The sequence below is a fragment of the Crassostrea angulata genome, chromosome 8, assembly GCF_025612915.1.
Source record: "Crassostrea angulata isolate pt1a10 chromosome 8, ASM2561291v2, whole genome shotgun sequence".
Lineage (NCBI taxonomy): Eukaryota > Metazoa > Mollusca > Bivalvia > Ostreida > Ostreidae > Magallana > Magallana angulata.
Window position 1 is genome coordinate 9,443,004 of NC_069118.1, and position 72,089 is coordinate 9,515,092.

General features: G+C 33.1%; 3 protein-coding genes across 4 annotated transcripts; all 3 read left to right on the forward strand.

Annotated features, from left to right (window-relative positions):
* The first annotated feature begins 5,332 nt into the window (after nucleotides 1-5,332).
* On the forward strand, nucleotides 5,333-12,170 carry LOC128158020 (G2/mitotic-specific cyclin-B-like). Of its 2 annotated transcripts, none has more exons than XM_052820686.1 (9): nucleotides 5,333-5,467; nucleotides 6,158-6,221; nucleotides 7,640-7,819; nucleotides 8,268-8,401; nucleotides 8,894-8,989; nucleotides 9,472-9,627; nucleotides 9,782-9,940; nucleotides 10,506-10,742; nucleotides 11,042-12,170. In XM_052820686.1, exons 1-9 carry the CDS (start codon nucleotides 5,450-5,452, stop codon nucleotides 11,156-11,158), a joined length of 1,161 nt encoding a protein of 386 aa, XP_052676646.1. In that variant the 5' UTR covers nucleotides 5,333-5,449; the 3' UTR covers nucleotides 11,159-12,170. The 2 variants fall into 2 exon arrangements, with proteins under 2 accessions (XP_052676646.1, XP_052676645.1); XM_052820685.1 differs by having other exon boundaries at nucleotides 5,334-5,467; nucleotides 8,894-8,995.
* A 6,149-nt stretch (nucleotides 12,171-18,319) lies between these two features.
* Nucleotides 18,320-19,131, forward strand: LOC128160262 (perlucin-like protein). Its single transcript, XM_052823558.1, has one exon. It carries the CDS (start codon nucleotides 18,515-18,517, stop codon nucleotides 19,115-19,117), a length of 603 nt encoding a protein of 200 aa, XP_052679518.1. The 5' UTR covers nucleotides 18,320-18,514; the 3' UTR covers nucleotides 19,118-19,131.
* Nucleotides 19,132-21,556: 2,425 nt separating this feature from the next.
* Nucleotides 21,557-26,730, forward strand: LOC128160203 (scavenger receptor class F member 1-like). The gene is made up of 6 exons (XM_052823488.1): nucleotides 21,557-21,715; nucleotides 23,456-23,590; nucleotides 23,944-24,078; nucleotides 25,007-25,144; nucleotides 25,651-25,761; nucleotides 26,094-26,730. The coding sequence occupies exons 1-6, from the start codon at nucleotides 21,661-21,663 to the stop codon at nucleotides 26,267-26,269; spliced, it is 750 nt and encodes a 249-aa protein (XP_052679448.1). The 5' UTR covers nucleotides 21,557-21,660; the 3' UTR covers nucleotides 26,270-26,730.
* The last annotated feature ends 45,359 nt before the right edge of the window (nucleotides 26,731-72,089 follow it).

A 72,089-nucleotide genomic window follows, 5' to 3' on the forward strand; every position in this document is an offset into this window, starting at 1 on the left:
TGTACATATATATCACTTGAAATTCATTTATTTTATTAATTCAATTTTTTAGGAATGCACATATATCATATAAGTGCATGTAAGCTTGAAAGCTGGAGAGTAAATAGTCGTTTTTTCAAATTGTATTTGTTATATTAATTGCAAAATCAACTGAAAGGCATTTTTTTAAACTTCCAACGTCATGAAATATGAGAGGGTATACAAACACGTATTGTTTTCAATGAGTGTGGGCAGCTTCATCAAAATCATCTTGACAAGCAATTAAAAAAGGGTGAATTCTCAAATTCAAGAAAAACCCTAACTGTAACTTTAATTCAATTAGAACTCCTTATTTGCAGTTTCATTATTGCATGCTCCTACAAAAGTGGAAGGGGGGGGGGGGGGCAAATCCATGATATTTCCATTTATCCTATAAAGTTAAGAAAAGTGCCAGCTGTCAAAAAAGAGGGGAGGGGGAAACAGCCCCCCTCACCCCAACCCCCGATGCTACGTGCTTGTGATGTAAACACATGGTGTGCTCTGGGGTATTTGCATGATCCCAACGGACTCGTCAACTAATCGGCGCGCAAAAACTATGAATGAGACATTTAGGCGCGAAATCCTGCTTTACCGTTCACGCAACGAATGAACTCATCCATGGGGGGGGGGGGGTTAAATGAATTTTTTGACATTTGTTTTGTAACAGCTACATACATGTATATCATACTTTGGATCGGATATTTTGGAAGAAATCTATCGAATTAAGAAAGACACTTGATTAGTAATTGTTAAATGTAGTAATGTACATTTAGTAAGACACGCGAGTTATGTTCCCTTTTCAAGATTAATGAAATCGCCCAACTGAACGAAAATCGGGTCACACCCCGCTTTGGCGATTTAGTTCCTCCAGTAAACATTCCAGCAGTATAAATATATATTTGTTTTAATCCAAACTGATGACTCTCTTGTAATAATGATAATCCAACACTAATAATTACTTACATTGTACCGTATAAGACAATATGTTACAACTTGTTGCGATGACCCCTCCCCCTTTTTCACCGTTCAAATATGGTGGAATGCTGATCTATTTTTAAATCAGGATTACACACGTGCTCTTCATGGTGACCGTCCCCTTTACTTGAAAACTCTTGCTCGCTGTTGTTATTACATGCCATAAAACATTTTCATCAATTATGAACGTAAATGCTGACATCTTAAACATGCATCGGTTAATCTTTTTTGTGAAATATCATGATATTGCTTGTTCCATTGTCTGCACTGTTTCGGAGATTGCAACTTTTAAACCTTAGATATGCCTGACGTCATGACGTCAGGCAATAACGGACCGCCTTCCGGCGGCCCGTAATAAACCCACGGGTTTTCTTCACACTACTGTGTTGAAATAAGTTTAATGTAGATAAATCCTATGAGTTTCCCAAAAACTTGATAATTTATTACTCACAAATTGTTCATGCCAGTATGAGTATGATTCAACTTTATTTTGACAAGTTAAGGGGGGGGGGGGGGCGCCGGATGCTGTGCTGTGAAATTTTTTCCAGGTGGTTCCAAGGGATGATTTTATTTGAATAGGGGGTATAAGGCTTACATACTTCTGTGTAAAATCAGTACATAATATGTTTTACGGTGTGACCGTTGGGGCGAGCGCAGAAGGAGCCATACATCTGTCATCATTGTTAAATGCAACCCGTGGACTTAACCAAACCAAAAAACTTTGGCTTTGTCTCGAAAACTTTTACCACCGCAAGGAACCGGAAGATATCAAACTTTTATTCCAATGGTCCTTTCCTAGGCTTAAATACACTTAAACAAAAAACTACCACTAAGCATTAATAAAATGTTAAACAGACTTATTAAAATATTTTGATAAACACAAAGCCGGTTTTTTTTTTTTTAAATTATCTTTTCTTTACCTTTTAACAATGATCATTAAAATCAATAAATTGTGTGTCTGTGTTATTTCTCATTTTGTTCCTTGTTGTTACCGGTGTTTTAATTATTTTCCTCTGTGACATCAATTTTGTTTTTAATCTTTTTAATTTTTGTACGCTATATAAGCGTTGTAGACATATGTGCCCTCCCCCTCTTTTTAGTGTGTGATATCCAATATTATTGAAAGGTTTGACCACATATGCAACTATAACAAATACATGTAGATATTTTAACAGTTTAATTTTTTTTCTTTTATTTATTCATTTCAAAATGACGTGGCTACATGTAGATCTAATAACGATTAGACTTTTCTTTTTTAATAATTTTTTGTCACCTACCTAACGTATACAATGATTGGATCAATATGACAATAAATTTAGCATGGAACTTGCATGTGTATTTACTGAGAAAAAAAAATCATCAAAACAAAACTAATCAGCCAAAGAGTCACCGTTAATAGCGAGAGAAGTATCAGTATTGGTGACTCCCTACTGAGTACTTCCTACACGTTACATTCAGTACAGATGCTTGATCCACCTCTAAATGTATCGCGGGAATATAAAACGCGAGATCACTGTGACGTCATACTTAACTTTTTGCGCTCGACAGTTTTCGTAAATTGTCAGAAAAATTCGGGGAAGGAAATGACGTCATAGGTACAGTTTTTTACGTAAGCATATGTGTTGTTTACTTAAATGTTTTTAAAAGGATTTTTTTATTGTTAAATGCAAATGATGTATGCGATTTACAGGTAAGAATTTTCCTTAGAAACGCTTCCTGTTCCACCATGTTGCTATGCACCGCAAAGGATCACTGGGATAGTAGAACGTTTTCACGTGGCCTCATTAAAATTTCTTTGAACAATGTGCAGATTTCAACTCGAATTTTCTCAGTTCGTACACGTTGTCTATGGAGCTCGCTACGCGAGCGGCGCTTCGCGCCGCCTAGCTGCGCTCGCTATAAAGCTCGACGAGTCTAAGGCTTGAAAGACTTGAACATTTTCTGAGGACAATTTTTTTAACAAGCAGGGTTTGCGTGAAATCTTAAAATAGTGTAAAACTGCAGGCACACATAGCATCGTTTTCCGGAGGAGGAGGAGGAGGATGTAGCGAACTACCTAAAAACTTTTATTTTTAGGTAAAATTTGTGAATTAAAACTAGTTTCCTTATTTCTTACGTTAATTGAATTCACACCATGTGTTTTGTTACTTAACGTACATTGTATAGTGGCATAAAGAACTTAATACATATTTATAACTTTAACTAGACTTTGACCCGTGTGTGCACGGGTTGACATTGCATATCGGACATTTAGAAATAGGTACATCGATACACCTTATTATTGACATTTACATAACAAAGCTATAAGCCTACAATAATGCTATTAATTTCACTACACTTTCCTTAGTTTTAATAACCTAACTGTGTCTCGAGAAAGGCCCATCCCTTACTTATACCCGTAAAGTAGCAGAAAATTGCAGAATAGCTCCGGAACGATTTTGGAGAAAGTTAATGAATGATGTTGCCTTGTAAATAACATTCAAATACATCACAACAAACCTTTATGAGACTGCAAATCTCTTTCAACTAAAAAATTTAATCCATAGAATGGAAGAACTCAACACCTTTTCACCAACGTACACGTATATTCTTTGTAAAACTGGGTCTGTAGGACATTATTCATTTTTACGATAAAACATATTCGATCTTCACTCTCCTAACAAATATAATGTAACGTTTTTGCATGTGATCAATATTTTTTGTCATCACGAAGATGAAAGTAAGTGCTTAGTTGAAATGTATATTTGTTATTTTATACTTTCTCTCGTAAGAAATCATTAATTTATATGAACAGAATATATAGCAAAAGTCCAATGAAAATTTACCCGTATTTGTATTATCATTTCTGAGTTTATTCAGGGAGAGGTGATATTGTGGAAACAAATATAAACTAAAGATCCCGTTAGCGTGAATGTATTGCGCAAGCGCAAGATTGTAAAATCCAAAAAATCCAGGTGATTTCCGGGATTTTTTGAGGAATTTTCGTTGATTATTAATAAGCGAAGCTTAACTGAGAAAAAATAAAAACAAATTGGTAATCTTCAAGTACCAAAGATGTTTAAAATATATAAAACAAAAGACAGTATTCTTTCGATTTCTTGGTATTAAAGACTAAAAATTCGAGTCTATTATTTTAATATAGTAGTATAGATTAATTCAAATCAAAACTTATAACCAAAATTTCAATTCTATATATGAATTCTATTTTATAGAATAAAATTTTGTGAAATAGAAAATAACCTGACAATTGAATTTACATTCAGTAACTTGAGTAATTCCGTAACAAATTCAGTAACCTAGCTAGTTTTACTCAGTTTGCAGCGATTTGTACAGTAACCTTCCTATGTCACCAATACTTAAAAAAATATTTGTTAAGTGCATGACTTATTTCACTTAAACATATATTGTACATTACCGATATACAGTAAAAATATTATCCGCACTTAGTTTTACTTAATGTCTTAATTAGTGACAATTGTATAATTAGACATTGCTACGAAGTTATGTATATTAATTGTAAAAGAACACGGTTTTAAAAACTGGGTTTTCGATGTAAAGAAAATTCTCATTGACCTCGGTTTTTTTTTTATATATGGTCTAACCAAAAAATAAACAATGGTATTTTACAACTTGTAAAACAAAGAATTTTTGATCAGGCAAAACAAGATATTTTTGCAAATGTTGAAAATTCAAAAAAATGTTCTTTTTACAAATATCTTATCGATGGTATACATCTTCAATACTATTTAAGAAAATCTATTCCCATTAAATTACAGAAATATATAACTAAATTACGACTATCGTCACATCGCATGGCTATTGAAACTGGTAGATATAATAACACAAATAGAGAAAATAGATTCTGTCCACATTGCAAAACTAGTGTTGAAGATGAATTCCATTTTTTGTTTGTCCTCTATACAGAACATTGCGCAGAATATACATGAAAGAATATTATTATAAAAAACCTTGTATGTTTAAATTAATTCAACTGTTTAATACTGACAATGTTAAAGATCTCTGTAATCTTGGCAAATTCATCTCAAAAAGTATGTTATTAAGGGACAACTGTATTACATAATTGTAGTCTTTTGTTTTCTTAACCTGTATATATAACAGTAAATGTTATTATCTGTACGTGCATAAGTTCTCCTGTAAATACACTACCACCTCATGTTATACATATGTTATACTGATAAGCTGTAAAGCTTAAAGAAATAAAGAATTGAATACTTTTATGTTGGTGGCAAGCGTGCATGGACAATCTTGCTTTATAGGGTCCAAATGCATTGGGGATGAAACCACTTGCACCTATTAATTTTCCGGATTTTTCTGTAGTCGAATCAAGTTTTAGGCATTGTGGCGCCAAATCTGACATCTTGATCTTTTACTCCAAGTCGAAGGTAGCCTTACTTTAGTTTTACCCCCGTCTTACTGATTTTGTTTATGCCGCATAATGGAAGCCAGACCAAAGGTATGAATTGTCGTTTTTTCTGGCAAGTAAAATATCAAAATCGTACAAAAGTAAGATGTTTCGGTACATACTCTTTTCAGTTGAATATTATAAACAGTTACACTGTGATGTGTATATATAGGATCTCTCATGATTTGCGGTGGTATATGATTTTTATCCAACGAGTTGTGTGTTTTCTATCCCCGAGCCTTGGCGAGGGGATAGAAAACACGCAACGAGTTGGATAAAAATCATATACCATCACAAATCATGAGAGATTCTTTTTATCACATGTTTTACCAAGTATTTTGTTAATCCCAACTTTTTCTGTAAAAATTGTGATTGTGAGCCGCACAACACATTATTTACAACACGTCAACAACGTTACGCATGGAAAAAAAAGTTCCTTGAAGTTTAACAAACAGACATTCATTTTCAAACATTTTTTTATGAATTCATGACAAATAACTGAAACAACATTAAATGTTTCAAATTTATATCTCAACACCCCTCAACTGAATTAATTATTTACTTTTTTATTCTACGTCAATCAGCCGTCTAAACCTACGTAATGATTAACTATGACGTCACATGGCGTAAGAACACACAGTGGAATATCAAAAATTTATCCCATGAGTGATATCCACCGTATATTGGGATAAACATGTGATAAATATTTATATTTCATCTTTGATTGCATGTCTGCTTCAGCCGAAAGGATTGTCCATGCGTCCAGTAAATGTCGACACAAAAGGACAACTCAGTTCTCTAATGGGTATGTTGTAGGCCTATGGTGCATTTCTTATGTCAAAGATAGTTCAAATCCAAATCACTTTTTGCAACTATTTTTATATAGTCTGTCCCAAGATATTTTTGCCGCATATTTCCTTAAATTATTCGATATTTATAAATACCTCTTGGTTCAGACGATGTTCATACAATAGTATGAAAAAATCTCAAGAATTCCCCTTTGAAACGCCCACTCTAGCTTGTCAGGTATCAATACACGGCTAGCTTAAAAATAAAAAGTCTACGGGGTTTTTCCATTGCCAAGGAGATAATAACATTGAAAAATTGCGTGAGATGTCCCGAGTACCTCCGAATTAAGATAGGAGTCAACATTCCCCATTTTAAATCTCAGTAGGAAATCTGTTTTCTTTCCTGTGAATTTTTACGAGGGAAAAATGATAATGTGTGAATGAAGTTATTTTGGGAATTTTCCCTTTCATCGATTTTAATTGTACTTCTGTCACAGGTATGTGTATTTTTATTAAAAATCGTTCAAATATGCCGCATAAATATCTTGGGACAGACTATAAGTTACCATTTCTGTCACCCAATGACAAATTTTAGCAAAAATACACATTATTGTCAAAGAACTGAGGAAGTACAATTGAAATCAATACAAGGGGAAAACTCCTTGATATCTTCTTTGACTTGTCGTCTTTTTTTATCCAGAAAAATTTTAAAACAAGAACAAAAACAAATTTCTTTCAGAGATTTTTAATTGCAAATTTTAACATCATTTCTCCATTCCAAAGTACTAAGGACAACTTGCACAATTTCTGATGTTATCATCAGGATACTTTTCTGCCTGCTGGAATGCAAAATCTCTCCAGAGACTTTTATTCATAGCTTTGTATTAAAACCTGACAAGCTAGATGGGACATTTCAAAGCTGGGGACATTTTAGAAGTCTTTATACTATTGAATGAGCATCATTTGTACCCAGAAAATTTATATAAATATTTATTATCTAAAAGCAAATTGTGAAGTGAGGATATCTTGGGACATATTATAAACCATTGAAGGGGCTAACTGCTCCCAAAAGAACATGTTATAAACAGATAAATGAAATGACATTGATTTCAACTTTTCTTTACTGAGTTGAACCATCTAGTTAGTGTATGTGTATTAATTAATGAAAACCTGGGACAGAATTTTTTTACTCCATGATAGCTAATGCATACTGCAAAGGTTGTCTTTTTCTATTAAAAAGGAGTAAAAAAAACTTACAAACATATCCACAAGTATGAATTCCAAAAATCTGCTTAATAAAACAAAGATATTGAGGTTTTTTTCAAATGAAATACTGCATTTTGTATTATTCCACAATTATGGGATATGTGTGTGGGAATAACTTGAATGTTAGAGTATTTAAGATACAATATTAATTTGTTTCTTTGTTTTTAAGGAAAACTGAAGATTGAGCCCAAAAAGAAAACAATGCCCACAGTGGTTTGTCATGCACTAATGCGATGTCCAGAATCGAGTGCATCCATTAGTGACAAGGTCCCCAAGAAGCCTGTCCCTCCCCAGACAGCATCTGTCATAGAGCTGCCCCCGGAACTTCCACTGAAAACAAAAAGATCACGCAAGTGTATCTTGCATATGTATTGCAAACACTGCTATGTTCTCTCCTATTTTATTAAATGGTGGTTTTTTTTGGTGGCTGTCTCAGTGTTTGTAATGTCATCTGACATTTTAGAAATTAATATTTTAAAAAAATCTTATTAAACATGATATTCAACAATACATACCTATACTTGGTTATTTTTGCCCCATGTTATTTTCATCTTTCTAGTTCTACACTTGAAAACAGTTTTTCCCCGTCTTGAATTTGCCCAAAGAAAGGTGTGTTCAAGACAGATAATTTGAGACATTGGAATTCGCCCAGTCTTAAATTCGCCCACTGTCAATGAGAGCTTCGGGGCAAAAATAAATTGGGGCGAATATTTCCCTGCATGCAGTAAATTATGAATATTAATAAAATTGGGACAAGTAAAAACTTTTCATTATTATTCATGTTATGCGTATTACAGAATCATTTTGCATACCAAACTTTGACTTGAACCACGAGGAGAAACAGAGGGAGATCCAGGAGATAGAAGAGGAGCTGGCCAGGGATCTGTTTAAAACTCCAACTTATGCCAGGGACATATACACCTATCTACAGGTATAAACAATTGATGATAGATACATGTACAATTGTCTATAGGTATAAACTATTGATGATAGATACAAAACTCCAACATATGCCAGGGACATATACGCCTATCTACAGGTATAAACTATTGATGATAGATACAAAACTCCAACATACGCCAGGGACATATACACCTATCTACAGGTATAAACTATTGATGATAGATACAAAACTCCAACATTCGCCAGGGACATATACACCTATCTACAGGTATAAACTATTGATGATAGATACATGTACAATTGTCTATAGGTATAAACTATTGATGATAGATACAAAACTCCAACATATGCCAGGGACATATACGCCTATCTACAGGTACAAACAATTGATGCCAGAGACATGTACAGTTGTCCTCAGGCTTCCATAGAAATAATATGTCAGGGACACATATATGTACAGGTGATAAATTAAAACACACAGAACACACAAAACCAACAAATGTTTGTTGAAATTTGACAGTTGGTTGAGAAGAGATGGCAGATTCCTGAGGATTTCCTTGACACTGGAGAAATAAAGGTCAAGACCAGGGCTGTTCTGATGGACTGGTTCATTCAGGTCCAGGTATTTATTATAAAAAAAAAATAGGAGGGGGTGGAGGTTAAAAATTTTTTATTCAATTTTTTATTTCTTTTTGCAAGTCACAAAATTTGCAATGATGAGGTAAATCAATGACCTGTTTTATTCGCACAACTCATTTTTTGCAATTCAAAAAGTTTTGAATAGCATACAATACTGGACATAGTATAGGCATTTTGTGATGTGAAAGTGATTGCAAAAGAAATGAAAATTGATTCGTTGTAAAAATAATTGAGCTTATGTTTGACACATTTCCTCATTTTATGCAGTATGAAAAGAGGTTCCAAAATTAATTTTGGATTAAAAAAAACATTTTTATATACTAACAGAACAGACTATGTTACAGTTCATGTTCACTGTGAACCTTCAGGTTAAACTGTTACTTACAGGTAAACTGTAACTTAGAGGTATATTGTTACAGACAGGTATACTGTTACTTACAGGTATACTGTTACTTACAGGTATACTTGGAGCTGTTAGACACCACCCTACACATGGCGGCGGTGTTTGTGGACCGCTTCCTCAGCCTCCAGAGGATCACCCCCAGCTCCCTACAGCTGCTGGGCATCACCTGTATCCTGATCGCTGCCAAGTACTACGAGAGGTTCCCCCCACAGGTAAGTCCTGATTGGATAGATGATGACATTTTTTGTAGTTCTGTTAATAGGTCCCTAGCATTATAACTCGGAATGGTGTGTTCTATAAATGCTGCATATTTGACTGGTCGAATCTTGCATTGTGTTTTTTTTTTTTTTTACAATTTTGCATCAGGTGTCTGACTTAGTTTACCTGACTGACAACACCTACAAAGTGGAACAGGTGTTTACTATGGAGAGAATAGTGCTGAGGAAATTTGGATTTGACCTCAATACTACTGACCCAGTGTCAACTATGGAACACTTCTTACAGATTGCAGGAGCAGACAGAATGGTAAACACATGCAATTCACAATCATCTTCAAAATCTTGATTTTTTTTTTTCACATGAATAATCAAATGATAAATTGTAAGTATACTTTAATTTTTTTTGCTAGCACCTATCAAATATTACGGAAGGCCATATTGTTTAGCAAATGTGGGTTAGTCAGTCAGAACACTAATTGTTGACCCTCCGATGCGTCTTGTAGAGAGTCAGTTACCAAATTTCACACCTTTGTCAACGATCAAAATTGGATGAACTTCATTGCTTTTTCAGGCCAATAGATCAAAATCTACAGATTTACTGATTCAGAAATCTATTCTACCAATATCTGTGGAAAAAACAGACTTAGTCTAATTTTATATGTTTTACAAATTAATTTTTCTTTTTATCGATATCTGTTGCATCTGTCTCTCAAATTTCCATTTCATGACTGTAGATTCGAACAAATACATGGAGACAAATGTTTTATGTTGCATACAAAAAATTCCACTCTATGAGAATGAATTACAATCAATGTTTTATGCTGCATAAGGTCTATAGGTATGGAATTAATATTATTTTAAAACAATTACAGACCAAGGAGATGGCCAAGTACATCCTGGATCTGACCATCCCCTGCCACACCTTTGCCAGCGTCTTACCCACGGTGCTTGCGGCCTCCAGTGTGTACACAGCGCAGAGGCTCTGTGGGGCAGAGCCGGCCTGGACCGCAGGGCTTGAACACTTCTCTGGGTACACAGAAAAAGATCTGATTGGTTGTGCTAAGCAAATGTTGAGGGTGCTGGATAAAGCTCCTGAGGCTAAGCTCCAGGTATTGATATTTATCTCAGCACATCATTTCCTTGCACCATGTAACATATTTGTACTCTTGCACAAGGTTTCAGATTGCAGTTGGCTATGGACCCTTTATTGATATAAGTTCAAAAGGAGTAAGGAAAGTCAAAGAGACAAATTGACTGTAGATGGCCTATAGTAGGAGGTTATGGACAGAATGGCTTAATTCTTTTCCAGTAAATGTATGCCTAGGGCCTGTATATTTCAATCTGTATATCTACTGCCTAGTTTAACTTATTTAAACCATTTTGTTCTGTTTTTATTGTAAAATAATAGGGAGCGAGGAAGAAGCATGCAGCCAGCACCTTCACAAGAATCAGCCACCACAAATTGTTGGAAACAAAACCAGCAGAGATTCTCCTAGAAATGGGAGAGAAGGAAGTTGAAAAGTAACCAAGACAACTGAGAAGGACAAGTTTGTTTAAGCTGCACCATCCTTGAATTGACCAATCAACTAACTAAGCTGATAAAAACATATTCTAGTCTTTTATTTATTAGTTGTTGTCACAAGTATTACTGTTTGTATTATTAAAAAATGTAGAAATCAAAACAGCACCAAACCTTAAACTATTTGCAGGTGCTCATATGGAGGAAGTTTTCTACTGGAAAATACTAGTAGTCAATAGTTACTATGCTGTTTGCTGTGATCAATATGTATCGCATGCTTTTCTGGTATCTAAAAACAAGCAGGTTGATCCCACTGCAAATTGTTTAAATACTTACCATTTACTGTTAAGAGCATGATCTGCTTTCAAATCTTTTGCTCCCATACAAATGTACTTGATTTTTCTAATGCAGTGAGTATTAGTGATAGGCAGAAGGAAGAAAAATTGTTCATATGTTACGTACTGCATTTATTAGTATGCAAAATGAGTGTGTATTAGCTCTCTATTCCTGAGGTTGTTTCATTGTTCGGACTGTGATATATGTAATTAAACATTGTGTGTTATGCAATATGCCATTTCTTTACATAAAACTGAAAGTTTCAATATACAAAATTACAAATATGATACTGTTGTGGAATAAGTAGTTATGAACATTTTTGCAGTAAGGTGCTTTTGCTTCTGAACACAGTATTAACAAATGGTGCTTCATATATGTTGTTGGTATTCACACATGATCACAAGTAAATGTTTGCCTATATACAGAGTGTTAGCAAATAGTGCTTAAATGTACATTTATTTGTTGATATTTAGACGTGATCACCAGTAAATGTTTGCCAATATATACAGTATTATCATAGTGCTCAACTTTACATTCATTTGTTGGTATTTAGACACTATCATAAGGAATTGCTTTATTTATAAATGTATAGTGATATATAACTATTGCTCTGTGCTTTTTTCATCAGAATCTCAAGAACTAACATTGCTTTACTTGAAGACTTGATGTCTGTGATACTTTTTAACCGGGTTTTCCGAAGGAAAAATCCGGTTATTAAAATGGTGAAAATGGCGGGCGGGCGGGCGGTCGGGCGGGCGGGCGGGCGGGCGGGCGGCTGCCAAAAGGGTACCCTCATTGTACGGATAACTCCTCCTACAGTTTTCAAGATAGGAAGTTGTTGTTTTGCAGATCAATTGTACATATATCAGAGGTGTGCATATTGCTAGGATTTTGATTTCTGATAATTTATGAAAAAATTACCAGCTTTTGAACTTAGTCATTTTTTGGCAAAATATTGCATATAGGGTACCCTCATTGTACGGATAACTCCTCCTACAGTTTTCAAGATAGGATGTTGTTGTTTTGGAGATCAATTGTACATATATCAGAGGTGTGCATATTGCTAGGATTTTGATTTCCGATAATTTATGAAAAAAATACTAGCTTTTGAACTTAGTCATTTTTTGGCAAAATATTGCATATAGGATACCCTCATTGTACGGATAACTCCTCCTACAGTTTTCAAGATAGGATGTTGTTGTTTTGCAGATCAATTGTAGATATATCAGAGGTGTGCATATTGCTAGGATTTTGATTTCCGATAATTTGTGAAAAAAATACTAGCTTTTGAACTTAGTCATTTTTTGGCAAAATATTGCATATGGGGTACCCTCATTGTACGGATAACTCCTCCTACAGTTTTCAAGATAGGATGTTGTTGTTTTGGAGATCAATTGTACATATATCAGAGGTGTGCATATTGCTAGGATTTTGATTTCCGATAATTTATGAAAAAAATACTAGCTTTTGAACTTAGTCACTTTTTGGCAAAATATTGCATATAGGGGTACCCTCATCGTACGGATAACTCCTCCTACGAATTTCAAGGTAGGAAGTTATTCTTTTGCAGATCAATTGTACATATATCAGAAGTGTGCATATTGTTAGGATTTTGATTTCCGATAATTTATGAAAAAAATACTAGCTTTTGAACTTAGTCACTTTTGGCAAAATATTGCATATAGGGTACCCTCATTGTATGTATAACTCCTCCTACAGATTTCAAGATAGGAAGTTGTTCTTTTGCAGATCAATTGTACATAGGGTATATCAGAGGTGTGCATATTGCTAGGATTTTGATTTCTGATAATTTATGAAAAAAATACCAGCTTTTGAACTTAGTCACTTTTTGGCAAAATATTGCATATAGGGGTACACCATTTCACTGGATATGTGTTGACATGGATTATGGATAAAGTTCACATAAAAGAAAACCCGGTTTGCTGTCACATTGACAGCTTTTCACTTGTTAAACATTTATAAGAGTTTAATTGAATTAACTGCTAGTCATACATGGGTATATTGTAAAGTACAATCTGTTAATGGAAATATGGTAATGCAAATGGTACCAATTCATATGTAGATAGGTATTTAGTAATTAGGAGATAGACAATACGGAGATAGACAATACATTTTAATATATTTTTCATTGCAAAACAAAAAAAGATGTCCATAGTTTTTCATTGTATCTGGTCAAAGTTTTATTTCACCTTTAAACTGTGGGAGAGGTGCCGTGTACACAGGATACCAGATATTTTTAAGGTCATCTTTCAATTATCAGCTGAAGGTCACCTTCGTTGAGATGTAAGTGAATTTGAAAGCAAACTGCCATGCTTATCATAAATTATGTTTTTGCCAAAGAGTGGAGAAGCCTCTCTCCTTGTTTGTTTTAAGTTTATTTATTTTGTTTATTTACTGTAACAGTTGGTGACAAAAATTGTGACAGGGTATTAATCCCTAACATCTTTTGTTAATGTGTTGGTTGTGATGACAAATAATGTTCAAAAAATTGCTAACATATTATTTCTTTTTAAAGGTATTTTGCCAATTTATGATTTACATATTTAAATGTACATGTACACTGTACCTTCATCTATACAAGCTGATGCTGCATTGTTATAGTCTAAATGGTTGAATTGTTTACAGTTTATTTTGTAGTGTGAACTTTTTTAGTTCTCAACATCAGATGTTCTATTAAATACCTTAATTTTGATCAACAGCACTATGTATCTCTACAAAATATAATCTATTATTAGTACAAATTAGTTTGTCATTTTTATTGTCAGTCCCCTATTAAGTATGATGTGAAGATAAAAAGAAAGAATGATAATAAGAATGTATGTTATGTATGCCATCTTTCGGGTAGGGGGGGGGGGGGTGTAAAATCGTACAGTTAGTTGTTTGTCTGCAGGGGAGTTTAAAATGATGATACGAAGTATAATCAAGATGTAGGAACAATGAGAATTATCTATATTGATAGGTATGTTAATTAGTGACATAGCTTTATTTTAGCAGTAGGTGTGAGTTTGTTCTTTATTTTAGCAGTAGGTGTGAGTTTGTTCTTTATGTTAGCAGTAGGTGTGAGTTTATATACCCCCGCTCCGAAGGAGAGGGGGTATACTGTTTTACCCTTGTGTGTCTGTCTGTCCGTCCGTCTGTCTGTCTGTCCGTCTGTCTGTCCGTCCGTAACAAAAATTTCTGTCGCATTTATCTCAGCAACTATTTATCGCAGATGCTTGAAATTTTTACACAGTGTTTGTTAAGGCATGCCATATCGTGGGATATATTTTTGTACCAATCGGACGTCAACTTCCTGTTAAATGACGACTTTGCTTATTTTTTAACTAAAATTTTCAAACAAATTTTCGTCAAAGAATTCTCAACAACTGTTTATCGCAGATGCTTGAAATTTTTACACAATATTTGTATAGGCATGCCATATCGTGGGATATATTTTTGTACCATTCAGACGTCAACTTCCTGTTAAATGACGACTTTATTTATTTTTGGCAAAAATTTTCAAACAAATTTTTGTCAAAGAATTCTCAGCAACTGTTTATCGCAGATGCTTGAAATTTTTACACAGTATTTGTATAAGCATGCTATATCGTGGGATGTATTTTTGTACCAATTGGACGTCAACTTCCTGTGTAATGAGTACTTTGTTTATTTTTAGCATAAATTTTCAAACAAATTTCCGTCAAAGATTTCTCAGCAACTATTTATCGCAGATGCTTGAAATTTTAACACACTATTTGTTTTGGCATGCCATATTGTGGGATATATTTTTGTATCAATCGGATGTCAACTTCCTGTTAAATGACGACTGTTTATTTTTAGCAAAAATTTTCAAACAAATTTTTGTCAAAGAATTCTCAGCAACTGTTTATCGCAGATGCTTGAAATTTTTACACAGTATTTGTATAAGCATGCTATATCGCGGGATGTATTTTTGTACTAATTGGACGTCAACTTTCTGTGTAATGAGTACTTTGTTTATTTTTAGCCAAAATTTTCAAACAAATTTCCGTCAAAGATTTCTCAGCAACTATTTATCGCAGATGCTTGAAATTTTAACATACTATTTGTTTTGGCATGCCATATTGTGGGATATATTTTTGTACTAATCGGACGTCAACTTCCTGTTAAATAAGTACTTTGTTTATTTTAGCCAAAATTTTCAAACCAATTTTCCTCAAAGATTTCTCAGCAACTATTTATCGCAGATGCTTGAAATTTTAACACACTATTTGTTTAGGCAATCCATATTGGGATATATTTCTGTACCAATCGGATGCCAGCTTTCTGTCAAATGTCGACTTTGCTTTTTTTGCATATTCACATCAGAGCGGGGGTATCACAAGTGAGCATTGGCTCACAGATATCTTGTTTCTTTATGTTAGCAGTAGGTGTGAGTTTGTTCTTTATGTTAGCAGTAGGTGTGAGTTTGTTCTAACTGTGACACTAAGGATGGAGCCGAATGAATGAGGTCCAACTGTTAAAGATTTGAGCTTGGATTTTAGTTTTTTAAGGCACCAAAGTCACTTGGGTGACCTATTGCAATTGGTCCTCATGCGTTGTCCGTAAACAATTATACATTTTTAACTTCTTGAAAACTACAAAGCCAATGATTACCATTTTTTGGTTTGAAGCGTCTCTAAGACTAGAGGAATATAAATTACCGGTATTAAATTTATTACCAAACCACCTCTGGGGCCTCATTGTCAGGGCGAATTACTCAAAAAGGCCATATTTTTTGATATCTTCTTCTCTACATGTGGGAAAAAACTAAATGAATGATTATAACATCCATGTAGCCTTCTATCAAAATTGTGAAAGTCATGGTTCCTGGGTCATAGGTTCAGGACCCTGTTGCTAGGCCCAATATGGCTAAATAGAGAAAATGCACCAAGTTTTATGATACTCTCTTCTGTACTTTCACAGTCGTTGGAGACAAACTAAATGTTTTGTTAATATGTTCATAGTGTACTGTTGTACTGTTCATGAATTGTGAAATTCATCGGCCATTGGGCAGGTTTTGAGGGGTTTTATTATATACATATACTTTTTTTTCAGAGGGAGGGGGGGGGGGGGGGTGAGGCTGGAGGTGACAAATGTGACCGTATAGTGACCATGTAAATTTTTAAGGTAATTTGAGTCACTCTGGTAACCTACTGCCGCCATAATGATATCTACTTTAATTTCCTGTGCAATATAACCGTTAGAAATATACTGTAAGCACGCTGTGTGCCTTATAATTAAAACTGGTTATGGTACTCAGGTGACCGTCAAGGCCTGTAGGCCTTTTTTTTTAGCTCACCAGAGCCGACAGCTGAAGTGATCTTTCCTGATCACATTTTGTCTGTCGCTCGTCTGTCCGTAAACTTTTCACATTTTCAACATCTTCTCAAGAACTACTGGGCCAATTTCAACCAACCTTAGCACAAATCATCCTTAGGTAAAGGGAATTCAATGTTGTGAAAATTAAGGTCCACATCTTTTTTCAAGGGGAGATAATTAGAAATTAATTTTAAAAAATTGAGAAATTTTCAAAAATCTTCTTTTGAAGAACCATGAACCCAGGAAAGCTGAAACTTGTGTTGAAGCATCCTCAGGTAGTGTTGATTCAAAGTTGTGAAAATCCTGACCACCAGGGGGTAGGCTGGGGCCAGAATGGGGGGGGGGGGGGTCGAAGTTTTACATAGGAATATATAGAGTAAATCTTTGAAAATCTTCTCAAAAACTAATCCGCCAAATGATTTAGTCTCTATAATTGTTAAGACTTTGGCTCCAGGACATTTCTTCGGCCTCACAAGAAAGTTCAGAGTTTGATGTAGCTTGACATTTCTTCGGCCTCACAAGAAAGTTCAGAGTTTGATGTAGCTTTATATCCCATATATAAACAATTGTTAAGGATCTTTTTGAGAACTGTGATATGACTATAAAATCATCCTGTTAGAAAAGGGACTAATGATTATAAACATAAGAATATCCATGGGGAAAAATGGATTTTATTTATACAGGATCTACATGTATTATTGTAGATTGTCTAGATAGTTTGTAATATGACTCCATTAGGCTGATTTTATCATATCTATTGTTCCTCAGGTGAGCGATGTGGCCCATGGGCCTCTTGTTTATACATGCGCGGGTTTTGTACCTGTTAGTTCAGCGCTTATAGTGCTGAAAGAATTTGAAAGAAATATTAATTGCAGCGTGTTTGTGAAAATTAATATCATGATTTATTTAATCCTGGTTTCAATGATAAATCCATGTAGAATTCTGGGCTGCGTTGTACAAAAGAACTTACGAGAAAGTCGTATATATTTTCAGTCTATTTATAAATAAAAAAATATTTATTGATGGTTATTTAGATTTCAATATTATACATGTATTTAACAGGCAATATACTGAAAAGTTAATTAGCCTGGGATTAGTAAGCATTCTTTAATGTTGGGGTCAGTTCTTTTAATTGTAAAACGCAGTCCTAAATATTTGCAAACTCTTTTATAAAATACTAATTCAATTAATTATGATTAAAATATCATAAATGCATTATCTCCAATTAAAAGGTTTTTAAAACTCAAATGCAAGCTCACAAACAACTTAAAACAGCCAACGTAACATTATAAATAAAAAAAATGCTCTGTTAGCACACACACCAGTATGAGCTAAGTGCCTCAAAACGTATTATGATGTCAACAGATCAGCACGCGACAGATGAAAGGTCATTCGAGAAAGATAAGCCTACTGCACGTCCCCTTCGTATGCAACCGTCGTAGAAAATCAGACATACATGAATCACTTGTTCACTTACTTATTATGGTTTTAGAAAAATTTAGCAACAACTTGATTGAAGAAGATCGCTTTATTTGTAAATATTGAATTTCAAAATGAAAACAAATAAGGAATTTTGAGTGTACTTTTCAGATAAAAGGCAGAACAATTTTCGGTTTTCTATTCTACCTTCGAATGATTTGAAGGTCTAAAGCATTGTAACCGACGAATTTAAACAGAATTCGAACCATGTTAAAAGGTTTAGTTTTGATTTCTGTTCTACTTGTTGCGAGAACTGATGTTTCCAGCGGTTTTCTGGTAAATCCTGGAGATTCGACAGAACTACTGGCAGAATTTGGTCAATTGAAGGAAGCTGTTTCCACATTGACCAATCAGGTCAGATCTTCGTGTGGATGTGCGTCCACCCTGGCGCCGCGTTGCCCGGATGGCTGGACTATGTTTGATAAATCCTGTTACTATTTTGGTGTTGTTCCGAAGACCTGGCAGGACGCCGAAGTTGCCTGCGAGAGACTGAGCGGACATCTTGCAACAGTTCACTCCGCCGAAGAGGAGAAATTCATCCTGGATTATGTCAAAAGTGAGAGGCATGATCTCGTGGATTTGTCGCACGGTTACACTTGGATTGGTGGCCACGATTTCTTGGTAGAAAGCAAGTGGATGTGGATCACCGACGAGCATTTCAATTATACCAACTGGAGAGCGGGAAACCCGAACAATGGCAGAGGCGGAAACGGAAACGAGGACTGCCTTGACGTTAGTCTTGATGGATGGAACGATAACGTCTGCTCCAGTAGACTGAACTACGTCTGCGAACGGAAAACGTTCTATTGATATACATATAGACCTATACATAAACGATCCTGGACTGTATAAATATTTGAATAATAGACATAACAGAATATAGTTTTAAAAGTTGTTTTCTTGGATTTTTTGAGGAAGAAACCGAGTGTAGGTAGATAGTTAAAGTGACATGTATGCTATTGAAAACCGTAATTAACGTAAAATATTTTACACAAATTTTCCCCCACATTCGATCCAAATGATCAGATTTATTAAATTTACATTTACAACATAATTTTTAAGAAAGGTAAAGTACGTTTAAATTGTTTATTCGTCGATCATGCGTATTCGTGATTAATTTCACGTGATTTGAATTTTGCGGAATCACCTACTTCAGTTTGAATTCGCTTTTCTAGAGTCGGGTAAATGCATGTAACTTTTAGTAACGGTCTCAATATTAGCCCGTTTTAAGGAACTCAGAAACAAACGTGGACGAAATAAACTTGTACATAGCTCTAAATAATTTCTACAATGGAGTTTCTAGATATATGTTTTAGCATTTGCTATAACAAAAATTTATTAACTACAATTAAATATATGTGTTGATACCGATCGAAAAATAGTTATTTGTCGAGAGAATCTATACTGCCTTTGAGTTTTTCTGAAAAAAAACGAATGCCCCCAAAATGGTTTCGACTCGATTTCTTTTCGATAAAAAAGAGTATGTAATATGATTATAATTTGCGTATCTAGATAATATACAGAAACACTGGAAAAATCCGTGCAGTTCTTTCATACATTGACCATGCTTGGTGGGTTATGATTGCAAGATCTGATCTGTTTATCATTCTGTCGTGTACTGACTTTTTTCAAAAGAAACAAAAATAAATACACACATACACTCTACTTTTAATTGTAAAATATATTTGATAATGCATTGACCAAGAAGTGCTCGTGTATGAATGGTTTAACATGTTTGTGGATCTTGGAAGCCAAAATAACTCAATGTGTTTGGATTTGTTAGACTTTTTTAATGATTTATGTTAGAGATAAGGTAATTATAACTCAAATATATACAGTGTGCTGTAGATCAGAGGGAACACTTCCTGTGTAACCATGGTACTCCGCGGGGATATCCAATTAAAACTAAGCCGAGGGGAGTGAAGATTGACTCAAAGATAACACCAACAGTACAGGCAATTTATAACTAATCTTACGTCAGTGTTTTCTTCTTTGGTTAATCAAATTTTTATTATTCCTAGTGAGATTAAAGCAAGAAAATTCAGATTAAAACATACACGATTGGCCTCTTATCATAATGACCTATTTTTAGAGTAAATACGAGAAAATAAATGTATTCATTACCAACAAGATAAATGCTATACAACGTTCGTGGATATTTTTTTTCCTCCACATTTCATCCTGATCATTCGATATCAAAACAAAATATTTTATTGAATTAACTTTATTAATGCTTTACATTTGAACATATCAGTTTTGAATTCTATTGATACATGTATGTGTAAAATAATGTAGAATTATGGCAAAGTTTTTATAATATTTGTACATTCCCACCATCCAATTATATAATAAATATAATAAATATCTTTTGATCAGGCGTGGTATCGAATTTTTTTTCCATGGGGTATTTTCTCCTCTAATATACATATATTGAAATTTTACATATCAATTTAAGAAAGGGATTCGTCTTTTCCTAGAATCGGGGATGGGGTTGGGTGGGTTCTACTTTTGATTACGAATTGCCCATTTTATGTTTTTAAAAGTCGTCGTGCCATTTGGTTTTAGATTTAAGATACTGTTAAATAGTGTTACTTTAATCAAAATAGAATAGCACGATTTTCTTCTAAAAAGAGGTCATCGACACATTAACAGAAAGATGACACTAAGATTTACATGTCAGCGCTACAATAAGAATTATTAGTTAGTAATATTTACTCATTAAAAATTTACATTTACGAGTCACATTAATATTTAACATTCATACACATTACATTTACAAGATAGACCAACACGTAACATTTACACATTACATATTTTAGTAACAAGTAACAGCAAAATTATGAATGAATGAAAAAATTGGATAATAATTAAAAAGAACAAATTCATTTTAATATGTGTTTGAAAGAGATTTAAAAAAATTATTTAACAGAAATATTCTACACACATTCAAACTTCTTAATATGTTTCACCTGTATAACTACTTATATAAAACCTTTATAAGTTTTGACTTTTGTGTAGAACAGTACTGTAGAGGTAAATGCATCTTTCTGGAAGTATTTAAGATGATATTTTCCACAATACTATAAAAAGACTTTACATTGTGAAAGCAAGAAAAAATGCTCTTTAAACAATTAGGTCAATAGCAATAAATTCGATCAAATCGGGATGAGTAAAAAAAAAAAACAAGCTAAAAAAGAAATGGATCGATAGTTCCAGAACCTACGGCAGCTTCTCACAGCACACGATGTAGCACCCATTCACCAGCTCCCGTACAGATGTAGTAAGGCTCTACACGGAGAGTAAACACGAGCTAACCTTCCGTAATGTGACCCATAAAAACAGAAAAACACAACATGGAGCTGCCATTCTGCGTCTTAGAGATTCTACTGTGTTTGACATTCATTTTTGGTAAGTAGAGCTTTGAACTGAATTTTGATAAATTGTATTTATTGATTCTTCATTTTGTTCAGGATTTCAAACTGTTGTTATTTAATCTTCAATTTCAATGCATATTTAATGAATTGAAAACAGTATTTTTTCAATACAAATACAAATTCGCGTAATAGTTCCACTCCAATTCTTCTCACTCGGTTTCAATAATAATGGCACATTTCATTACAAATATCAATTAACGTCAAATTTATCACAGGACATCTGACTTCGAACTGCAGTATTTCTACTTTGCATGCTTTTTAATTTTTTACTGAAGACCAATACCAATAAGCGTTTAATTGTTTGTGTCATGTATTTTTAGATCTCCGATCGATTGTAAGATTCTCTCAGTAGAACATAACAACACACAAAAACAATTCATGAAAAGAAACGCAGTATTTTCTATTGATTGGTCCAGATATCTAATATCTTAGTAAACACATTTAGAAGATTTGTTTTATATGTTCTTTTTCTGCAAGCATAACTAGAACCCAATCAAGTATCACTTCATCAATATTTTTCTTTTTAAGTATAATCAAGACATATTCACAATGCAAACTTAGCCGGAACCCTCGTACATAACACGAGATATAATTTCAATTATTTTTTTGTTTTACTTTTTGGCTCTTCCTATTTATCTTTCATTAGATACAGTTTTCTGCAATTAGCACATGGTTTGAATTATGTTTCATTTTCCCCCGTGAAGTATTGTCATGCCTAAATGAACATTTGTAATTTTGTATCGCATCCCAGCTGATTGGTGCGTTATCATCTGTAATTCAGTCTTTACCTAAACTACCTCACTTACAATGAATTGACTGCATGCATTAAGGTTAATTTCTCATGAATCTATATCGGATGAGAAACTGTCACGGAAGGATGACGCGGTATTAAAACAGAAGATCTATCCACTATTCTGTGGGGAAATCGATAGTAAGAATTCCCTCCGAGAATAAACGTGAATGACAACTATGGCGGTGATAAACTCAAGTCCGATGTTAGTGATTGAATTACAGAGCGTTTAAATGCCCTCTGCACTTCGTCTTTCCAATCATTTAAGTACTCGGATCTGAAACAAGAAGAATATCACTGTTGCTACATATATCTAACAGCTGACGTTGCTATGATTGCTTTGATTTTATGTTTCAATTATTCCTATCGTACACAACAGTAATTTTATTGTTTTTTCATATAATGTCAATTAACTTTACTTTTTCTGCTTTTATTTTACGTTGCAAGTACTCCTTGCTGCAGGCCAGTAGCTCCTGGTTGAAAATAAAAAAATCAGAAGGCGGATCTTTGAGTTACAGTGCCTCCCATAATAAAAACCTACGTTTTACGGCGCACAAAAAATTGGGCTAGCTTTTGACTTATTACAGACCTAAGGCTCCAGAGCTGCATATAAAGTACTCCATTAGAAAACAGTGATCTTATGATATACTTACGCAACATTTAACTTTGCTGTTTTTGCTCTTATTTTATGTTTAAATCAACATTAAGGAAACAGTATCACTGTAGCTACAAACATAACAACCTAGCAGTGCGAACAAACTTTGCTGTTTCTGCACTTAAAATATATTTGATTTATACAATTACCTCCTAACGAAACATGATAAATTTCAATGTAGCAATATATAACATTCAGTATGTTATATCTGCCCTATTTTTAGTTCGTTTCTATTTTACCATGATCATGGTTAAATGTTTTACTTGAAGCCTGTGACCCTGGTTGGTATGGAGACGACTGCAAATTACCCTGTCCGGAGAACTGCTTCGACAAAGTATGTGACGTCGTAGAGGGCACGTGTAACAACTGTTCCCACGGATATACGGGCAGTTACTGCGATCTTTGTGAGTACTATACTATAGTACTATATGTAAACTCAACACTTACTGGGCTTTTTTTAATTTAATCGTTGGCTTCAGTTATCATGGATTTAAAAAAATACAGTTGAGAGTCAACGTGAGCTAGTGGACAATGATCTAACCCATAAAATTAATTTTACATATTTCATTCGAATGAAAATCATAATTACCTTGTCCTGCTCAACACAGAAATCAACGAAAATTGGTGTTATAAACGCAGATTGATTAAAGTAGGTTTTATCAGTAAAAGGCTTTTTAAAATTTTGTTTGCAAACTGTCTTAATTTATAAGTATATAAATTTATAAGTATATGTATTGCAGTACACTTTATGTTTCAGCCTGCCCGAAAGGAACGTACGGAAGAGACTGCGCCTCAGTGTGTAAAGGATATTGTAAGAATGGCTGCAATTCTGTGACCGGAAAATGCGACAACGGTTGTGAACCAGGCTGGTACACCGACGAATGTCATTCTGGTGAGCTTACTCTCTCTCTCTCTCTCTCTCTCTCTCTCTCTCTCTCTCTCTCTCTCTCCCCAAATTTATCCCATCCCTAATTTCTGAATTTTAGCGGAGTACTAACATGTGATACTTTTTTACAAAAAAGAACAACTGTATTCTGAAAGTATCCAATGCAAAGAACACCCCCCCCCCCCCACACACACACACATAAAAAAAACCTGCACCAATTCTCCTTGAAATACAGTAAGATAAGGCGATTTGCTTTAAGAGTATTTTCATCCAACATGTCTCTCCAACAGAGTTACTTAATTATAGCAATGGGGCTCAGTAACAAAGATTAAAGATAGAAAAAAAATCATTTTGAAGCTTATTGAACAAACTGTGTTTGCAATCTCGACTAATATGTATCTGCAAGAAATATTGTCAATAATAAAACTACAAAGAGAAAATAATTGTTCAGGTGTTTAAGCATGTCATTAGACTTTCATACATCAATTTCAAAAAGAAAAAAAATATTGTTGGTGTTTTTAATGATACACATATTTCCATGGCAATCACACTTTTGTGTCGCATAATAATGCTTTCAGAAGAAGAATATTTTAAGATCAGGAAGCTTTAAATAAATAGCAATAAAGAATTTTACGAAAATGTGTTAAAAACAAGTTAAACCACCCTTCAAAATCTCTCTTTTAATCCTTCAAATTTTCCATATTTGTACTTTGTTACATGGCAACGGGTATCGATTTTCCTTAAGAAATATAACATACCAGGTAAACAGATCAGTCTGTAAATATTTCAAAAGGAAAATGTATTGTCATTTAAGATTAAAAATGATGTAGTATAATAAAAGAGAATCTGTGACAAGGCCTACCTGACCCCTTTGAACCTTGGTTTTAATCGACGTGATTAATGTTCTAAACCACATCTTTATTTGTTGATACAGTGTGTCCCAAAGGATCGTATGGACAAGATTGTAGGTCGAAATGTGGGCGGTGCCGAGACAAGGTGGGGTGTCATCACGTGACAGGGCAGTGTGTGAGTGGCTGTGAGCCCGGATACACAGGACAGAACTGTAACAACGGTGAGGGAAAACACTGACAAACAGTCACTTAAAGTCGCCTTTCTGGCTTCCTATAAAGTTCTTAGTAACAGACAAATTTAGCTAGATACATCATATAAATCGAACTTACCATACAGTTCTTGCACTGATCAAGCAAGTACTCGCAAAGACTATTTCTGATATCACAAAATTTAAATAAACTTAGCATCATAATTTTACATGTTCATATTTTTAATGTTTCATTAGTATCCATTCAGATTAATAAAAATTAGCTTGCAAAGTATTGCTCACTTATGTTCACTTAACACAAACCATAATGCTAAAGTGGTAAAGTTACCAAAACCCATACGTTTGATTATTTCAAAAGAATTAGACTAAGGTACAAAAACTTGGGATTGGACATGTCATGTTTCCGTGATAGTGTACGGTACATGTTTCTCGCTGCCATGGTTTTAACCAGGACGTTCTCCAAAAATGACTCCTTAATTTTTAATATTGTCAATATCATTTTATCCTCGTTCTTGTAGTTTGTCCAGACGGCCACTATGGCTACAAGTGTGAGAAGTTCTGTGGAGAGGATTCCGAGTGTAACCCGGTGACCGGCGAGTGCTGTGGCTGTACGGACCTCCGAGTGATAGGTAGTTCTGACATGCATTGATTAGTTCATATAACTTTTGTTTTACAATCATCAGCTAAACCAAAATATATAAAATCTTTTAGACCATACTACAGTAAGATAGCAATAATTGCATATTTTATATTTTTCCTTCATGTAACACATTTGCATTTTAAAAACATACGTTTGCGTCAACATGGTAATGTTATCCAATGCACCGGTAGATCTATATACATGTATCTACCATTTTATTTTAAATGAATCTAACAATTCATTAAAAATCAATCAATAATCAATAATTGATCAATCATACATTTATTCTAATGTAAAATTACAATAACTTTAATGTTTCAGTAAAGGAGAAGGACGAGACTCTGGATCACAAAGAAGAAATAGTGATCGGGCTCGCGGTTCCTCTAGGCATCTCCCTCCTGATCAACGTCATCCTATGTCTGACCACCTGTTATTACTACATCATTTACAAAGAGGAGAGCACCAAGAAGAAGGACCAATTCCTAAACGAACACTAGTTGTATTACTTCAGTAGTCTTGACATATCTTATACCTCACTTACAGATAGTAGGATAGCACCTCCCTCAGTTATATTTCCCGACATCACTAATCACCTCATTCCCCAATCAACCCTAACACCCGATATCACGTGCACTAATCCCCCATTCCCGAATCAACCACTAACACCCATATCACTAATCCCCCATTACCCACACACCCGTTGAAATATATCTATATTTTTGTACATACTGTTAAATCATTTAGATTATAAATGATTTGTTCCCAACCCATGCTCACATTTTCTTTACCTCATGAACTGTCAATCAAGTTTGCAAGTGCAACTGGATAGAATTTTAACCCCAACCTAAAATCTAATCAAATGAAACAAACGTATGTTCTTCTTGTTTCCATTGTATTTGCTACGAACGATGAAGTATTTTGTTAATTCTTCTCTCAGGTCGATTATACATTGGTTGAATAACCGTTTGTTTCATGTATATATCTATCTTATGTTATATTGTCAGTATACTTTTTATTTAATTTGTTGTAATTTTCTAGCATTGAAAAGTGTAAGAGTGGAGTAGCTATTTACAAATAAAATAAAATTTAATTTGTATTTTTTGTCATTTGTACTATGATTTATCAAATGTCAAAAACCATCATAACGCAAAAAGTTGTTTTTTTTACATGTTTACCAATATAAAGAAAGTGCATAGATGACATTTAGATATTCTAAATATTTCAACAAAATGTTTAAAATGGAATAAAACTTAATGCGTCAAAATATGGAATTTTGACCAAAACACTTCGTTGTTTTACTGCCCCCTCCCCAAAAGAAAAAAATGTGCATGTAAGGTACGTGTTAAAGGGTTTATTTTATTAAAAGCATAAATATTAAACAAAACCTACAAACATTAAAGAAATGACTTCACTAGCTGCAGGTCTGTAGCTCCAAAATTCGGATGGACGACCTGGGAGATAATGTGCCACCCATTGAAAAAATTGTGTATTTATTGCGCACTAAAACGTGCGCTAGTTTTGTACTGAATAACTTTAATCATACGCATATTCAGTGAAGACAACTAATACAATTAAATCCTTCATGAAATTTACCACTGATATCGTCGAGAAAATACTACTATTCACTAGCCAAATGTTTTTAAACCAAGCCACTCCCCATGATAGAGAAAAAAAAACCCCTTAACCAGCAAAGATGCAAAGGGTTAAAAATATTAACCTTTTGAAAAGATCATTAAGAAATGATAATTATATCTTATGGCATTACTCCTTGTTTTAACCAACTAAATTATATCTTACTTTTAAGATTGGGCATCGTTGTAGAAGAAATTTGGTTTTTAACTCAAACCTCACCTGCGCTGAAAGTTCTTGAGCTTTTAAGATCGTCATCTTTGCCCGTCGGCCATCTCTCTGTTTGTCTGTCCGTAAACCCTTTACATTTTTGACATATTCTCAAGAATCACTTGGGAAGTTTCCAACAAACTTGGGCCAAAGCATTCGTTGGCGAGGTCATGCAATTTTGTTAAAAATTAGGGTCATGGGTCTTTTAATGGATAATGAATTATTGAAAATTAATTAGCATATTTCAAATTTTTTTTTCACAAAAAGATGATTCTAAATGAGTATCCAATAAGAATCTTTTTATATAAAACACGGTCGCAACCTTTACCATTTTTTTAACAGCAAAATTACGACCTATGTTCAACTCGGGGAAGATTCGGCATACTATAATAAAAATAGTAAGACTTGTATTTTTCATGGGTCAGTTTTTATAATCCCAGTTCAGTTCAGTGCCAAGGTGACATTTTTGCATCCGTTGAAAATGTATTTTCGTAATTAAAAAAACAACAAACATGAGCATTGTCTAGAGGGTACATAACCACTTTTGTTTTCAGTGTATCTCACCTAATAGGTGAAAAAATTTACCTTCAGAAATTAATATTCTGTAGGAAAATAATTTTCATAGGAGAAAAAATTTGTGCAGGAAACATTGAAAATCCTATAGGATTTTCTAAAAACCCTATAAGAATTATATTTTCTATAGGAGAATATCATTTCCTGCAGGAATTTGATTCAGACAGGTAGGAATTTTAAAATCCTATAGAAGGTTTGTTCAAAACCTATCGGAATTTAAATTCCTGTAGAAGATTTTTTTTTATCCCGGTAGGACATTCCTAAAATCCTCAAGGAAAATTGTTCTTCCTTTTGGGAAAAATTATTATTTAAAGGTAAATATCTCACCTGAGAGGTAAGGTTCATAAATGACACAGTTGGTTGTAAACTCCTTAAGCAATGGGTCTATCAAATTACGTATTAGATTTTTCGATATACACGTATGCAGCTAAGACGGGTGTAAAAATACCCCCTTGGTATTTGCATGATTATCTAACAAAGTGATTAGAGCTTTTCTTCTAACGGAGATTAATATAGTCTAAAAATGGCCACGGTCATCGAGCCCCCTTATATCACCAAAGGTGAATATTGCTTTTCACAGATATAATATAACACCCAGTATGCGAAAAAAGAAATAAAAGGAGAAGGAAATCTGTCCACATTAATTCTTTATTTTTAAAATTAAAAAAGCTGGTGCAAAATTTTTGATGACATCAGTTGTTTCATTGTTTAATGCAAAAATGGTTTTCAAAACTGAAAACCATTAATGAGTTTCGAAAAAAATACCTTACAAATATGAAATCATGTTTATGTATTAAAAACACGCTGTTGTCCATAGAAATCACACACGCACGCACCCACCCACCCACATAGAACATAACGAATAACATAAATTATAACTAGAATTGTCCATACTCTTGGTTGTTTTTTCACATCATTGTTTACACGTGACGAGTGTTATATCTGATACACTTGATGCTCGTCTATAAAATAAGTAAAATAGTTTTAATTAATAAAGCATTAACAAATTGAAAAAAACTTATCGGTTGATGTATTTTGTACTTAATTGAAAAACGGCAAAAAGTTTTTAAAAAACTTGAACCAGAAGAACTTTTTTCAACAAAATCAAGAATAATTGATACCTCACCTTTTCTTTCGGCGATAAAAGAACCGCATCGCACCAACAGTTACAACTACAACAATAACCACTCCGATGACAATCAATATTATAACTATATCTTCCATGCTTTGACCATTCCGGGACCCTTAAAAAGAGAGTATTACCTATACTGTTGGCGGAAAATCATTTTTTTTTGTTACATGTATCTAGCACTATTTGTGTCTTGGATATAGTTGAACTTGATTAAATATAAAAATATATAAAAGCTGTAGAATAAATAATGTACTTAACGTTAAAAAATATGTAACGCCTTACACTGTAAAAACGCAATTTAACCTTTTTTATCATTAAAAAACCTCATTTCAAAATGTAAAGATCTTGATCTCTGTATGATTCTAAAGTTTTCAAGAAAATTAATGGCTTATATAATGATTCTAATTTTGATTTTAAAAATCTTATGCAAAGAGTCTTTCATGAGATTTTTCTCTATAGATGTATCTATTTTTACGTTCGGTAGTGCTTTCAATATTTCTTTTTAAATCATAGTGTGTATTTTATGTGATACCCTGTCAATTTCTTATATACATTTAAAATTGTTACATATTCAATATGTGACATTTAGGATTATAAACTTTACATAAATAAATGTCTTAATTAAAGTTGTCTTACTATGTGCAATTAAAATCTTTTCCGATGTAGTTTGCAGCGGCATCATACTTAATGATGTCAATAAAGATGTTGTTGTATCGCACGCATATTGACCTGAAAGTTCATTAGTAAGAATTGTTAACGGACTTGTTATTTCAGTTATTAATCAGTTATGAGAAATAAATAAATATAAAAAAATGGTGTTACATACCAAAACAGTAACGTTGGTTACACATTGGAACGTTTGTGAGGTTAAATGAATAGTACGAAGAACAGTTCTTGACTTTAATGGTAAAACTTGTTTCGCAACAAGAGTTAGTTGACCGCACGCATACTGTTTTGACTACGATGCCATCAGCAACCTCTGGATACGAATCTAGGATTCAATTAAGAGCAATACATTGTAGAAAGGTCAATAAAACATACAAAATTGGAAAAGTGTTAATTGTTTAATAAGTTTGTTGTCAAACATAAAAAAATGAAAGAGAATGGTAAATGAAACGCAACTACAAGGATTAACTATGAAAATCTTATTACAAAGCAATAAAACTGAATAATTCATAAGTATAATGAATGTCATCATTTATTTATCAAGATGTTTCAGTAAATATTTTCCTTTCTTTTACGGTTATCTCTTTCAGATTATATTTAATATTTATATTTAATTCCGCTCGACAAGTCAACACATAATATATGTTTTACTTGATGTTAAGTATTTTCCCGTCCCAAAGATCAACCAAAACAAGAATTTTCAAAAACAATATATAGATTTAAGGTTAACACCATTTTGTTTATCTGTCTGCAAGAGGAATTTCATGCTATGCAAAAAACACAATACTGTTTCAATTCTTATCCATCGTGATTCTTTTATTGAAAATAATTCCTTTTGTACTGTATTACAGATTGTTCCTGCTTATTTAGACTAAATGTTTTCATTATTTAATGTTTTTATGTTGTCGAACTTAATCAAAGAAAGGACATTTTTATCAAAGTTAACCGATTCATTTTGTATTTTTCGCGTTGAGTAGTATCAGACACCTTTGAAAAAAGTTCATTGAATTTTTTTTTAAACAGGAACAGTTGTTGTTTGATTCTTGATTAAGTTTTTCTTAATAAAGATATAAATAATACATTGTATTCGCTCAAGGGTGAAAAAATCGAGGTATCATGTACATGAATTCGAAAAATAATGTAAACCAAGACGTCTTAAATATTGAAAATAGATAATCTGTAACGTATCCAATTACATATACTGATATAGAAAAAAAGACACAATTACGATAAAAATTTTGACCATAGTAGTCTATTTAAAAAAAATGATATTCAATAATGACTGTCATCAACGTAAAAAATGCAGAGAAATATATGGGAGGCCATCATCCCTGGAACTATATACATTAATTATTGACTTTTACTAATTTAAAATTTGTAATTGTTAATGAGTCCATGACTAAAAATTATTATCAGTACTAATGAAATTATGTTAAAAAAACCCCTGATACTTATATAAAATAATCTGCAAAACTCTCAAATACTATAGTAACAGGTGTCAATGCCAGTACATCTAAACAAAAAATAGCGAGAAAAGCATAATCTCTCTCTCTCTTTCTTTCTCTCTCTCTCTCTCACTCTCTCTCTCATTTCTTTTTATTTTTTCTCAATCAAGCTTTGTTAATTAATAATCTTGCAATCTTGCGCATGCGATTTACATTCACGCTAAATCACCGGAGGCTCTTTAGTTGATGTTTCCACAATATCACATTTGCGTGGATAAACTCAGAAACGGTAATACAAATACGTGTAAATTTTCATTGAAAATTTACTATATATTCTGTTCATCAAAGGAAATACGGGAGATAACTCCGTGCATTTAATATAAAAAAACACGAGAGTTCCGAATGTCAATATGGTGTGTAAATTTGAAGCGAGTAAAATAGGTTAGTGAAAAAGTGTTTAATTCTTCATTAATATGAATTAAAGGGGCATGGTCTTGATTTTGATTTTAATGTTTACAATGCTTCAGTAAGGCATTGCTAACAAGCAACCAACATTTGTCATTTGATGAGTTATAAGCGAGTTACAGAGCCCACAATTCTTCGCTATGTAAACAAAACGTTTGTCTACATTTTGAATGTTGAAGTGAAAATTTCAGTTTTATGCCTAAAATGAATGTATTAATCGTTAGGAACTGTTTATTGATGCTTAAAATGAATAATAAAAAAGACAAACTAGCTTGAAAAAGTTTTTTTTTACCGGTATATTGAACCTATGTAAACAAAAACAGGGCACGAGCCTTGTTTACATTATGAAGAATTGTTAGCCCTTTATCATGCTTAAAACTCAACGACTAGCACCCAAATTTCATTTGATCATTAGAAATGCACTCCTAAAGCATTGCAAATAATAAAAACATAAAAATAAAATTTGAACAAAATCGTGACCATGCCTCTTTTTAAAAATGTTTAGATGAAAGGTATTTACAGCCAACACTGTGCCGGATAATTATGCCAGTGCCAAGGTGGCATTTTTGCACTCGTCTAAGATGCATATATCGAAAAATTCAAATAGGCCATATGATAGACCATTGCTTAAAAAGTTAACAACCACCTTTGTTATCATTTTATCTCACCTGTCAGGTGACTTTTAAAAAATCCCATAGGATTGTCAATATTTCCTGTAGGAGAATCAATTCTCCTATAGGAATTAAAATATTTCTATGGGATATTAATATTTAAAGGTTAAAAAATATCTCACGTATCAGGTAAAACACACTAAAAACAAAAGTGGTTATATACTCTAGACAATGGTCTATCATATGGTATATATGGATTTTCCCGAAACTGCATCTTAAGCGGGTGCAAAAATGGCACCTTGGCACTGGCATAATTATCCGGTGTTGTATAGCAGTTTTTCCCCCATAGTAGCTTTTCCCTCCGGAAAACCTACTATATAGTAGCCTTTCCCCCCGGGGGGAAAAGCTACTATATAGTAGCTTTTCCCCCATAGTAGGGTTTCTCCCTAACGTTTTTGGTTCAGATTTTATAAAAAATATTTATGGAAATCCAGTAAGGATAAAAATCAATGTTTCTACACTCCCAGGTTGCATACATGTATATCTGCATTCATCTGTGCAGGTTAAGTTTCGTTTTGCCGATTTATTATTTTTATAGACAATGCTGAAAGTTGAACATGTGTGTAATGGAATTACACATAGAACTTAATTTAGGTAATTTATTGAAAAAAGTTTTACAAGTTCTACACTTATATTCATAATTCTGTGTTCTGAAATTGTATTAAACGAGAATGTTTTAAGAATTTCTTGATAAATCTATCAGACTGTTTGTCTGTTTGTGAAAATATCATCCAGGCTAAACCTCTGTTTTAGAGAAATTTTGTTTCCAATGTTTGAGAGCCCGATTTTTAAAATCCTATTATAATAATTATAGTGCATATTTTTTAGGGTCCAATGTCTCGTAAACTAGAGATGACCATATCACCATATTTTTATAGTGGCAGTGGTTTACCACTTGAAGATGACTCTGAAAAAGGGGCCCTTGATGTTTCAGGGCCCGATGTTTAAACCCCCATTATAATGATAGAATAGTGTTCTATAAGTGGGGACCCGAATCTCAAATTCTAGAGATGACCAATTAACCATATTTTCACAGTGATAGTGGTAAACTTCTAGTAGATGACACCGAAAATTTAAGCCCCCATGCAGGGTAGGAGCCTTTGTTGTTTTTTAGCCCGATGTTTGAAATCCAATTATAAAGAATATGTAATTTTTAGTGCCCCATATCTCAAAAACTATAGATGACCACATGAACATATTTTTACGGTCATTTAAAAGTAAAAACATCATTTAAAAATACACAATCACTCATATTTTTCTTTATCAAAATGATTGAAAATTACGTTTAATTCTGCTGCTCTTTTTTAAGTTTACGAACAAAATCTTTTATAAAGGTACGCGGTTAAAATTCATTATTCTTCAAAACATTTAATCAATTCATAAGATGACTAATGATACAATAAATAATTAGGTAAATAAATCAATGAACTTTAATTCATAAAAGGAGAAACCGAAAATCAAAAATAAATAACCAACCTAAGTGCGCGCATTTACGACTTTTTTACTTGTTAGTTGATTAGAAGAACAAGCTTATATTTAAAAGAAGTCAGCTCATCACAATATATGTGTTGGTTGGGTTTTTTTTTTTTGGGGGGGGGGGGGGGTGTTTTGTTTTTTTAATTACCTTTGTTTAATTGTTCGAAGAAATAATATGGTACACAAGTAAATTTTTATTGCAAAAATATGAAACAAAATAGTATAAATTTTTTAGGTAACTGAATCGTATATCTTGATTTATATGGCATCGTTTTCAAAATTGTATATTTATAAATCACGTTGCAAACTTAAAAGTGGAAAAATTAGCAAATAGTGAGTGACAATATAAACATAAAGTTAGTTCAGGCTCCATTTCACATTTTCCAAAGTAACCAGCAAAGATACCGACATTGTTCTGGTTGTGAAGACATTTCATTATTTTTTAAAATGTTTACATCATAATATCTCGTGTTTCGTAGAAATGTGCTTAAACATATGAATATGCGTAACTTTAAAACGAAATGGTAAACACTAACTTTACAAATGCTTTTAATACATAATTAAAATACCCCTTACCCATGATCTAGAACCCCATCAATCAAAGTAAAACTAAAACATTTCAGTTTCTCATCATATCATTGCATCCTGTCTCCCGTTTGATATTTAGAAGAAGAAATAAATATATAATTTTTTTAAGATCGTCAATTCTAACGGTATTAATTTAAAATTGATAGCCTTTTAGACAAAGCGAGTAATACGTTTCCACTTTTTATTCCCTTCCTCTTCAAAATTAAGTCAAGATTGGTCAGTTAGTTCCCTGGGAGAAGCTTATACATTGATGGTAAAACATTGGAAAATTAAATTTCCAAACCGGCGTATTTTAACTCAAATGTGTTCTCACGTGTTCATAACGTCAAAGTCAAAACTGTAGATAAGCATCGATTAGATGAAAAGGATTCGAGGTATTCTGAAATCCGTGAAAAAGGTGTTCCAAAAAGGGGTGAGAACAGGTGAAATAAACGATGATGACACATGCATGTTATGAAGGCGCATGCCTAAGTTCATATTTGGGGTTGAAAAACCATTATTTTATTCTGTGTATTAATAAATTCCATAATTATCCTTTTCTGTAAGAAATTAATATCATATCAGTTATTGCAAATTATTGTCACGAATGGTCCGCAATAAACATGGCCGGAAAGTAAAAATGGGGGAAAATCCACTATATAGTAGGTTTTCCGTGGGGGTAATCTGGCTATAAAAAGGGGGAAAACACACTATATAGTCAGCTTTCCGTGGGGGAAAAACTGCTATATAGCCATTTTTCCGGGGGGAAAAACTGCTATATAGCCATTTTTCCGGGGGGAAAGATGGCTAGGGGGAAAAGGCACTATATAACACCGGCACAGTGTTAGCCTCAAAATGGTTTGATATGAATAATTTGACCGTTATTTTCAATACAGCTTCATTAATTTTCTCCAAAATCGTTTCAGAAGCATTTTAACCGTGGTGAAGGCCTGTCCCAAGACACAGTTTATGCTAACTAAGGTGAAATTAATATCATTATTGTAGGCTTAAAGCTTGGTTATGTAAATGTCAACGTTTTAACAATACAGTGTGTCATGTATCTAATTTGTAAATGTTTGATACCATATGTAATGTCACCCAGTGCACACACGGGTCATAGTCTAGTACATATGAATGTGAACATTCTTTTGGTTAAACTGCCTTTTCTTCTTTTTTATGTGAGTGAATAGGAGATATTTGTACATGTATATATACATTTGTAGGCATTTGTAGTAACTATATTTCGTACTAATATTATCAGTAATTGAAATCAATAGTTAATATTTATATAATCAAATGTGTTTACTAATATAAACCAATAGAAAACAAAAAAGTGAATTCGATCTGTATGAATGACGTCACAATGATTACCGCACGCTTTTATCATTTGATGGTTACATTACACATAAAAACACGGTTAGGTTAAATAGTTATGAACGATCTGCCTTTCTCAAACATAATTATGAGTAATAAAAAGCAGTATTAAAAAAGTTTACCAAGATATGAACTTGGTTGGTACGTGATCAAATCTTCTGAGAAGCCCTTTAGGCTTCAGAGAATTTGATCACGTGATGAAACAAGTTCATTACCTGGTAAACTTTTTAACATGCTGTTCATTTCATAAATAAATATTAGGATTAATAAAACAGGAATTCGGCGACCTTTCTATGTTCAGGTTACCGTAACAGTAAAACTATGTCGCAGCAGTTAGCCATTACTCGTTATGATTTATTCTATTTGGGCCGTCAGGCAAGAGATAATGGACAACACACTTTCAAAAAATGGACTTAAGATATGTCTGATGTTGTCCCAAGACTAAGCGAATTCTTATAAACATTCTTAAGTTAGGATGATACCTTCGAGAGCAGCACCTAGCCCTAAAAAGTGTCTTAGGGCGTTTCTTAGTCCTAAAATTTTTTCATAAATATGCCTGCTGAAATTAAGAAATTGTTTTTTATTTATGTTCAGATTTTATGCACATTATGCACATTGTGTTTAATATGCTGATGTTATCTATGTTGTTATCAATTTTCACCTCTTTCAAACATTATAAAACCCTTATTCATCTAAATTTCCATGTTGAGTTTAATTACATGTATTTTGAGATATCTTATGAACAATGTCATGATAATCATGCATAAGGCTTCACTGTTCACTGTAATGCCGCTACAAACAACCCATCAGAAAAAAGGTTTAAATTAATATAGTTTTAATTCTTCATATACCTAACGAGTTAGGAGAATATAAATCAAATTACTCACATATGCCTTCTTTTTGTGACATTAGAGAATTTCATACTCAATTAAAAGGGCGTTGCAACCAGAATTAAGTTATTTGATAATGCATGTGTAATTGTGGATGATTTATTGTTATATCTAATATGATCATTAGGTCTTGTGTTTGTAACAATCACATATCTCAGGTTAGCTTTACGGCCCTGTAATTTAAACCCGGCTGGGTATTACCCGCAATTCTATAAAACACGTGATCGTGTGTGACGTAGTAGAATTGAGCCATTTTTTAGGGAAGCGTTCAAGATCGTAGCTGCTAGCCTAGCCGCTAGGTCATAAATCTCTAGGTCTATTGAACGGAACACTAGGTTAGCCGCTAGGTCTCAGATTTGAAGTTGGAAATATTCAACTAAAGATGTATTACATTGACATAATTTGTTAATGTCAAGCGAAAATATACATGCTAAGATTCATTATAACTCAAAGGATGAATAAAATATCACTAATTAAAATAAATCGATTTCGTGTTTGTAACAAAGTGGTAACCAAGGTGGCCATCTTGAATTCAATGCTTAGCATAAAATGTTTAGGGTACGAATATCTACCTAGTGGCTAAGCTAGCTTACCGTTTAACAACGTAGCCCTACCTAGCCGCTACGATCTTGAACGCAGCCCAGGTGTACGGTCGTGTTGCAAAATAGGCGCACGATTTATCTACTAGCATGCCTATGCATATAGCTGCTTGAATTACTCCATAACATGGGCACGGAAAACAGACCGTGGTGAGTACTGCACAGTGCATTTGATATGTATTCTTGTTATTTTTGCATATAAAGTAAAACTTTGTCGTTTAACTTATTTCTAAATATAGCTTGGCTAGCATTCACAAAACTTACCTGTGTTGTTCACTCAGGTGGGACAGTGGAGAGAAAGTTTAAATATCCCATTCTTATTTCTATCGATAACTTTAAACTCCTTTTGTATTTGTATTTTCGGCTCCTTTTAAACGTATTTTTCTATTGTGGAGAAATTTTTTGGTAAGGTGGCTCGACACACCAATGCATTATTTGATGGATCGATGAAGAATTCTCTTTGAGAAATGATTATTCAAAAATGACACCTATATCGGCCTCTGATTATTTTATGTGAATTTTTTTGTATTTTTTTTTTATAGAAACCGGAAACATCGTTTTAGCTGCGAACAAGATATATAAGAGCTAAAAATGTGTTATCAATTAATGCACAATACAATTATTTATAAATACATATCAAAAACGGCCAGATAAACTGTGAAATATTTTTGTAAAAAAAATATTTAACAGTGCGACATTTAAGTCCGGACATGACAAAGTCCGGGCTTTTAGCTACCATTTCCGTTGGACATAGCTTACTTTTGTTTATATATCTTGGTGGGACATTTTACTTTGATCCTATCATGTCAGCATGAATGTACACATTGCTCTAGTTTTCTTGTAATTGTCTCTCAAATATCAAAATCCCATGGGATTTTGGTGGGATTTTTCATCCCATCTCAAACCCCACCAAAATCCCATGGGAGAAAAAGTATTGTGGGATAAATTGTCCCATGTGGGAGAAAAAATCCCATCATTCATAAAAGATGGGATTAATTCTCCCATATAGGACAAAAAATCCCACATAATAAAGAAAATAGGATATATCCCATGATTTTTCACATAGGATAAATTTTCCCATATATCACAGATATCTTTCTCATGATTTCTCATAATAAATTATTTTCTTTTGTCATTTCACCTTAATTTGCACATAACATTAAACTCTGTCTCATGGCAATTGATTGGATCAACAACTGTACAGACATTTCATATTTTCATCTGATATTAATCTTTTAAAGACATGTGAGATTGTATTGTGTTGATTTTTCAAAATACTGTAGGTGCATGTTTGCTATAAAATGCAGATTCTAATCCTAAATAAATAGTTATTTGGTTCTTCATTTTAATCCATCTAATTAGACTTTCTTGTTATCTATTTCTTAGGAACTGTCTTCCCACAAATGTTTATTTAAAAATAAAATTTGGTGTTATGACTAGTCATAACACCAAATTTTATTTTTAAATAAACATTTGTGGGAAGACAGAACTAATAATTTCATTACATATTATATAGCTCTTTCTGGTAATTACCATAGGCGCTTCCCACCTAAAATCAGTGTATTAAAAATCCATCCGAAAAGAGATGAAGATTTCGCACAATGATGTATAGATAGTGAGCGTCTAACAGGTGCAGTTCTTTACCTCAGCAGATAGGAATGACCATTGTAAATGTTGCTGTGCAGTACTAATGCAACGCTAAAAAAATACCTTATGCAGATTGTAAACAACGAAATGTTTACCCAATGATGACGTTTTTTTCATATCTAATGCTCATAAACTTCTCATATTTCTCATGTACTCATTTCTCAATGTTCCCAGTTTCCATCTTGGAGTGTAATAATTATGTTGAATTGCGAACCCGATTGTTAAATACACCCCCCCCCCCCTCCCCCCCCCCCCCCCCCCCTTTTAAAAGAATTCGGAATACTAGGACAATCTCATATCATGTTTCATGGAGTCAGGTGCACAGAACAAGAACCACATCGTCAATAACGGCGATTGTCTACGCCGCATTGTTACCCATTGTACGGATTTTTTTTAATAAAAGAGAGTAAAATATAACCTTTGAAAAAAAATGTTTTATATTGAGTTCAAAATCATGCTTAAATAACTGTATCAAGTTTTGTAGTTTGATTAAGTCATTATAGTGAGACTGTTTGGGGTTTTTTTTCAATGTGATTGTTGTTGTTTTGATACATGTAAGAAGGTAACAAGACTTCAAATTGTCGCTAAGTTTAATAAATTTCACAAACGCTATTTCTATTGGTTGGTTGCACCGAGCTCAGCTTGAGCGAGTTTCTGTACTTGTGTACATTACCTGCATACGTGTAAGTAACAGTATATCAAATAAGTGTATTTTAAAAATACATGCACATACATAGTACAGAAGATCAAAGGTGGCAATGTTGCATACATCAACCCGTTAATTGCCAGACTGTCACCTTGATTAAAATTCTTATCCCTCGGTGGTTCGTTTTATATATACATGTAATTATATCCCCGACTGTTTAAGACTTGTTACCTGTAATTAAATCCGAGATGTACGGTTCTAGGATAACACAAAAGTGAAATTTTTTTTTCAAATTCAATTAACGGGTTACAATATTATTTCCCTATAAAAGAAATTATATATGAATTAACCATTAACCATTTACCAAATGTTTCATTTTATTTTTTGAAATCTCTCTCTCTCTCTCTCTCTCTCTCTCTCTCTCTCTCTCTCTTTCTCTCTCCTCATTATTTGCTTGCTTAAGTACTGCTTTAAAGTACACCAGGGACAAACGGTATCTAGACTACCTATATGTAAAGTGCGGTCAATTTTTGATATGATGGAGATCTATATGTGAAAACATCCTGAAAATTTAACTGCGGTCGCATGCGTACTTTTCGAGATATTTGGGGGAAACCCGATTTCACACCTTCAGAACGATTTTTAATCAAGCCGATTTGGCGCGGGATGAACTGTGGCGTCACTGGGTCAACTACTATAATATGAGAAACAAGAATATCGTATGAAAACTGTTTGTTTTCTTGCATTGCATTTTCTATATATGAACATTTTTTTTTTATCGACCCTGAATGACTAAATTGATGTTGTTTGAGTTTAAACCCATATTTTATTGAACAAAAATGCCGAATTTGGAAACTTGTTAACGTTTGCTTCATGAATTTAGTCAAATGTGTGACACATTTTGCATCACATGTGTATCCTATGTAGCAAATTGACAATCAATCAAGGCACTGTTGTTATAAGAAATATTTGTTGAAATATTTTTTTGTAAAAGGTAACGTGGGGGGGGGGGTCTATTCCTCGTATGAGACATAAAATTCAGGCACGTAGCATCGGGGGGGGGGGGGGGGGGGAGCTTGCATTTACCATGTTTACATATAAAAAAATTGAATTATCATGGAGCCTCCCCCCCCCAACCCCCACTTTTTGGGGGAGTATGTAAGTATTAATTAAGAGTGAAATCGAAGTTACAGATATATACCACGCCAGCTCCCGCCCCCCCCCCCCCCCCCCCCCCCCCCACGAATAAGGATATTTAAGATTTCAAATTCCCCTTTATTTTTTATTTTTTTGCTTGCTTGTCAAGATTTTTTGGATGAGTCTGAGATGTAATTTCAGGCAGGTAGCATCCTTTTTGAATTGTGGGGGGGGGGGGGGGGGCAATCAAAAACGATGCTACCTGCCCGATATTACATCAATATTGCCCGATTATTCATTTTAATATTGATTTCGGACTATTAACAATCAAAATAGCATGCACATTTTAACAAACAATCGAGGGATTATTAATGGATCAAGGCGAAATTTAAGTCCAAGATGGCCGCATGATGAAGTTTGTCTCGTAACTTCTTTGAAAATACGATAATGGAATTTTATTTTACACTTATTTACATCCTTTGTCAAGATATGTTAAAGTTTCTTTCAGTTTTAATAATGATTCGGTGTTAGTATAACAATTTAATTTAAGCTATTTTGGAGTTAAATTGCTGACTATAGCGCTCGAAAGAAAGGTGTTCTTTATTGGACAAGAAATTAAGACCAGGGACGTAATTACTTCCGAAATTATTACTTCATTATTACTTGATTGCATTTTTTAAACAAGGTTTAAATTGCTGAATTGTGAGTTTTGTCATTTTTTAAATGATAAGATAAGTAACAATTAAGGCATATTTTGAACATTAGTTTCTTTTTGATAGTCTCATGCATGATTCTTTAACCACTGATTGATGGACTATACCCGTGTATTAGCTAATGAATGCTTATTTTACACAGTCTAATTTAATTTATGTTTTAGCTGATTGTAGCACTAGAAGAAATCAAACAAAGCAAGATAATGTACATGAATTATATTTATCTACAAGTGATAAACCATGGTTCGATTGTAAATTAAAATCACTGTATAAAGAGTATATTGTTGCATTACGTAAATTCAATTCTTGTAAAAGTGTTGTTAATCATCAAGTATTGATATGCAAGAAGCGCACATATAAGCTTTGTGAAGCTAAATGCAAAAGACAGTATTTATTGCATGAAGGTAAAAGACTAGAAATTCTTAAGAAAAATAATCCTAAGCAATTTTTTGCAAAATTTAAACGAAAATCTAATTTTAAATCTAATGTGCAACTAAGTGAGTTTTTTGACCATTTTAAATTAACTTCACAAAGCAATGTTACTATTGATAATGATATCTCCAATGATGCTGAAGATTGTATTTTTGAAGAACTAGATAAGGATATTGATGTTGAAGAAATTAAAGTAGTTATTAAGAAATTAAAAAAAGGTAAATCACATGGTGACGACTGTTTACTTAATGAATATTTCATTGAATTTGAAGAATATTTGTTGCCTATCCTACATAGACTTTTTAATTGTATACTTCAAACAGGTTTTTTTCCTGAATCATGGTCTTCTTCTATTATTGTGCCTATTTTTAAAAAGGGAGATAAATCTGATCCTAATAATTATAGAGGAATCAGCCTTGTTAGCAACATGTGTAAACTTTTTACTTCCGTATTGAACAACAGACTTATAACATGGTCAGATGAAAATGATGTCATTACTGATGCACAATTTGGTTTTAAATCTAAATGTGGTACAAGTGATGCAATCTTTGCTCTACATACTTTAATTACTTCATCGTTGGCTAGTAATAATAAAAAACTTTACTGTGCCTTTATTGATTTCAAAAAAGCATTTGACTCTGTTGATAGGTCTAAACTTTGGATGAAATTGTCAAAAATAGGTATCCAAGGAAAACTTCTACGTGTTATAAAAGGGTTGTATAAAAATGTTAAAGCATGTGTGACTTCTGATGGACACTTGAGTGATTTCTTTAACAGCAATCTTGGTTTAATGCAAGGTGAAGTACTTTCACCCATTTTATTTAATCTGTATGTAAATGATTTTGAAATCAATTTTTTAAATTCTGAATGTGTACCATTTGAAATTTCATCACTGAATCTTTTCCTTCTTATGTATGCTGATGACATGGTGATTTTTTCAGAAACAATTGCTGGTCTTCAATCACTTTTGGATGAATTAACATATTATTGTAGCACATGGAAATTACACATTAATGTTGATAAGTCAAAGATTGTTGTTTTTAGAAAAGGTGGAAGGGTAAATGAAAACGAAAAATGGTATATTTATGGTAAACCACTTGACATTGTAGATCAGTTTGCTTATCTTGGCATTATTTTTTACTACAATAATAAATTTTCTAAAGCTGAGAAACAACTTGCTGAGCAAGGCAGGAAGGCATTATTTGTATTGAAAAAAAATATTAGAAACATGTTTTTTAACCATAATACTTTGCTATCATTGTTTGATTGCTTTGTTGGCAGTGTCATTAACTATGCTTCTGAGGTATGGGGTTCACTCAAAGCACCTAATATTGAGAAACTTCATCTTGATTTTTGTAAACATATCTTGGGAGTTAAAAGGTCAACTTGTAATATAGCAGTTTATTCTGAATTAGGACGCTGTCCTCTGATGTACCAAAGAATGTTCAACATAGTTAAGTTCTGGAAAAAAATACTGTACCATAATAATTGTATTATTCAACATTGCTATTATACACTATATGACTGTGTCGAAAAACATAATGCAAAAAACTGGTTGTATCATGTTAAAGATTTTTTATGCAATCTGGGTATGTTTGAATTGTGGGAAAAACAAAAAATAACAGCTGCAGATCTCATTGTTGTTAAGCAACGTATTTTTGACCAAGCTACACAGTATATTTTTTCTCAACTAGATATTTCTAGTAAATGCTCTTTTTTCAAATACCTAATTGCAACCCATAATTTACAATTTTATTTAAGGAAACCTATTCCAAACAAATATCAAAAGTGTATTTCCAGATTCAGGTTGTCTTCACATCAATTGTCGATAGAAACAGGTCGATTTTATAATATTGAAAGACACAATAGAAATTGTTTTTTATGTTCAAATTCTATTGAAGATGAATTTCATTTTATTTTAATATGTCCCATATACGAAGGCTATCGCAAAAAATACATTAAGCCGTATTACTGGAAAAAACCTTCAATGTGTAAACTTCTGCAACTTTTTAATGTTGAAAATGTAAAGGAACTATGTAATCTGGGTAAATTTATTCACTTTGGTTTGAAATTAAGAAAAGATTTACTTAATGCAAATTAGATGTTGATATCATAGTATGTACACTTCTGCCACATTCTCCTGTTAACCTACCTGTACGTGTATATTGTTTATATTTATTGTACTGATGAGCTGTATAGCTTAAAGTTAATAAAGAACTTGAACTTGATAATAATTGAGTAGCTAATTATACACAAATCAATTTACCAGTCTAGAGGTGTGAGACCTCCTCTTTGTTCTCCAGACTCGTGTACCATGTGTATACATACCCCAGACACACACATGTCTGGAGCAGTAGCTTCGTTAGTTTACCGGTGACATCGTCTCGGGTCATTCGTGTGTGAAGGGAGATTATGTAATCAGCAACTGAATAATGAACATCAATCTGTCCATGCAAGCATTTAATTACGGATACTAATTTCTAAATCTACAATACTTAAAATAACTAGATACGTCAAAACATCAGAACTCTATCAATTTTTTGTAATTTTTTACTGCAAAATGGTATTTATTTTGTAAAGCTTTTTAAGGTAATTCCCTTCCTGTTGATCTCGTAACCTCTTTTCCGCATGTTGAATAAGCAAATTAATCAAATAATGTTAAATATGTCGCCTTAACTATAATTATATTATGTAAGTAGAACAAATAATTTTCAATAATATCAAACTGATAGCATTCATGCCGTAAATACTCCATTTCATAGATCTTTATTTGTGATGCTGAATTAGTAAATATATTATTCACCAATTCCTATATATTTGCTTTGTATATCTGTTTGTATTTTTTGTATTCATGTCGTTTTGTATGTACATGTATATCGAGAAGGTCATTGTGTACACATCACAAGTCAATCACAAGTCAGTGGATTTTGTCTAGATTTTTGTTTTCTCTCAACTTGATTAGCTAGTGATTAATTTTGTGATTAATTTTGCTCTAAATTATAAAGTATTAATTATGAAGAAATTTTGGGGAAAAATCAGCGCCGCGAACGTGATTTGATCCCACGCTAGTACAATAGTGCTACTTACACCGCCCTCCGCGCAGCCACTGCGCCACTCCTGCTTTATGTGTAAAGGTTTTTATTTTAAATATAAGGTAAGGCTATCTTATTAAAAAGGAAATAAACTGAAATTCGATTAAAGTGAAGCTAATTTTTTCTTCGGAATAATATATTCTTAAAAATATAAAGTATTTCACCCCTTGTTATGATTCTTTATTCAAAACTTGAATAATTACATTTCGATGTTTTATAGTACATGTACTACCAGGGACATTTATGTATATATATGTATCACCGGTGCTATGGACACGGAATGCACCGATCCAGCTTTTTTTCCTTGGGGAGGGGGGGGGGGGGGGTGGGTTCGGAGTGACAATTTAGTTTGCCAGGGGGTCAGAGGCATATTTTCGATATTTCTTTATGTATATTCAAATTTTCAAGGGGGTCCGTCCGGTCAATGATACGCGTTTTGTCACTGCCGGTTTAGATTTACTCTTGATACTCAGCTTAGCATTAGCTTTGAAATTCATGATCATTTATACGTTCTAATTAGAAACCAATGATATTTTTTCATTATAGCCGAAGCACTTGTTCATGTCTTTAAAATGATGCTGAAAATCACGCATGTATTGCATTTAACTTGGATTTACACGAAATAATTTAATTGAATGATCAGCCCAAGTTTGTGGGATCCCGTTTAATACAGGTTAAGAAGCCCGATAATTAACAGTGTTTTAAAACTTACGCACACTTGTATTGATTGGCAAAATGTGAATATAACTAGAGCAGAGCTCGTGGCAAAGCCACGAGTAGGTCTTCCGTTGTTGCTGCGAGTTGAAAATATATGTGATATGGTGTCAAACGATTATAATTACTAAACTTTCAGTTCTGCTTTTGTTATAAAAACGTGTTGTGATTGAAAGCCTGCGTATAAAACGTGTTTTGAAAAAGAAAATAAGAAAATGTTTTAGGAAAACTATTTGTCGCATACAGTTTATGTAATCGTAACAAACATTATTTAAAAAATGAGATATTTAATGGCGAGTTAAATTTTCAGAGGGTAGCAAGCATTGTAATAAACAGTATGTACTCATGTGTCATGTCAGGAATTGTGGTTTTTTTTTTTTATTTTATACCGAACCCGTTTACAAAACACGTAACCTTTTCTCTAAGATAACTTCTTTATTTAAATATTTGTAAATTTTTGAAGACAATGTGCAATTTAGAATTGTTGCGTGCTGACAAAATTTACAGACCCTGAAACGTACTACTACAACAAAAAAAAGCGTGCAACTTACGTGCGAAAAACGTTTCGTATTAACCGTTTAGCGTTTCGTGTGAATCGTGAAGCGTTTCGTGTAAACCGTTTAGCGTTTCGGACAAAGCGTGCAGAATTTCGGACAATGCGTTTAAATCGTTTCGAGCAAAGCGTGCGAGAACCATGTGAAACGTTTATCAGATTTCATTCGGACCTCTCTGACAATTTGTTTCAAAATGGAGCCCGTGTTTTACATTACATGTACTTTAAACTGTTTGTGATTGGCAAAACTCTCTTGTAGGTATTTTCATGAAAAAAAAATCTAGAAGAAATGATATACTTATCTTTTTACAAAATTGAATTTATTTTTAACAAACAAAAGAAAGGTATATGTATTAAAAGACGACTTGTTACAGAGTACATGTATATATTATATAAATAGTGTCTGTTTGGGAGGGTAACAGTTGAAATTGACGCCCCGAGAAAACCATTGTCAACCGACGCGAAGCGGAGGTTGACAATGGTTTTCGAGGGGTGTCAATTTCAACTGTTATCCTTCCAAACAGGCACTATTTATTTTGTTATACAGAATGTCTTTTTTAAAAATTTTAAGAAAATTTTACTGCTTTTATATAGGAATAACGTGAATTCTACAGCGAACCGTACGCGCATAATTTTCGCGCATGTAACATTTTTTAATGTTACCCGTTGCCAAGTGCGTTGCTAACGCTGAGGGTAATAGTAAATATTATTAACTGCGTCTTAACCAATCAGATTTCAGTATTTAACATGAAAGTATAACAAAACGTTTTATACGATGTTTCAGTACTGGTACAGTTTTACCGGTAACGAATATTTGCCAGTATCGAATAATTTTTAGAAAAATTATTGGTGGAAGACAAAGTTGAGGTTTTAAAAAATTCTAGCTAGGTGATTATAACATAGAAATAAATATTATATCAGTGTTTGCCATTTGCACGATTATTTACCGAATTGTTTACAAATTAAAAATGTGCCCCAGATATGGGCTGCCGGATGTTCAAAGCAGAAAAAACGAAAGTGTGAAAACAATTAAGCCTAACTATGAAAATAAGTTTGTTATTGATCCCTATTTAGTGAATAATTAGTAAATATAATTCATTTAAAAAGATAATACATCATATCAAATAATAATGGAGCTTTGAATGAAATTACGACTTCAAATAGAACCACGTGTAGTTTTCCTAGTTACGGTTCATTGCGACAGAAGTATTATTTGGCTGCAAAAATTGATAGATATACGGGAAAAACAAAGGAAAATGGCAACTACTTATCATCAATTACTACTATAAAGTGTTTGTATGAAAATTCAATATTATAAAGTAACGGAAATGAAAACTGTTCAAGTCCAGTTTCAATTTGACCGGAAAACGGTATGATAAAAATAACGATCATATAATTTGTTTAAATGACATATTCCCACAATTGTTTTTCCTTGTTCATTTATAAGTCCATTAACATGTACCTCTAGTATATTTTTGAAAAAAATTCGCCTCAAAATATTCGGTCAGAAGTGATAAAGGGCGCTTAATTCGATACTGGGAAACGAATTCAAAACTAGGAAACTGGAGGGGGTGTTGAAATTACTGTCTCCGTAATTCATCCTTTATTTTTTCGGGTTTGATACAGTTTAGAAGGACAAAGAAACGCGATTTAAACAAAAAATAAAAACATTTGGAATTCCGATAATAATAGTTGCATGCACGAGAAACCGCATACTGATTCGTTACCGGTTAAATGACTGTACAATATTAAAATTCGCTATACATAAAAAATATTAAATACAGTTAGCAAAATATGATTTCTGTTGGAACAAGCCTTAATCAACTTTAACTTACACGAGCATGTTTTGATAAGCATGTATCTTTTTTAATTTATTTACATCGATAACTCTTATTGAGACCACTCGCGACACACATAACCTCGGCCATCGGGTGAGACCTGCACCTGGCTGAACCTGTCAATCAAACTCTGTGTATTTGTTTTCATTGGATGGTCAAGCGTCTCTTTTTTTGTCAATAGCCAATGGAAAAATTAATGACTTCAAGGTAATTGGAATCTGTATTTGATGAAGCACACAATTTAAATGATAGAAAATTTATTAATTATTCGAACAAAATTAAATTTAAACATAGAAAGAAAACATACTGATCATTTCTATGAATTGCGGGAAGTAAGTTCTTTGGAATCCCGATTACAGATATTTTTACAAGTAATTATTTTAATTACTTAAACCACTGTTAACGGAAAACAAGACGTAATAAACGCACAGGGATTTGCCTACAATGTACACAGTCATGCAATTAATTATTATGGGAATCTTTACGAATGGAACTTAATTCAAATAGATCATGATAATCTATATACACTGTACGCCGTTATACATGTAAGGAGCGCCGGTAATATATACGAAGATTGAGTCAAAAATTCAAATCATTTTTATTTCTTGTTCTTTTCAATACAATGTTAAATTACTTTGAAAAAAATCCGAAATAGTAATTACAACTTTCTTTTTTGTTTAATCATTTGAATTTTTTCTGAGGTACATGGATATGTACAGAACATATTTATTTACGCGAATGATACGACATAGGAAAAAAATTATCGGATGTTTGTATAACATTGTTTTCTAACGAATGTGACTAATTTAATTTTAAATATTTTTCAACATTATCAATGTAATAATATCAGATTTATTTCCTGTTTGTATTTTTTCATCGTATTCTCTGAAACCAATAAAAATACTAATGTTAGAAGAAAAATCAAATCCCGCCGAATACTGAAAAACCGATTTCAGTTTGTAATCATACGGATTTTTATTTTTGGTATTGACTATTGAGTTACGGTAACATTTTTTCTGGATGATTTTTTATTTATATTTTATGTAGTAAAAGCACCATCCCAACTGTTACTCAATTACATAACAATTGATGACCCGGGGCTATATATGTTCTGAGCTGTGTGCGCTGAAGCGACACAAGATTCTCGGTCGCACGTGGCGATTGAATTAACACAGACTGACCGAATAAACAAACGGTTGGGAAAGTGAAACAAAATGTTACACATAAGAAGAAGCCACCAAAAATGATTTTCGACAGATCTTGATATCGTTTCGCCAAAAAAAATAAAAAATACAGCGCGAGCTCCTGTCAGCGGGGCGGGAGGAGGGGGCGGGGGGGGGGGGCAGCTATGAGTTCGCTTCCATAATGAAACGAACATGTAGAAAAACTACAGAAGTGATTAATATGTGACCGATAGAATCTAATCTAAAGTTGTTTAAAACTCTTTAAATAATCATCGAATGCCTCAACTCATGACATTCTTTTATCGTGCTAGCACCTACCGCAAACATGTAACATGAAACTTTGATTATAATTTGATTTGATTTTTAAACTACCTTGTACGCTATCGTATACACCAATGCTTAATCAACTGTACAAGTAAAATAAATTTATCTTTTCATCTTAAACCAATATAATAGTTGAAAACATAATAAAATATAGTTGTGTCCGTGCAAAATATGAAACATAAACGCGTCATAAGGTACATGTAGAAGAACACGAACCGACGGCGGATCACTTATCCACTCGCGCCAGATCTCCTCAGCCAGGTTTAATATTTGAGGGGGGGGGGGGGTGTTGATTTAAAACATTAATTGTACAGTTTTTAAAGTACTTTACTTAAACAAACGAAACATTAGTTTATTCTAACGATTTTTCCGATTTGGAGTAATATCATTCATTAATATTCATTTACACTCAAATATTTAATTAAATATATATACAAGTAGGACAAACTTTTATAACATAAAATTAAAACAGTTCTTGTATATACGGCTATATTAACTCAAACACGTTCATATGCATGTAAGTGTAAGTCGCGGTGTGCGAATCCTGTGTATTAAATAACCGCTTACCGCTAGGTAATGCATCCGTGGCTGATCTCCTCGGCCGTGGGCGAAGAATAGATTACGTAAAGGTACAAAGCACAGAATCGCACAGCTCAGAACCAAGGAAGATTTGAAAAGTTTGCAGTATAATGACCTTACTCTATCAAATAGAAGTTATATATTTTAAACTTAAACCCCACAATTGATCTATGTCTATAATTGCTTTAGAGAATGACATTGCTTTTATTAATTAAATGAACTATTTCTTACTTGACATCCAATCGTTTAATCCACAAAAGATTTTGTGTAATCAAAACTAAAACAATTCTTGAGTTCGCGGCTACATAAACTCATATATGAGAGACGCAACTCTCGTGTATTAGATAACCGCTGACCGCTAGGTAGTCCAGCCGCGAGCATGGTAACCGATTTTCTCGGCCGCGGGCAAGGGAGAGCTTACTTAATGGTACACACACACATGCAGCTCTGATCCAAGGTAGATTTTAAATGCATGGAGTTAATAACTAAAATGTAATGCATAGAGTTTTTTGATTCCATATTTTGTGGTTTACTAGAAAAGAAAAAGAATGTTTTGTTTTACAATTGCCGTTTTTAATGATTGTGCACTACAAGAATTTAACAACAATAATTTTAACTCCTAAAGGAAAAGCGTATACTCCAACAACAACAAAAATTCTTATGAATTAATGCCTCCTGTATAAACCAGCATACTTTCTGCGGCAACTTTATGCCAGTTGTACGCACAAAGACTTTCGTTAACTTGTCAAATGAAAACATGTACATGTCAACATGTAAAGCTATTTACACTCATACTACACAAATCACATACAAAATAACATTGTAACGACCTTTATGAGATCCCAGCAAACAACTTTTCCAGCGACAGCCATATCAAAATCCTAACCGTTTTTGAGTTATTAAGCAAAATTTTTTAGGGGCCATTGGCCCTTTATTTAAGGGGCCAGCCCTTTTTTATTGGTGTCAAATGAAAGCCCTCTATATTTTGCACAACTTTTATTCTACATGTCTTAACAAAATATTTTTCGTTTAAAAGATATAAAGGAAAATATGTCTAAATTTTCGCACTTTTTTGAATCCTGTTTTTTGATCCCCTACCTTTTCCTAAATAAAAAACGTAATCTTAAAACAAAAACAGATGTGCACAACTACAATGTCTCTGTTATTCAAATTCGTTGGATTCCCATTCCCTGCTATCATAGTCTCAGAGCCTTTGTCTGGAAACAAAAGGCCCTAAAAATTTTTAAAAGGGGAATAACTCTTTAACGGAAGGGGAATTCTAAATTTTATGAATTGCTTAAGATAGTGTTTTGTAAAGTACATTAGCTCTGAAAATTTGAGCAAAAACCGTTCAGAAATAAGCAAGATATGAAGCCTCAAAGTTCGCGTCTAGGAAGAAAAAAAAAAAAAGAACTAGAGCAAAGCTCGTTGCAAAGCAACGAGTGGGTTTTCCGCTAATGTCGAAAGCAACGCTAGAAGTACGTCTAAGAAGCAGAGTTCTTAATCTAGTAACAAAGAAACCTAAGTACAAAAAGATAAAAAAAAAATCGAATGATTCTTGCTACAACTTAACATGATCCGAATGTTTTTGACTTAACAAAAAAACCAATGTGTTTAAGTACGACTTAACAAATTTGACTTCATTTTAGGTACAAGTTTACTTTACCTTGAAGTAACATCTTTTTTCTTAACCCAGAATGCAAAATTAAAATTTATGTAAAAAATCAATTTTGTTTAAAACATAATTCTGAGCAACTTTTCCTCTTCACTGCTTTTCAAAAGGTTGACCTTTCGTACTGTGTGCTCGTTGCGTCATTAACTGTCAGAAACTTATCGATGTTAAGTTTACTTTACTGTACTTCTGTGAATATTTCCTATGTAAAATTACTATGAACCAGACAACATTGAAATGGTGAACATTTCAAAGGGCCCCGCTTATGTTATTTCAGAGAATTCTGCTTTGACCTTGACCTATTACTTGAAATTTTTCCAGCTGGCATAGAACTTTTAATTCAATTTCATTCCCCCTAACATACATGCATTTTTGTTCAATCTGACCAAGATTAAGCATATTTGGAAAATAATCTACTATTTAAAACTAATTTTAAAAAGATCTGCTATGACCTTCACATTGACAGACTTGGTTCAAGGTCACTGCACGCCATTAACCAATAAACTCTGTAAAGGTAAAATATTAGCCAAATAGGGGCTAAAAGGAGAGTATATCTATGCTCTTAAAATATGGATTTTTGTGTGATCTGATATGACCTTGCCTCTTCATCTACAAATATCATCCGAGGTCATTGCATATATTTTGAACAAAGGCATCATGTGGGTAAAGTATGAGGCTAAATGGAGCAAAGGGAGAGAAGATATACTCCAGACAAGGATTTTTAAAAATATAATTCTGATATGACCTTCACAGTTTCTTTTCACTGAAAATAGGTTCAAGGTCACTACACACCCTTTCACCCTTTACTCAAAAGCTCTGCTTATGTGAAGTCTGAGCCAAATAGGGGTTAGTAGAAATTATATATGCTCTCAAAAAAGGATTTTTGCATGATCCGATATGATCTTCACCCGTTACCTAGAAATTTCATGCAAGGTCACTGCACATCGTTTAACCATAGAGACACTCTGTGAGTATTAGCCAGATTGGACCAAAGGGAAAAAAGATATGCCCCAGACAAGGATTTTATATATATAATTCTGCTATGACCTTAACCTTATACCTAAAAACATGGTTCAAGGTCACTGCACATCCTTCAACCAAAGGAACCCTGTGGATGAGGTATGAGCCAGATTGGGCCAAGGGGAGAGAAGCTATGCTCCTGTCAAGCCATCTCGGATGGACAGACCGACAAATTGATCACTAGAAGGCGCCCGCATGAACATGCCTTTTTATCTAAAATAGTATCCATGCTATCTGCCCATGGTGAATAGTCATCAAAACCATTCATTAGCAGAATTTGATTTCCCTCCTTTTTAAGGTGGTATGGGACATCTGTCGATATTAATGTGGATTAAAGTACTATATAATTGAAAACTTTTCACCGGTTTAGAATTTTCAAATTTTACAATATTTAACCAAAAAATAGCTTTTAAAAATATTTGAAAAGGTAAAAATTGTAAAAACCCCAGCGGGATTCGAACTCATGACTTATAGGTTCCTCCCACTGTGCTAAGGAGTTAGGTGACCATTTTTGAGAAGAAACTACATGTACTTATATAATTACACTTTATTTTATTGTTTATTTCGATAAACAATACGTCACAACATGGAAGTGTCCCATATCACCTTAAACTCGGAACACCTCTGACCTAATAAGATCGCCGCATTAAATAAAAAGTTTGATTTAACTCTAATTTGTTTATCATCAAGAAATTCTGCATCGCTGACAAATAAAGTTTTCTTCTGTATAATGAAATACCAATTAACTGACTATTCGGACAATAGCAAGTTTATTGTCCCATTCAACAGCTACTATTTCCCTTGGCTTTGCCTCATTAAATATTTGCTGTCTTGGGGGACAATAAACTTGCTATTGTCCTCATACCCAGTAAATACTAAATAGGCATATAATATCCTATCCACCTACATTTCATGTTATATAACCTCCCGTTTGTAACCTTCAATTTCACTGTAAAGTCAACATATCTGTCATAGCCGCAAGTTTCACAATTTATTTCTGCTTCTCATGTACTTAAAATTAGGGGCCTTAATATTGCTTACCAATTCCAACAAGAGACATCCCTCTAACTATTGGTAATCATTAAAATTCATTTCATGAATCTACGCAACAATGATAAACCTTCAAGTACAGTCACTCTCAATTTTACAAAAATATTGACGGTACTTTATCCGAAACTGTTCCTTGTATCTTTAACTTAGTACACTAACATTTTTATGAAAAGACGGTTTGTCTTAGAATAAGAAAGCTAATGCAATTCTGAGAAAAAGAATACCACATATTGCCAATTCCATTGAGGTTTAATAAAAATATGGCCATTTAAGTGAACCCACCATTTCCAATTTCCTTTAGTAAACACAGATTTACAGGGTTCTCCATAGTAAAACATCTTTATCTGACCTTTTAGAGGTCAACTTTTGTTCAACCACCTTTAAAAAGAAACCTTATTCAATACAACATATGCCTACATGATATAATCATGATAAAAGCTTCACATCACTTAGAAATACCCTTACATGTATACCCCCCACCCCCCAATCTTTTGATTTTCATAAAAAGTCATGGTTTGAAATGTTTTACCTAATTTTATGAAACATGTGGCAATTTCCTTGAGTCATTTCTCACACATATTTGAAAACAATCATTAATGATTCTAAAATGTGATCTTTATTTGTTTATTGTATGATTTGTACCATTTTAATTAACAAATAGACAGCTGTCCCGCTTGTGATTTCTTGTTTTCATGAAAAAAGTAAGCTAACAATCATATTTAGTGAATATCTAATCTATTCTGATTTCTAGTCTTCTTCTAACCATGCTAAAACAGTAAGTTACAACCTACAAGTTAGACATCTGCCTTAAATTAGAATTAAATTCAAACACACCCAGGTAGCTGGAGACAGAGTTGATTTCAATGAAAAATGTTCAAATTTGACATGTTTTTCTACTTTTTTATGCATATATACCTTAGAAAGGTAGAAATAGGTTGTTTCTTGTTCATTTCAAAAGTAATTATCATAGCAGGTGTTATTTCAAAGTCAAATGTACATTTACATATCCTACATGTAATCTTAATGCAGACAATTAAATAGAGGGGGGGGGGTTCAATTATGTAAACACATCTAAATATCTTTATGAAATAAAAAATAAAGGAAACATAATTGTATACTTTTATTGAAAAACAAATTTTCAAAGCAATTATGAATTTCTTTAAACAGCCTTAATTTTGTTTTCATAATTTCTTATCAAACACAAACCACAACATGGCATGATGCTTTCTTCAAGTTCCATTATTGTTCATGCATTATCGGATTTAATTTGAATTACCAGTAAATAGTCTGTAGAACACAAGGAATATGCATGTGGATAGAGTTGACAGGTTAATCTCAGGAGCTGACCCACAAGAATCAACAGGTACCGGTAAAAGCCATGTGGTAACAAGAGTCTGTTTTGAGCTGAAATAAATAAAAAAAATAATTAGCTGTGTTTACATACATGTACTAGTAATAGCTGTGTTTACATTAACATATGCATAGTATTTCTGTAAAAAATACACTGACCATGCAGTGTAATAAGTATGATATATCCCAATACATGACATAACATTTAGGCAGTACAAGATCAAAAATTTGCATATCAAGTCATAATATAATATTCAAAAATTTTCATAGGTATAAACACTTATCAAATTGAGAAAGAGAGAGAGTTTGAGAGAGAGAGAGAGTTTTATTACCATACTTGTAGTGCAACAGTCAATATTTCAATTCTTAAATTACAAACGAATATTACCCACCGAACAGCGTCAAAGTACATGTACTGGTATTAGCTTCTGGTATACCATTTTTTATCAATTCTACTGTGTATTTTTTGTTTGCAAATAAATTTAGCGAGGGTTTTTGTTTATTTTCTTATAAATTACATGTTTTAAAAACAATACTACATGTAATAAGCATAAAACATGTATGAGTAAACTTAATGAAGAATTTTTAATAGATTATTTTTCAAAGAATGTGGTACATTACATGTATGTCAATCTTTATAAAACTAGCGTATATTTCGTGCACCATAAATTGCAAGTTTTTTGTAAATATCATTTACTTGCATGATAGGTATATATGGTCTAACCAAAATTTTCTTCATAAAGCTACAGCTGTATGTACCACATATATGTTTTGTCACAAGTATACATTTTTAAAAAAAATACCCAAATTCCAACAGTTTAAATAAACTCAACTCATTCTCTGATAAGTTCATTGTGTTTTGTGCGTGCATATCTTATTTGTCTGCTGCAACAGTAAGCTGAATCCACAAAAAGAAAGTTTGTGTTTTAGGAGCGGGTAAATTGTTTATGCGACACTGTCAAGAAAACCACACCAAATAATAACAAGAAACATAAATATTCACTTAAATGTATTCTGTTGTAAAGTAAAGGTTTTTAACACTTATTGCATCTTGCAAAACATGTGATGACCTTAATCATCTGTCATATATCTGATATACATGTATATGTAAAAGATGGGAGAAATAACGACGGAACAAAGTGGGATTCGAACCTGGCCCTCTGAATCTCTAGTCAAGTGCTCTACCAACTGAGCTACATGTATCTGGCACCGGTATTCAAACCAGTCTGACCGTCACATTCCTCCCCCTTAAATGATCTTCACCCTCGAAGATCATCCCTGGCAGGATCGAGTTAACCTGTTAGTTCCAGGGGTTGGTCACAACACCAATATTGTAACAGGATGGGAGAAATAATGAAGGGATTTGAACCTGGGCCCCCTGAATCTCTAGTCAGGTGCTCTACCAACTGAGCTATCTGGCACTGGTATTCAAACCGGTCTGATCGTCACATATATAAAGAATTATTTTAAACAATGTTGTTCAATTAAAAATAACACTCGCAACCTTCAGGTTTTGTCTGTAATTAATCAATATTGGCGTGCGATCAGTTCTCGCCGAGTACCATTTCTCACCAGTGCATTGTTACGTCATTTTATCAACACATAAAATTATATACGAAAATATGATGTAACAGTGCACCAGCGGGAAATGGTCCATGGCGAGAACTGCTCGCACGCCAGTACTGCCAGTAGTCAGATTAAAAAGAGAGAATAAAAAATTACATTTAAAACATTAACAAGGACAATTTAAGTACACATCATAACTGCTAAACAAGAAAAATTATGTGAACTGGTAGAATGGTAGGCATAGTTCTAACTTGTAACCTACATGTACAAGTACATGTACCGGGTACCCGTTGGTCTGCTATACCTCTTTAATGATACAATGATCGGCATCATAAAGATATTAAAGTCATGTTTTAACTCTGAAGTGTACAATTTTATTTACTTGAAGTTATGTCTACAGGGTATTCATGACTACATTTGGAGTCCTCTGCACAAGAATATATGATATGTTTCTAATTAGACCCTGCTTTGAATTTTGAGTTGAAAATTCACAATCTGTTATTTTTTTAAATAGATAAATTCAGTTACCCTTTCCAGTCCCCCATGAACCTCGAGCGAGTCTAAACACCCATGAAACATGTAAAAATTACACGTTAGTAAACAAACACCCACACCATAACAAAAACATCTAACAGTGTGCACGTACTTACATGTACATCTATACTATATACTAAATTTTAACCAGTTAACAAGAAACTTTAAAAGGAGTAAAAGCCTCACCTTCTTCAGTAACATCCACATAAATCACACACTTTAATGTCCATCTTTTCTCCTTTATTACTCGTAGCTTATCAACGGCTGATCGTCGACAGAAGTGTGGCTGTCAGAATTTCCTCGTAAACGATTCACACGAGAAAAATATCCTCCTTAAACAAATATGTAGTATTGTTCCCTGTGCATGTTCATATGTTTCACAGCAAATTGAAAATGCATGTGTACACCGAAAGAATACACAACTTCTCTTCTGCATTACGGCTCTCTCTTTTCTACAATGCCGTTCGTTACTGTTTACATTCGGCGCGCGCGCGCGGGGGTCACAAACAGGGGCGCCCCGACAAATAGTTGCACATAGAACGTTTAAATAATGTGTGTTCATTGAATTCATAAATGATATAGATGAAAAAAATGAAATTGAATCACAACAATTTATCTAAGACGCAACACAACGTAATGCAGTAAATACCTGGGCCTTAATGTGGCATTTGTTCGCTTGTGTGTCTATGTAGACATATTAACTCGTTCATGTACAATTCTCACATATTTGTTTTATGAAATTTGAAAAAAAATATAGGACAGAACTTGTTTAATTTGATACCAAATGACATTATTTAATATATTAACAATAACTAAATTAATTTTTTTTCATAAAATGATAACGATTTTTGCTATCAGAAAAATACGTGTATGAGCTGCTGACCCCTAATTATAGGGGCCAGCCCTTTTTTCTTAATTTTAAATGAAAGCTCTTGTTATTCTAAACAACTTTTGTTCTATATGTATTAACAAAATATTTTTAGTTTAAAGGTTATAATACAAAAAGCAACAAAATTTCAGCCCCGAAAAAATCTTAAACTTTGGCGACAAATAGCTCAAAAACTAACAAAGAAATTACCAAAATTTTCATGCCAGCAAAATTATAAAATGTTACCGACAATTTCGCCAAATTTCATGCATCTATCATCTGTAGTTCCCGAGATCAACTCTGGACAAAAGACCCCCCAATTTTCAATTAAAGGGCAATAACTCATAACCGGAAGTGAATTTTAAAAATTTGAAAAAAACGTCTAGAGATATTAATATCATCTACGTACCCTGAAAGTTTCATAGCAATCAGACAAAAAATGTTCGAGAAATCTCGTGCACAAAATTTGCGGGAAAAAAAAAAAAATAATAATAAGAAACAGTAGAATAACAGAAGGGTTTTCCGTTGAAAAACGGAAAACCCTAAAAATAATTTTTCCCGCACAATAATAGAAAGGTCTTCCGTTGGAAACGGAAGACCTTAATAATCTTCGTTTCGGGATAGCATTGTAACGGGATTAGCAAAACCAGGCACGTTGGTGTCTCAATGGCAAAACAACTACCATTTACTTAAAATGATATATGTCGCATTGATCCACGTAAATATCTTATGCCAAAAGCTATCTGATTAATAAATTAAATAATTCATTAATATTGCTAGTAACGATTAAAGTTAACAAAATTGGTTAATAATGTTTACATTCACGTAATAAAAACTGTGTTTGTTTCGTGGAGACGGAAGACCTTAATGATAAGACAGTGTTCGGTGAAAACTTTCTCGCTTCTGAACTTCCAGTAAAAAAAAATAAGAACCTTAAAAATGGATGAAAAACACTCCAAAATTAATCTAAAGATTCACAATTCACTCATTCACAATTTCCATTTTATCATGCAACTTGATAAACTGGTTCACAGTTTCCAAAACTCGGAAGTGGAGTGAAGAAAAACGAGGGGAATAATTTTGTTATCATGAGCAGTAAGTACATGTTTGTTCTTATTTATTTTCTTGGGGGGGGGGGGGGGGGGGGGAGAGTGAAGACTTTTGTTAGGAACCGTTTCTATTGTTATAGTCAAATTATTTTACTACTCCTATTACAAAGTAAACTCATATATCAACTTATATTCTTCGAATTCTTCGAATAATATTAATTATACATGTGTATAAAATTTTTCTTTTTCTTTTTAAAATAAAAGTTTTCTTCTGAGACTGTAATCTAAGTTCATTTCAGAAGAAATTGGAATGTGTCCTCTACATGTATTTCATCTACAGAGTTTTCATGTGCACTCAGTCTAGACAAGTTCACCCTGAAATGGTGCAGTCTCTATTTTCAGGGGTAGTACCCCACATCGAAACTGTGCTATTGTTGATCTAGCTAACAATATGTTTAGGAATGTTCATTGAGATGTATAATTTTCTAGGCAAGAATTTTCCTTTGATAGTTTTTATGTTCTTAATTTAGGAGTATTTAATGTGGATATCCATTTGCCATCTTAGTTCATGTTCTAACTGCTGTACTGATATGAGTTAATATATACATGAAGTACATGGGGGCATATTTCCATAGGCTGCCAGTATATCTACATCATCTAAAAGACATTGTGGTTTTATGAATAGTCCTTGTTACACTACTACATGTACATTTTAATAAGTGTATTGTCAAACAACAATATTCATGTACATGATATACCATATGACTGCCCAGAAAGACAACAACTTCAGTAAATAATGAGTAACATAAATACAAGGCTTTTAGTTACTAAAACATCATGTCAATGAATAGAAGAAATCGATCAGAAATAATTAAGTACTACATGTAGGTAACTGCAAGTTAAAAATCAGAATTAATCCTTTAAAACCTATGGCCAAAAATTTTCAGAGAATCGAGAGAAAGAAAACAAACCCGGTATATATAATCATGTTCATATTCATTAACTTTGAAACAAACTGAAATCATTCATTAGGGGAGAGAGAGAGAGTTGTTGAACATTAGGGTTCACTGGTTAAAAAATACATGTATGTATTCAGAGCTTTATTTAAGCTCATTGAGCAGAGTATTAGGACCAATATTCTATGTCTGTCTGTCGGTATGAATGAATGAGGTGATGGGTTTATAAATGTAGGAATGAATGTGCTCATGTATATGCTAAACAACAAGTTAATTTATCATCATATGACAAAAGTCAAGCTTATTATTTATTATCCAATTATCCTTTGTTTTGTATACAAATATATCAATAACATATCACTCTGTAAACTGGTAAATTATACTACATACTATATACTATATTCTATGATTATTTTATAACACCACTTCTTGACTTTGTATTTTGGAGAGGGTTTATAAAGGCTTTGCCTGTTGCCTAATCCATTTGATTACTCAATAAAATATGCTTAAATTAGAGTATTAGGAAAAATTTAATATAAAACATAACTATTGAATAAACATTTAAGTGTTGATAGTATAACCTCACAATATCCATAAAAGTACCACTGAGACCAACATAATACAACTGCATAATAAATAAATGTTATTTAAGAAATTAATGGGTTCCAGCTTCTGATCTGCCATTCAGTAGATATTTTAAAACAATCTTGACTAATAAATATCAGTCATATAATAATGATTCCAATATAAGTCGATCAGATGAGCAAATCTAATGTTTTGAGGCTGTATGATCGAGCTATAATTTTTGAGAACCTTAAATTTATCACTATTATGGGACCCAGTTCATTTAACAGGCATGGGACAATTACTTTTTCATAAAGGAAAAGCATGGGACAAAAACTTCCTTAGGTACCCGTGGGATGAACACTTCTTTAAAAATGAGTTACAATTCTCAACTCAAGAGGAACAATTAATATCTTTAAACATATTTCATTTTAAAAATAATAATCATTTAGGAGGGAGTTACTCTCATTATTATCCAAAACTGTGTGACTTGCTCTCTTTAACTTACACTAAAATTCTATGAAAAGATGAAATTAGAAAGCTTATGCAATTCTGAGAAAAAATATGCATCATATTGCCAATTCCATTGAGGTCTAAGAAAAATATAGCCATTTAAGTGAACCTACCATTTCCCCACTCCTCTATTTAACACAGATTCATGGGGCTCTCCTTTAGTAAAACATATTAACTTAATCTTTTAGACATCAATTGTTGTTCAACCTCCTTGAATAAGAAACCTTATTCAGTACTACATACATCTACATAATATTACCATGATAAAAGCATCAAATCACTTAGAAATACTCTTACATGTATTACACTCCCCCTATTTTGATTGTCATAAAAAGCATTAATAGTTTGAAATATTTTACCTAATATTATGAAATTTGTGGCAATTTTCTAGGGTCATTTCTTACACATATTTGAAATAATCATCACTGATGCTCAGAAATTGCTCTTTTTTTGGTAAATTGGATGATTTGTAGCATTTTTATTCACAACTAGACATGCCATCCTGCATGTGTTTTTTTTTTCTTCATGAAAATGGAAGTTTAACAATCATATTTAGTGAATATCTTATCTATTCTGGTTTCTAGTCTCCTTTTGATAAACCATATGCATGCTAAAACAGTAGGACCTGCAAGTATGATATGCCTACCTTTAATTTAAATAAAATTCAAACACACCAGGGTAGCTGGAGATGGATAAGAATTTCATGAAAAATGTTCAATTTTTACATGTATTTCTACATTTTTGACGCATATATACAATAAAAGGGTAAAAATATGTTGATTCTTGTTCGATTCAATAGAAGTACCATAAATATAGTAGCTAGATGTTATTTGAAGGTCAAGTGTACCTTTACATATCATACATGTATATGCGTAATAAAAGAAGAGAGATGATTTTTTAACTAATGTAAAAACATCTTAAATATCACTTTTGCACAGGATACATACACTTGGGTTTTTAAGGTTGATACTATGATAACTACATTTGTTTACATGTAATTACTACATTTGAAAGAGACATATTCTTATAAAAAAAAAATGGGTATTTATAATTAGTCAGGTTTCTTAATGTTATTTCATAAAACCAGAGAGCAACTTCACTGCAGATTTATAAATTTAATGATTAAATTGATAAAAACTGTTTTTATCGCTTATCTCAGTAATTAACTTAAGCCTATAAATTGTCATCAGGATAGGAAATTCCAACTTTCTGGGTAGGCCAAATTTTACTCAAGTGGTGGCCATTCTACACAATATGTAACCGAAGAGGGAGTATTTATAAACTCTCCTTCTGTATGCATATAAAAATAACTGTTTACATTGTACCTTTTGTAATTAAGTCTCCCAAAAGAAGTTTGGAGACATTGTTTTTGAAAGCGGTTTCTTCTTTTTCTTCTTTCTTGCCTTTGAACTTGTCCATCGCGTTTCTCAGAGATGGTTGAACAGAGTTGTACACAACTCAAGGATATGATAGGCCTGCATACCCTGTTTTAAATTTTGAATTTATTGTTTTTAAATTGGGGTTGGGCAACCATAGTTTTGGGGGGTCAAATAGGGGTGGGGTCTAACATTGAATCCTTAGGGAAAAATTATACACTATATTGTAAATGGTTATAACTTGAAAACCGTTAAAGATATTGACATGGATTTTTCAAATGCTAAATATATTGAGTGTTAATTATGGTCAATACATGGTACATTATAGATATGATCTCTGGGGACTATATATATTCCCCAACCCCCAGGTTAATGGGAAATTACTTAATATTTGAAAAACCGTGACTCCTCACCCTTAAACCATAAATATTCTTGTTCCTTGTGTAATGGGGCATCATATGGTATATAGGTTATGGCCATATGGGGGTGGTTCCGTCTACCCCTGACACAGGAAGTGCCCTAATTTAAATATCTCATTAAATTCCTATGAGATCCCCAACCCACGACTACTTATATTCTTGTCATTTGTGTTAAGGGGCATCAAATGGTATGTAGGTTATGGGCCCTGGGGGTTTTCCTGACCCCCATTGAACAGGAAGTGCCCAAATATCTCAAAAATGGTTGAGATCCCCACCCCTAAACTAAATATATTCTTGTTCCTTGTGTCAAGGAGCATCAAATAGTATATAGGTCATGGGCCCCAAGGGTGGTCATGACCCCCCTCCCCCCCCCCCCCCCCCCTTTGAACAGGAAGTGCCCAAATATCTTGAAAATAGTCGAGATCCCCGCCCATTAATCATATATTTTCTTGTTCCTTGGGTCATGCCGGTTCACCTGATGTACAGTATCAAATCAAATCATATCAATCAATCAAAATTTTAAACAAAAAAGAGTCTCCTTGCAGCAGTGAAAAGTAAGAGTTTATGGGTTTACATAAACAGAAATATTTTCATTAATATTCAATAGAATTGGTATTTATTTTCTCAGAATTTGTTAAATCTTATTGTTATAAGCTCTATTAAGTCATTTCAAGAAGAATATGTTATCGATAGTACATATAATTTAGCACAATGTCATGTAATTCATTAGATGGATATAATGACATTATCTAATAAATTAATACATTGGTTTTTTGAATACTAGTATTGCTTTTACTAGACTATATGATCAGACAATTGAATCATAAGAGTTTGTGGGTTTACATAAACAGAAATACTTTTATTAATATTCAATAGAATTGGTAATTCTTGGTATTTATTTTCTCAGAATTTGTTAGATCTTATTGTTATAAGCTCTATTAAGTCATTTCAAGAAGAATATGTTATTGATGGTACATATAATTTAGCACGTGTAATTCATTAGATGGATATAATGACATTATCTAATAAATTAATACATTGGTTGTTTGAATATTGCTTTTACTAGACTATATGATCAGACAATTGAATCATAAGTGTTTAGTTAACCCCAACATACAATCAATCAAGATGATATATTTAGAGGACTTTTTATCCTCTGGGATAAAATATCCCAACATGGTGATTCATAGGATTTTAAATCCTATAAAAGCCTTTTAGAGGATTATTTATCCTATAAACACCAATGATGGGAGAAAAAATCCCACAGGAGTTTATATCCCACAAAGATTTTTTTCTCCCATGGGATTTTAGTGGGGTTTGAGATGGGATGAAAAATCCCACCAAAATCCCATGGGATTTTGATATTTGAGAGACAATTACAAGAAAACTAGAGCAATGTGTACATTCATGCTGACATGATAGGATCAAAGGAAAATGTCCCACCAAGATATATAAACAAAAGTAAGCTATGTCCAATGGAAATGGTAGCTAAAAGCCCGGACTTTGTCATGTCCGGACTTAAATGTCGCACTGTTATTTATGAAAATGAAAAAAAAGGATTGTAGATATTTTTTAAATCTATGGATAAAAACTGCAGATAAACTGTTACTCGCTTTTAACAATTGCTGTACAATCATATTTCAACAAGAAATTGAAACCAAATAGTGAAATTAAAGTATAAATGGAAAATTTTAAAATCGAACCGATCCCGATTGTAATTAAACTGATCCCGAACGAAATCACATAAAGTTAGAATGAATCAGAAATTTGCAAAAATTTCAGGTTGTTTAGCTGTAAAATGGTTTCGTCATTTACTGACTTTATAATTTATATCAATTACTTAGAAAAAAAATTGCAGTTTATTTGTAAAATTTCAATTTTAAAATAATTCTGATCGGGATCAGTTTTTTTTCAATCGGGATCGGTTCAAATTTGATAAATAGCAATTTACCAAAATTTCGCATTTTCATTTCAATTTCTTTGTAAAATATCATTGTTTAGTAAATAGTTTATGTGACTATATGTTATTTTTAAAATTTTATCCATAGATTAAAAAGATATTAAAGAATTACAATTTTGATTTTCAGAAATATTTTTTTAATTAAAAAATTAAACACTTGACCAAACGATCTTTGGCATGAATTTATTTATGATTATATGACACATTAATTGACAACAAGTTTTAAGCTCTAATATATTCTGTTTGTCTGCAAAACAGTTTTTCCTATTTCACTGAAAAAATACAAAAAAATTCGTATAAAATAACTGAAAGCCGATATTGATCTCTGTTTTGTGGAATCATGTTTCAAAAAAGATTCTCTATCGATCCATAAAATAAAATTTTGGTGTGTCGAGGAACCTTAAATGAGTTAGGCGGAAGTGAGTTCCGGGAGTGGAAGCCATATTGGTTTAAACTTTGTTTACATATTACCATGCATACGTATTTTAATCAATATAGACAACTATTAGATAGTATATACTATTATATAATAGTAATATAATAATGTTGTCTATGGTTGTTGCCTACATGGATTTATATACTGTGCGTTTTGATACAGTTGATTTATTAGTGTTGACTTTGTAGCGTTGTGACAGTGGTCCATGAGCATGATGTAGCACACGATTGGATCCGATAGGACTTTGTTTCACTACCACGCCACACCACAACCAGTTCTAGGACTACAGCCCCAGCAATAGTTATGAGGGTGGACTTGAGAATGTCATTATTGAACCATCAGCGCAGACGTCCGAATCTAGATGTCGATGGTTGAGATATAATCGATTTCAAACAGGTGGTAAATTTTCTCTTCTGGATGAAAAGTTTTACGCCTGTCATTGAACAATAGCATTGCAAAAGGTAACGCCCACCGATCCCGAAGAAAACGATTGACTGTGTTCACCCACCGGAACGTGTTCAATACACAAACTCAATACAAAATTCGATTTACGTCTCAATGTCATAATTGCACCCAAAATCCCGTCAGCCACGTGACCGATCGAGATGATCTCCCCCTGAAGAAAAGAAAATTAATTTAAGACTTCGATATTTTTTGTTATTACTTTTCTGGTTGATTAAAAATTAAAATCAAAGTACTGAAAGTACTGTTAGACGGTGGCGCCGTTTGAAAGTGGCATATTACATGTATGTAAATTATTGTTGTCGAAAATCCACAGCCAGCGCCTCATACGTGTACTAGCACAACTGGTCGTGAGTTACTTACATGGATAATTCTGTGGAAGTCGTAGTTGTGTTCACAATCCACATTTTACAAATGTTGTGTCTCTTTATCGTCATCTTTTGGGGAAAATCCATAGATTTATATCAATAGCCTTTGTAGTATAGAAGTTTGCATCTATATGCTTGTATCTATATGTTTGTATCTATATCACTTGATATTAAATACATGTACTACACAAATGTATTTTGATTGCCCCAGAGTGACTTATTAAATATGTGGGTTGCCACCACATATTGAATGAATAAATCAAATCCAAAGCGATTTAATCACAGTACGCCAAACTATTTGATTGTATAAAGAAGGGGAATTTTGGTTATTTCCCTTTTGACCTTTGGGTTGACCCTGCAAGGGGGAACAACTTTTGAAAAGTGTGGATTGGACTTTTGTGCTTTAAAGATATTGTAGATTTCTCAAAGTAACAAGAACAAATAAAGCTTTAGTATGATAAAATACTTATCAGGTTTTTACTAACTATTTGGGCATACATGTAGTTGTTTATTTTCCCTCTCGACAGCATTTTCCCTCAATTTCTTCACGTGGAAAAAGTTGCATCATCACACTTGCTTGTGGATCATCACACTTGCTTTTGTCCTCATAGTCAGTTATAAATTTAGGTGTACAGAAAACGGAATGGTTTTCAAGAACCTGTTTGATAAAACTGGTTTTGCTTTTGAAATGCACGTCATCATGAAACAGAAGAGTCGATCAATATTTTATCTTCGACTGTAGTGGATTAATATTCAGTCGCGGCAGTTTCATTAATCAACGTTTTAAATTACATTTGTCTAATTGTATTTAGCTATAGATTTATTCAAATCATTTGAATGAATTTGGGAAAGTCACATGTATATTTTATCGCTTCTCCGTACACTTTAACACGCATAATTTACTTGCAACATTAAGCTTTTCTAGTAAACTTACAAGAAATATAGATTAATTATTCAAAATTAGTTTTTAAAAACACCAAACAAAAAAATCCAAGTTAAACGCGTGTTTTTCTGATCGTACAGCTGTGTATATAAATTTCATTTTATTCTTTGCATGTACTATAGTCTATACAATAGATCTACGGTCCGCAAATCCCGGCAATATTTCCGGAAAGATATAGTTCTGTAGCTCAGCAGAATAATACAGTCATCTATGAAGCACATTTTTTACCTTCATGTTTCATTATTTATCGCAAATATAGCATGGATGTATACGCTACGGCCGATGTAGCATTTCGTTGAGTGATGACACTTATTTCGATTGCGAATCGCAACAAACTGGCGCATTTATATAGGCCCGCCTATTTGTAAATGGAAACAAATGTCGAAGAAAGCTCATAATAGAGTTGTACTCGCGAGTTAAAATTTATTTGAGAACAAAAGGGTTGATATTTACGTACATGTGAAATAAATGTTATCTGTTTGCGAAAAAATCCCCCCAAACCAAAGAAAAGGTTCTCTAATAGCAGATGGATTAAAGTCACAGATTGTACTTTGCTCATCAAATTGCGTTATTTCAGTTTAGTGTGAAAAATTCGTCAGAATACTAGTATGTTAAGTGAACAAAATTTATGTATCTTACATTACCGTTCACAATGTACCATAAATGTATATGGAATATTGCATGAGTTGAACCGATTGTTTTTTCACAAAAAGCTAGCGTTTGCTGCAAATTAGAGATACACGAGCTGATACGCCGTGAAATCCATAAGACGTTTTACAGCATGTCTTTAATCCCTTATTTTACAAAAAATCTGAACTGAAAATCTTTGAAACATCGTAAAATGTTGTTTGTTTATACATGTACATGTAAAATGGCGACTTGATTTGCACGTGAATTTTACAATCCGAGGTCGATCGATTAGCGTGTTTGAGAGAAAGTCAACAGCAAGTAAAGCGTCAACATCAGTAGTAAATATTGTCTGATGAATATTGAGGTGCCTGTAATAATATTAATGTTCCTACAGACTGAGTAGGTTACAAAATTAGGTAAATCACAGGATAGTCCAAAATTAAACACATTTGTATCGTAAATTTCAAGTTTTTTGTTTGTTAAAAGAACACATGAACACTTGTAGAAGAAAGTGTGCCATTGATCGGTTGAAGTTCAATAAAATGTATTCTATCTAATATTCATTATGAGTATCTCTTGTGAATTCTTTAGAATAGCTACAAAAAAATAAATATTCTTTCTCAACTAAAATCAATGCGTTGAAAATGAATGAATTTATCGATGAAGCAAGTATGTAATATGAAATGGCAAACTTTTTTAAATTGTGTGTGTTTCTGACAATTGTTTACATCATAAAAAAACCAAGAAGCGATTATTGAGAGATCTCTTAGCCAATTATCGCAGAGATATAGTTTATGCAGTCCTGATACAGAGTTTAACGTCACAACTAGCAGTTGGTGCATAAATTATCGATACCGCTTAAGCAGACAGGGTAACGGCTCATTTAAAATAAAACACAATTTCATAAATTATTTACATATATGTACAAAATGATTAGCAGCTATAATGCTTGAAATATCTGATAAGATTAAAATTAGTTATCAAACTGAAATCGACACATAGATAAAACATTGCGTGTAACACTGCATACCTAACAGAGTTATCGTTCGTTATCCGCTAGGGTCCCCGTGAGAAATACTCTTCCGGTCAGGACCGTAGCAATAGACCGTGGCTATTTATAGCCACCGTCTAAAAAAGACGTGTGTGTATCATGTGATTTGATTTGAACATATTTTATTGTGTAAATAACACAAAAGGATTGGAAACAAGTTCTTACAACTTACAAGTTCCTCTACTAATGATAATACAAAATTTAATGTGTATCATGTAAGACACTTAGTCTAGACATTTAATTTCAATAAACTAACAGGTAGTTACTTAAATATTATACGAATTTCGCTTTATTCAGTATTCCTAATACAATACATGTAAAATGGAATTAAAAGAAGTATCCGTTGATTCGAGTTATATTTCATTTCAAAATTCTCTCTCTCTCTCTCTCTCTCTCTCTCTCTCTCTCTCTCTCTCTCTCTCTCTCTCTCTCTCTCTCTCTCTCTCTCTCTCTCTCTCTCTCTCTCTCGTAATGGCTACAAAAGATTGCTTTTAAAATTGCAAGTTTTACGTTAATCACCTATTTTACTCCAATGTAAAATATTTGTTTTGTCCAAAATGCAATGTCTAAAAATAAAATGTACGACTTTGAATTTTACTTTTGCCAAGATTTTTCATTATTTTAAGGGGATTCAGTTTTTTTTAAATTTTATCAAATTGAATGAGACAAATTTATTTATCAGCAACACATAAAGAAAGCGCAATTACATATTAATTTAAAAATGACTTATGAGAAATGATGTTATGTCCGGGTAGCGCTGTGGTAAGCGCATTTGCACCTCACCGCTGTGATCCGAGTACGATCCCCGTGATCAGTAGTGGTTGTACGTGAGAGGGTATGGTGGTCGCCCGCTCAGACACGTGGGTTTTCTCCGGGTACTCTGGCTTCCTCTCAATTTTATACACCGAGTGGACTAGAAAACGTCTTCATTTTCTTATACGTTCTAGTGGATAAACACAGTCAATCGTTTTTGCTTTCTTCGGGATCGGTGGGCGTTACCTTTTGCAATGCTATTGTTCAATGACAGGCGTAAAACTTTTCATCCAGAAGAGATATGTTACCACCTGTTTGAAATCGATTGTAAGTGGAACCCTATAGCGATAGGACTAGTGGACAAGAAGTGTTCTTGTGAACGTTTGGCAACATAGATAATATAAGCATTACAGTATAATTGTGTTTGAAAACTGAACATTATTAGTAAGATAATTTAGCTGTCTATTATCTATAGCTAGTAATTGTCAAGAAGGGAATTTAATTTTGGGGGTTTCGATTTAAGCATTTAGTTTTGAACGAGAGTGAGTGTGTGAGAGAGGCTGAAGGTGAGTGAGAATTTTTAAATATTTTCTATTGATTTATAATTATTTCCTTGTAAATAAATTCATTTATTGAAACTGTCTTGAGTGTTATTGGGAGATCGCCTTGCTCATTCACCGACACGTTACATTGTTGTTGTATCTTTGTAACTATATTCATTATTATATAGCATGTATTTCTATTTAAACTTCGGGTTCGTTTCCGACATTGCGCGTGCGACAGGCCGTTCTTAACAACATCTGAACGTCTGTTGACGGCCTGACCATCGTTACGTTTGCAACGACAGACTGAACGGACAGTTAAAAAGCACAATTGCTTTTATTTTTACCTCTTCACGTAGGTATTTAATATCCACCAACTCTCTCTGTAAAATGTATATTATTATAAACAACTTTTGAATCAACTTAATAAATCGTCTTTTAAAACTATACGAATGTGTTTTCTCTCACTGTGAATTATAATGAATCCAAAGTGGAAACGTACAGGATTCCCGTTACACATGTAAATAATCCAATCCACACTTTGCAAAAGTGTTTTCCCTTTGCAGGTTCAATCCAAAGGTCAAAAGGGATAAGCAACTTTTTCATTCTATATGCAACTAAGTATTTTGGCGTCCTGTGATGACATCTTTTGCAATTTAATTTATTCCTTCGATATGTGTGTTGACCCATCTTCGGGCAATCAAAATACACATTGGAAATTGATTTTTAATGTCAAATGACAAAGTTATCAACCTCTAAACTACGAAGGCTACTGTGAGAAATCTACAGGCTTTTCCTAAAAAATGGCGGCCAAGGGACATAACTTTTGTAAAGTGTGAATTGGTCTATATTCATGATTTTTTATTTGCCATTGCAAATTCTCACAAAGACAAATACATTTTACACTCCACAATAGGTGAATTGCAATAGTAGGTTTGAGGTGATATTGGCAACAATTGAAGGTGAGATTTCTAGTATAGTAATTATTTACAAGTTTCATTTCATAAACAAATGCTCAATCTGATCTTGCGCATAAGGTACACGGAGTGCAAATTAACTGTGGCATTAGTAATGTAAATATTGTCAAAAGCACACAAAGTAATCGCATAATTCTTTTTAAAATGATTTTTATACCCTTCATTAACGCAAGACGAAAAAAAAAATCAAGGTACAGCGTATTTTGATAATTTCTAAGAACAATTGATTTATAGGAAAAGTTTGGTTCCCTTGTTGTGTACACTGACGTTTGCAGAGCTTGCCTGCAAACAAGAATCGTCAATACAGTTACAATATATTCATATTCATTGAATCATTTGCATTCCTGGGGTCAAGTGCCGTAATTGTGTAACAGGCTTTTTAAACCTTAGATGAAGGATAATTTTGAAAATATCATCTTTATTTTAGTACTTAACAATCCTATACTCAGTGTACACGTTATAAAACTGTAGTCAACAAACCTTGGTCTGATGAAAAATGCGTAAACCTTAGGAGAGTTTATTTAGGGATTTGAAATTGTTTAATAGTGCATTAACTTGTTCTCATAGAACTCTTCCTGCAAAACGAACTTACAAAAAATATGAGAGAAAACTTAAGCGTGATTACCTCCGAAACCAAGGAGATCATGTGGAATATTTAAAAAAGAAGAATCAAAAAAAAAAAATCATACCATTTCTTTCGTC

Coding starts and splice junctions, on each gene's coding strand:
- LOC128158020 (XM_052820685.1), top strand. Junction 7,820..8,267: donor ACTGAAAACAAAAAGATCAC/GCAAGTGTATCT, acceptor TGCGTATTACAG/AATCATTTTGCATACCAAAC. Junction 8,402..8,893: donor ACATATACACCTATCTACAG/GTATAAACAATT, acceptor GAAATTTGACAG/TTGGTTGAGAAGAGATGGCA.
- LOC128160262 (XM_052823558.1), top strand. CDS start 18,515: ATGTTAAAAGGTTTAGTTTTGATTTCTGTTCTACTTGTTGCGAGAACT.
- LOC128160203 (XM_052823488.1), top strand. CDS start 21,661: ATGGAGCTGCCATTCTGCGTCTTAGAGATTCTACTGTGTTTGACATTC. Junction 21,716..23,455: donor GTGTTTGACATTCATTTTTG/GTAAGTAGAGCT, acceptor TTTTACTTGAAG/CCTGTGACCCTGGTTGGTAT. Junction 24,079..25,006: donor CACCGACGAATGTCATTCTG/GTGAGCTTACTC, acceptor TTGTTGATACAG/TGTGTCCCAAAGGATCGTAT.